We start from the raw sequence: 66575 nt of genomic DNA on the forward strand, positions 1-66575 counted from the left end.
GCTTCTTTCTGCTTAGTAAAAGACTTACCTTAAGGTATATTACTAAAATTAGTAGTAGCTAAACTTTCCTTTAAATTGTTTTTTAATACTTTACTAATTATATAAAGAGGCTTACTAGCCTAGTTATAAGTAGTAAAAAAACCTGTAATTTCCTTATTAAATAAAAAATCTAAAGTAAGGTATAGTATAATATAGGTATTAAAAATTGCTTATAATAAAAGTTAGTTAGCTATAAAGGTAGCTAAACTATATAGTATAAGACTTATAGTTTCTTTATTTTTAAGAAGATTTTTCTTTAAGATATAAGTTAAAGGCTTAATTATATTAGGACTATTTTTAAATTAGCTAGCTACTAGAGTTAATTATTATAAGGTATATATATAGGATTATAAGTATAACTACTGCTTTTATAAAGGGCATAGTATTTTATATGATAATTTAAATTAACCTTATAATACTTAAGTTTACCTTTACTAGTAATATAAAAGTAAATATAACTAAAGCAAGGAAGCTTATAATAGTTATTAGTAAAGACTATAATAAGAAGTAAATTAGTATTATTAATCTTTAAATAATTATTATAGTTATAAGGAGGCAGATATTTTTTCTTTTAATTTTTATTATTAGCCTTATAAAGATTATTCTATATAAGTTAGAGCTTATTAAAGGGTAAAAGGAAAAGGTATACTTACCTAAACCTATTATTTAGTATAATAATAAATAAGCTTTTTTTTTTACTTAGAAGCAGGGAGAAGGGCCTTATAAGTATACTTAGCCTTAAAGGAAGTAAACCTTTGCCCCTTACTAGCTAATAATATAGCTATAGTAAAGGACTTACTTTTATAAAAAAGGCTAAATAAAGTTTAAGTTTTAGCTTAATATTAATTAAATTAGATATAAGTATAGGAAAAGGTAATATATAATAAAAGGGATTATATAAAAAGGAGTTAGGTATTAATATAAGTATTAGGAAATAGGGATAAAGGTACTTAAAAACTATATTAAGAAATAACTTACTATTTTAATAAAAAGATAAAAAAAAAAGGTTTTACTTTATAAAATAAAAAGAAGGTATTTATACTTTTTTAAAAGTAATTTAAAGGCTATAAAGGTTTCTATACTTATTTTTTACTACTAAGTACTATAATAATACTTTTAATATTTATTTTACATTTTACTATATATAATATAATTACTTAAAGCCCTTTTTAAATATTATAGCTTTAACTAGGGGATATATTAGAAGATAAGGTAACCTTAATTAGTCTAGCTTACCTAATAAGGATCAGAGCTCCTTATAGGTATAAGTAGTATAGCTCCTCCTTTTTCTATACAAGAGAATTTAAGGCTCTTTTAACCCTTATATATGCCCCTCTGCTGTGCGTGCCACATGATTAAACAGAATATGCGAGTAGAAATCATCTTATAATTATCATTAAATCAAAAACTCATTACACATCATCGTCATCAGCCCGCTACCATCGCTATCACCGATAGATCATTAATACCAGTGCAGCGCTTATTTGAGACCACAGTTGCTGATAGCAACCTGAGTAGCAGTAGCGTCAACCCGTCCAAGCTTGACCGCCTGATTATTCGTAAGCGCATTCATCGCAGCAGGCGAAATGTTGAATCCAGCATCGGTATGATCAATCGCGAGAACATTAATGCTCTTTCCCTTGTAGGTGAGCTTCCAGCAGGTACCGCAGTTGGGAGAGTTCCAGCCCGCGACGGCTTGCGCACCGCCGATGTAAGGAAACTTGGGGATTTGGCCTTGGGTCTTCCACTTGTACTTTGTGATGAGGCCGTTTTTGCCGTCGGAACAGGCGACGGCTGTGAGAGCGCGGCCAGATTCGCCGTAACCGGCGTCGTAGGATACTGTGAAACGTTAGATGGAGGCATTGAGAGGAGGATGGAGGATGTGGACGGACCTGTGGTGGCTGAGACCGAAGTTAGAGCTGCGGCGAGGTAGAAGAGGTTGGTCAGCTGCATGGTGAATCGTATTACTGTATTAGAATATTATTGACAGATGAATAGGATGTTGTAGATGATGGATCAAGATAAAAGCTAAGGCCACTTCATCCTCTTTAAATATTTCCTGCCTCTCACTCCCCACCGAAGAGCCGAGCCATCCGATCATAAACTTCGTGTTCAAAAGCCATAAGCCTTCCCCGCAGCATCTTCCCATCCATGTTCTGATCCCTCAAGCGGTATGTGGATGTAACGGATCGGTCCGCAACGCTCGAGAATAGAAAGTCTAGAGTTTACGCCATGATAATCAGCTGAGTATGACTAACCGAATGCAGCATAATCCTCTCCAAAATGATCGTGTTCGAAGGAAATGGAGGGGCAGAAAGTGTTTCAATTGGCTGGTGGGGCATTGAGTTCTGAGCGTTCGTGTTAAGCGTTCTCGTATTCATGGGACCAGAAGCTATCAGATGATGATGGCCGGATCAAAGGGTCCAACAAGGTTTGGAGATTTCTGACGTCAGAAGTCACTTCAAATCTTCCAATTACGGCAGATTGCACCAAGTATTGTGGTGTTGGACTGGGCGAGGATCGATACTGGTTAAGCGGATGATCCGGGTTCAGTTGGCTCATCAACATAGAACGGCTAGACATACTGCAGCGAAATCCACGATGTTACATTGAACAGATCTCGGCACTCAGGATAAATCAATGCCCGTGCCATGAACTTGCAGCACCGGTCTCCGCTCCAATACGGACCATCCATCCAGGGCTCGTATTTGCCTTTGATTCAAAGCACGTGTAGCCTCAATGATTCCACTCACACTCGTATAGAAGTTTACGATATAACTTCATCGTCTCGATCGATCCCGAACACACGACCCTTGGAAGATAAGACGCCGATGAGCCGTTCAAGTATCAGATCGTAAATAGCGGAACAAAATGGATCGGGTATTTACGGTTTTGAAATGTCGCAAACCATCAGACAAAGGAGCATAGATTGCGAAAAGGTCAAAATAAGTACATTGGTCTATGAGCTCTTTCCACGTGGCCCAACGACTTGACCATCATATTCTGGAAACATTCTATGGCTATCAGTAAGGACATCATCCGGTAGGCCTACCTATGATAGGCCCCAGTCAGAGTGACCTCATAGGGCCGAGCGATAATCCATGGCGCCACTGAACACACCATGATACGACGACATCTGCTGTGCGGGGGACTACCTTGCTTTCATGCTTATGTCGAATAACCGATGCAAGCCCGATATCACGTGTATGGAGCCGAAAAGCCAGGCATCAACGAAAGAATGGTATTGTACTAATAAGAAAGGTAAAGAAATGTCCGACGCCGATTCATGAAAGTTCCCCAGTCGTTACGTGATACATATTAATAGCTCAAGCCTCAATCTTCTCTTCGTGCATGGTATGGCCCTTATCATCACTCAACACAGAGCCTCTTCTTCTCGGTGCTGACACTGCAGCCTGCGCGTCCCAGTAGAGGTAGATAGCATCGGTATCACCATCATATTCGTCATCAGAGCCAACCTCAATGATGCGCCACTTCGCACGACTGACGCGCTCGCGGCAAACAGCGTTCATGTTAGCGAATCTGACCTCAGTATCTTCTCCGCCGTAGCTCTTGATGTTCTTGACTAAGTTCTTGAGATATGTAACAGCGGTCGTGTCTAACATGTTGACGCGGGAGAAGTCTAAGACGACGAGACCGATGCCTGGAAGCGATGAAGGATCACTGATGTTGGCTTGCTTCCGAAGACGGGCTACTCTCTTCTCTCCGACGACGGACCAGTTACGCTCGGTCTCAGGTCCATGACTGCCATTGTAGAAGGCTGCATGAAATGTTTGGATCTCATCAAGCACCTTTGAGGTATTGGCGAAGGCATTAGGGAAAATGAGGGACTCGTTGAAGGTGAAGATCCTGGTGTCTTCTGGGATATGGGTTGATGAGAGTTGGTTGCTTCCGGGCCAATTTGATCTGGGACTTGACTCAACATCGGCTCCAGTCGATGAAAGTTTGGTAAAGACCTGGCGAAGGAGGATGTAGACGATGTTGAAACCAACAGCGCATCCGATGCCGACCTCACTGGAGTGAAACAGAGTAACCCAGAGTGCAAGCATGGAAGCGACAAAGTCTGCCAAGGAGGTCTTCCAGTAGCGATAGAAGGTCGAAGGAGGTGAGATGAGACCCCAGACAGCAGTGATGATGATTGCCGCTAGTGTCGCTTTGGGAATCCAGTAGAGTGTACCAACAAGCTCGTAGACACAGACCAAGACAACAGCCATAGTCACTACACCAGAGAGGGGAGACTTAACGTTACATGAGGAGTTGACAGCTGTTCGGGACATGGCGCCACCAACACCCATAGCATGGAAGAAGCTGTTAAAGAAGTTTGTGATGCCGAGGTAGCAGAGCTCTTGACTCTGGTCTGAGGTGTAATGGTTCTTGACGGCGAATGCTCGTGCGATAGCCAAGTGTTCAACGGCAGAACCAATGAAGACGGCGATACTGCGGGCAGCCACTTCAGGGATGAGATCAGCCTTGGGCATTGTTGGTGCTTGTTGACCCTTGGACTGAACCTTGACGACTTCAAAGAGAAACTTATCAGGGTCCCTGTTCTTATTAACAGCATAGCTGACACCAGTGAAAAGCACCAAGGTCAAGAAAGCTCTTGTTGTCGAGAGGAGCCAGATGATTTTATTGTCTTTGCTCCACCTCTTTCCAGATTTCTCAAGAATAGTCAGGAACAAAATCCCAGTGAAGCCGATGAGACATGCCCAGCCATTGGCATTAGGAAGTTCATTGAAGATATCGTGGATCTGCTTTGCTGCACCATCACGGACATTGTCTTCACCAAGGAGTGAGTCCATCTGATTGAGGATGATGGTGATGGCAATTGCAGTGATGAAACCACTGAGAACAGGGAGAGATATAAATTCGAGGAGGAAGCCGAGTTTGAGAAACCCAAGGATGAGGCCATAAACTCCCATCATGAAAGCTGTTGCAGAGGCGATCTCAGATGGAGTCCATCGATCTTGAAGGGCGTGCACGTTCTCGGATGTGAGGAGGCCGATAAGTGAAGTTGGACCGGTTGAGACATCTAATTATCGTTAAACACAGATCTGATATTTAAGGTGATGGTGGATAGCTTACCCTTAGTAGACCCCATGAAAGCGTAGATGACAGCTGGAAGCCAACTCGACATCAATCCATACTCAACGGGAATATCTGCAATCTTCGCATAGGACAGACCCTGAGGAATCAACATGAGACCAAGGGTAAGTCCAGCAATGAGATCATTAACGATCCATCGTGGATTGTACTTGGGCAACCAGCCCACGATCGGCACCTTGTCACTAAGGTACTGCACTGTTCCGGATGGCAAAGCTTTAGCTCCCTTGACTCCTAGTCGAGCTGCCCGATTCCAAGTGACATCGTTGCGAACGTCTGACTTGGCTTTGTCGAGCAGTTTCATACTGGCGTGATCAAGATGGCAGAATATTCAGTGAAGATGTGGTTTTCGAGTCTGGAAAATCGAGTCCAGAGCTGACGTTTTACGGATTAATATAGCCATACGCTAAAAATAAGTCTATCTATCTGAAGCTACCGAATCGAGGCAGCTGTATCCTCAGGATCAACTAGCCGTCATGTGTAAGTTACACTGACAGACGTGAACCTTCAGAGGGTATCACATCAACCCCCTCTACCGGTGACCATTCGCCGTACACCCTCCCCTCATCACCACTGCATCGCGGATTGGGTAGGTATATAAATGCGACACTCTGTCTGACGGGCGTATATCCCCATGCAGGAATCATCGACAGAAGGATGTGCCTCGATACCGAACACCGACAGATATCCATTCAATCCGAGAGCAAATCAATTCAATTGAGTTCGACCAAAGGTATCACATAGGATGCTTACACGGCGGTGTTAGCAGCCAGTAAGCTGACCTTGGGCTTCTGCCGGAGTCGCTTAGCCGGGCCAGGGAGGGTTGCGTGCCAGGGGGGACAAACATGTCCGCTGACCACATGATGATGGGGGTACCAAGATCGACGCCTAATAAAGCCCGAGGGTAAAGATCAGTGGTGGAAGTTACATCAATACAACTTTGCTTGAAACGGGACCCAGGGGCTGGACTTGGACATGGGATGAAAGCCTGCATGACTAGGATACCAAGAAAGAGGCGTATATACCACGAGTCATAACGTGGCGTATACCGTGCATCAGCTTTGTAATTTCAGAGCTTCCTAAAGTGCTCTGGTGTACTACTAAAAGGTCTAGACTCTAAAGATAGAACCCTGTCAAACAGCGAATTGTCGAATCACACCAGTAGGACCGATAACCCGTTCAAGACCCCTCTTCTGTAGGCCACGCCGCCCAACCAAACATGACTGTGATCTTGAGTGCAGCGGCTACCCACAGCGCACCAGAAGTCCCCAGCTCGCTCTTCGCAATGAGTCCTCCAACTATAGCGCCGATGAGGAGCAGAACCGGTGCTGCAACACGCCTGTTTCTCTCCGCATTCACGAAAACGCTCTCGAATAGTTCCGCGTCGGAGAACAAGTCGCAGTAGATGCTCGTGAGAACAACACTAGTCAAAGCGTTGAATTTGAGTGCGCGACTCGCAACAGCTTGTCCGCAGCTTTGAAACGCCACGAGAGCTATTGGCACAATGACATACCAGGGTGTATCATCTGGACCTGCATCTTTAGGGCCCCAGGTGACGATACAAGCAGCTGCAACGATGAAAACTGTCTGAATGCCAAAGGACAAACAAAACACCCATTTTCGTCTAGGCGTGGGTGTAAATACCCTGTGCAGACGGCTAAAAAAGAATGAACCGATACAGAAAGCCAGAATCGAAGATCCAGACTTTTTCCAACGATTAGTCCCAGCCGTAGGTCCAAGACCAAGATAAACAGTATTTCCTACCAATATCAGGTCAGACCAGATCAGATTGAAACAATGGGAAGGATTTACCGGTCTGCATAGATACGAAGGCACCCCATGTTGATATGGAAGCACTGTCGAGAATGCCTGTTATGATGTAGCACGCCAGAAGCATAACATCAGCCCAATCTCGGCGGACATCAGAACCTAATCTCTTGCGCAACCAAGATCTAGATCCTGGTTTTGGAGCGAACAGAGCCTGCGTCTCATCGCTCTGTGCGGAGATGCCGTTTTCAGCTCTGCTCTCACCGTTGGTGATTGCGCCGTAGGGTTGAGACATTGGGGTGAGATTGCTGCTGCTGTGTGTTTGTGTCTGTTGGATGATGTGAAAGTGGTTCGAGATATGCGTTTCTTTGTAACGTCGGTTAGAAGAGGGGCATAAATAAACGAAAATTGCCAAGGTGTAAACTACGATTAAAGGCGAAGCACCAGCCAAGCAAAAAAGATCAACGAAATGGGGCCTGGTTTCTCCCCCAGACTCCGCGTCTTCACCGAGCTAAGACAAGGTTTCAAACAAAGCCAAGCTTAGCTCCGTGCTTAAAAGATAGGCTTGGCTTACGCTCTCCCGATCGTTTACTTGCAGGGCAGGGGCACTATTCTTGGCATAAGCGGGGAAATCTCGTCAAATCCCGGGTCTAGTTTTATCTCCGGCTTACAACGTACCCCACATCCCGGATTCTTCTTTTGATCCAATGCACCCACGCTATCACGGCGTCATCTTTACACACCATCTTCCCTTCCCCTCCTTCTTACCACGTTGAGTATACGGCTCGAGCTGATCACACCCTAACAGGTTACGCGGAAGCCTGTAAGCGCTCGCAACGCCCTGAGAAGCTCGTTGCATTTTGCTTAGTGTTACGCCGCACACAGACATATTCAGAGAGTTGTACATAGTGCAATAACACGTAGGCAGGGTTGCGTACTTGTTTGACCTGGAGGGGGCTATGTGCCGGATAACCGAGCCCCGCATTGGCAAACGGCAGTCATCACCATCATGCGCTGTTACCCCAGACGGGATTGCATACCAAACTAGACGTAACTCGGTGATTCGCCGGCGATCGCTTTCTCGGCGTCATGAACTTCGTTTGGCGCTCTATCTTGGCGTTGTTTACGCTCAACTTTGAGAAGCCTACTTAACGTGAGAGACATTGAGCAATTGGTGCCCCCAGTCCATCGTTCATCAATGTCAACCAAATACTCATCCTGCCCAAATTAGCACTCCTTTTTGTTTAATCAACAAGTCAATTGTAACCTGTCTGTGGCAGCCCCGCAAATATGCATCTCCCTCACCTTGCCTATCTCGCAGCCCTTTTGGACATCTGCGCGGGCGTCCCCGTAGAGGACAGTCCTCGCCAGAGGCTCCTCAAAGGTCTGGGACTACCACCCAACTATCGCGGTGTGACGGGCGGCAAGAAAGTGCCGTTCACGCCGGGTCACAGAGACCCAATTGATAAGCCCGTCGACTCTGTCGGCGACGAGCTTGATCCTCTGCCCTGGCGCAACGGTCTCGGAGCTTCTGTTTTGGGACCGTGGAATGAGGCGCGCTCGCGTCAGAATCCTGATCTCGTTAGACCACCTAGCACTGATCATGGAAATCTGGCCAACATGCGCTGGAGTTTTGCGGACTCGCATATTCGCATCGAGGTTCGTGCAGATTCATGTGATGTGCAGAACCTTTTGCTGATTTGAGAATAGGAGGGCGGCTGGACCCGTCAGACCACCATTCGCGAGCTGCCAACGAGTGTTGAGCTTGCGGGCGTGAATATGCGTCTCGGTGAAGGCGTTTATCGCGAACTTCACTGGCATCAGGAGGCCGAGTGGGCCTACGTGCTGGATGGAGAAGTCAGAGTTACGGCTCTTGATTATGAAGGCGGAAACTTCATTGATGATTTGCAAAAGGGCGATTTATGGGTAAGTAAGCGGGTTCTGTGCTGATCGTTATCTAACAACCTGCAGTACTTCCCCAGCGGAGTTCCTCACTCCCTGCAGGGTCTGAGCCCAAACGGCACGGAATTCCTCCTCATCTTTGACAATGGTCACTTTTCTGAGGAATCGACCTTTGTTCTCACAGATTGGCTCGGTACGTTTTTACCTGATTCTGGGACACTCGAAACTAACACGAGTAGCTCATACGCCCAAGTCTGTGATTGCCAAGAACTTTGACTTGGATCCTGAGGTCTTTGCTCGTCTTCCCGAGAGCGAGAAGTACATCTTCAAAGGCCGCACTCCTGGCCCCATCAGAGATGAAGCCCCCAAGGGAAAGAAGGCCAAGAAGTCCAAGTTCAACTTCACCCACCGCATGCTTGACCAAGAGCCTCTCAAGACAAGCGGAGGTCAAGTCCGCATCACCGACTCCAAGAACTTCCCCATCTCCAAGACCGTGGCTGCAGCCCACGCTATCATTGAGCCCGGTGCCATTCGTGAGATGCACTGGCATCCTTCCGCTGATGAATGGTCATTCTTTATCAAGGGACGCGCCCGCGTGACTATCTTTGCTTCTGAAGGCAACGCCCGAACCTTTGACTACGTTCCCGGTGATGTTGGCATCGTCCCCAAGAACATGGGACACTTTGTTGAGAATATTGGAGATGAGCCTATTGAGATGTTGGAAATCTTTAGGTCGGATGAGTTTAGAGATATTTCGCTGTTCAAGTGGATGGGTGAGACACCAAAGAAGCAGGTCATTGATACACTGTTTGCGGATGATCCAAAGAACGCTGCCAAGTTCTGGGACAGAATCAAGGATGCGGATAATGATGTTATCACCAAGCCTGACTTTGTTAGGTCAAAGCCTGAGGCTGACGAGGAGTTGTAAGCTCCTACACACTGTATAGGTAAATGGTTATGGAAGGATGTACACAAGACAAATAAGTATTATGTTTCTCATGATTCCTCAAAGAAGTGACATATCCGGAGTGAGGTCAGAAGCAATAAATTTGAAGCTGCCACGACGACACGGAAAATCGTGACGTCAGCACAGATGGCATGTTGCGATAAAGCATGCTGTTTTTTCGACGGGTCGTGAGTCGGCCATGATAAAGGCAGATTGTCAACGTTAATACACAGTCAAGGCTTAATGTAACAGAAAGATATGTTGTTTATGCAAAGTTGCTCATTAAATTGTCGCTCTCTTTAGATTCATGTCTTACCCTGGAAATCGCATGTTCATTTTGAGAACTCGATTAGCCCCACCTGTAATTGGCCACTCATCGATAAGCCAATCGCCGTTGCAACGCACACTGGGTTTACGATGGGTAATTTTCATGTTTCGCGCGGTTCGTTTATTTCACTCTTCTCACGTCTGGTTCTCACATAATGCCTATAGCCTGTCCATGGCTATTATAAAAGTAAAACGCTCAAGAGTCACGCACGATCATGTCAGGCAGTAGCCGCTCCCTTCTCCCAATGACTAATCAAATGAAGGTTGCGTGGTCTAGTTGGTTATGGCATCTCGCTCACACCGAGAAGGTCCCCGGTTCGATCCCGGGCGGAACCATTCTTTTGCCAATTCTCATTATTGTCAAACATCTTTTTTCTCCCGTGCGAAACATAGAGTTCGGAGCGAAATCCGAGATTTATATGGCGTTCAAGTAAATGTAAGTCTTGATTGAATGAAACTGGCTTTATCAAGAGGAGTCAATCGAATTATGGCATTCCTCGAATCCTCGTCCTGACTCTGGCTATGAGTTGTATGTACTGGATCCTCCAGGCATTGAGTTTTACAATCTTTAGATCGTCTAGCAGAATATCACTGTAAGTCAAGCTCTCGATCGTCATTTTCATGTCCTTCCCTTGGCGTTACCAGCTTTGTCATGAGGCGACCCATCCATGCAAAAATCTCCCAAAGATCTCCCTCAAGCATCAACAACTGGAGCTGAACTTCCATCTCCACATCTTCTATAATCTTTCCAATTGAACCCCAAGATGTCTGCCCAGTGGCCTGGGCAGGCTGGGAGTCGGTAGGCAATGGGGTGCCTGGCGACGTAGTTCCTCCAGGTGCAGGCTTCTCGGGCTCACTCGCGTCATATACGCTGAAAAGCGCAGAGCGAAGAGAATACGAATATCCACCGCAAGGCTTCTTAGCCCATCGGATGGAACACAGTTCCTCTGGGACGCGATCGAGAGCATGTTCCGAAACAGTAGCGTTCGTGCAAACGCACTGCTTGTCATACATCATCAACGTCTTCGACTTCAGATCTCTGCAAGCGCCCCGACAGCTTTCAACGCCGCTGGCCTCACCAATGAACACGGCATCACTGGGTAACTTGAACGTGCAGCCCAGACAATCTGGAATCGGGTCGCCAGGCAACGGATCTTGATCAGGTATAAGCTCGCTCTTGAGACCCGTGTTGATAGCACTGTAACTTCCAAACCTTTCGCTGCCGCAAGCGACAAGATCAGTTGGTTTGCCTGGGCAAGGGTCCATGCAGTAATGGCCGAAGCCTCCGACACTTTTGCGACGGTTTGGTATGGTTTCTGAACAGTAGCAGTCTGCGCCTTGTACCAAAGCCATCGGCTTGCCTTTTCTGAGGCAGTATTGGCCGCAGGCAGTCCATGTGTTCTTGGTTTTGTCGCCTTTGACCTTGACGACTGGGTCGGTTGTGTCTGACAGGCCGCGATAACATCCACGGTAGGTACGTTTTCCTGCACGCGGTGGCAAGTTGGGTGGATTATTCGTGAAGCCTTCAGTAAGACCGAGAACTGAAATCAATAAGATAGCTGTCTTGGCAAATAGAACCATCATGGGTGAATTGGGGCGGAACACAAGGCGATATTTTGCTCCTTCACCGTAACGGATGGAAAAAAGAAATTGAAGAGAAGCAGGTTGACAGGTCAGCAAACAGGAGGCGCACCGCGTTCTTATCTACCTAAAAAGTCATGGCTGGTTCGACAACGTGCAGATGTTGGTTGTCTTGAAACACTGTTGGTTGTGTTGTTGGTGCTGAGCCCCAGTATATACCGGGATTGATCCATGTTGTTTGGACGTGCTGGTGCTGATCAGCGCCAATCAGAATCCACAGGATTTATGGTTCAATTAAAGTCTAACACAGGATGCAAATCCCGCACTCCGCGTTCTATTCATGTTTAATTGCTTGTCTGATTGTTAGCAGCGACATCTACCAAGGAAGCCGATGACGTACGAGATCAAGTCCGTGAATTACTATAAAGAGTCAGCCGTTAATCAAGAAAACATGAACAGGGGAGACCAAATGAGATTTTTAGGAGTGAAGACTGTTCAAATGTACATTTGAACACCGGCGCTGTTGATATGGGCGTTCACCGACACAGCTCGTCTCAGGGGTAGCGCGTAAGGTATTCAGCTATCAGAACCGCCCTCGTTGTTAATACCTGACACAAAAGGAAATTTTAGATGTACTGGTTAACCTGGATATTGTGCTGCTTGATGTGTAACTCAAGATAGGTGGTCATTCAGCCAGTGAGTAGAGCCTATGAATTGGGGAGATGCGAGGAAACAGATCTTGATGACCATGACTCATATAGTGAGCTGGGCATGTCCACAACATCAGGATTGTTTCAGAGAGTGTGGCAAAGGTTTTCTGATACTCGCTGCGGCATCGTTTGGTTATTCTATATCAAGTCGATTCCCTTTTCGTGATCTATAGGCTTCTTTAGCGGTGTGACAGAACTCTACTTGATATTAAGAGGCCAAGGGACTAGAATGAGGTCAGAGGTCTAGCTGAACACAAGAACAGGAGCAACATTCGAGATCATCTACCAGCAGCATTCACAAACATCGAGCACCCTTAGCACTTTGATCAAGAGACCTTTACTTTTATTTTAATCTTTTTTTTGTATTTTATTATTTTCTGGTCTAAAAGATGTTCCCTCCACTTCCAGTACCTTTTTTTTTGTTAGTTGCTTTTTTTTTGGTCAGGTTTTATATTTTTTGCCTTTTTTTGTGTTTTCGTCTTTAGTATCAGAAATCCTCGCCTCTGTTGTGTGCCTGTCAGTTATGTCTTTGCTGATTTCGCATCAGTTTTGGGTTGTCCTTTTTTTTTCCGGGTTTTAAATTTTCGTCTTTTTTTGGTGTGTTTTTCTTTTCATGCTGTCAAGCCGCTGTTGGTATCTTCATCCGAGTCGGGCTATATTCGTTCTTGATACACCGTCACCTTTCTGTACCACAACATACCAGCTCCACGTTTTCCATCTCCATTAGACGGTAAGTCCATTAGTTGAAGGGGGGATTAGGAGTCATGTACGGCATACCCCGGCTGACACAATACTGATACATTTCGTATTCCTCCATGCATGCGGTGCAGTTGGTCCAGTTAGTGTTGTAAGTGCGGTTTTCCTCAGCAGTGCGCCGATGAGGCCCCATGCCCCCGACACGACGCTGCATGCACTTCACCAGCTCGTCATGACCTCCAGTTCGCGCACCGCATCGTCGGCAGTAGAGTGTGACATGGACGACGGTACACATGATTGCGGTTTGTACAGTAAGCAGGACCGGTTGAAGGTAGATCAAGTGTTGGTTGGAGAGTGTGATGTATTGAGAGGTGGCAAGTTGTTCATAGAAGGGAAAGTAAAGTGTTCGTTGAGAAGAAAGAAAGTAGGAATGAAAGTCCTGGGAATTCGAAATCAATAAATAGCCGTAACTCTAATCTTCCACTGTCATTCTGAGATGAGGATAGTGGTTGACACTGTTAGAGGAGACAGTGACTGCTATCCCGATATGGCTAACAGATGCTGCCAGTGCCGGTACAAAAGAGGGCGAGAAGCGACTGTTGATATGAACATCGGCACTTGCGATGCACAAATGGAACTTAAACATAAGTAACTTCACTGGCCTGTCAGAGTAGCCCCTTACTCCCTTCAGGTTCCCAAGAGCGTTCTCCGATGTGATAAGCAAACTGCAGAGAACTGGAGGTAGGTGATCGCTCCAACTCGCTTGTCCATTCACAGACCGACTCATCATCGTAGGCAAATATATACGCCTAACCCATCGTCAACTTAAGCTTTGCATTATACTGCATGTACTAGATCCTGGCACGACAAATACCTGCCCAGCGCTACCCAATAGGTAGACGGTCTCAGTATAGCCTTAAAGGGACAGCTCTATCAACCACACCAACTTCCACCACACGCTTCTCACCCGATCTCAGTGTCCAGACTAAGAAGTACAGAGGTAATTGGAATCAGATGGCAGATAGCAGATAGCAGTACAGTATGCTGTGCGGTAGCGCCAGTTGAACTCGCTTGCGGCCGACGATATATCAGACTTTCCCTTCATCCAAGAGATGACGATGTTACGTGGCGTGTGAAATCTTAAAAGGCCGTTAGAGGGTACAACCTTTCATGTCCGACAAGCTTCCGTACTTATGAGAAAGACTGACTACGGGTATATATATATCTAAAAATACATTCTAGTATTTATTACTTAGTATAAGTTATAATAATAATAATAAAGGTAGTTTAAGTATAATATCTTATATAATATATAAAATATATGTTAATATATATTAATATATATTTTAATTTTAAAATAACTAAAATTTAAAGCTTTAAGATAATTATAAAGATAAATTATCTTTTAAGGTAATTAGATAATATCAGGGAGACTATGATTTGCTTGCCATTGTCGTTGAGGGATGAATTAGTTACCCGGGTCGTTTCCAGTAGCGAGTTAAAGCCCTGGCCAAAGCTCAGGTTCCCGATACATCAGGCGCAACGAGACCAAAGCAATCCTTCTTCTTCTCAAGCTCAGAGTTTGTATCATTAGTGGTCAGTTGAGTATTCGTGTCCCGCAGAGGAACGGTGGGGCAATAAACACCATTTCCCTAATTAGGAAATTCTCAACTCAACAACCTAGACTAGCCTTGCCAGCGGATAACTCGGGAACTCAGTGACGAACTTTTTCAGAGTCAATGATAGGCTGCCGTGATGTCTTGTCTTAGACGACACCCCGTCGGAGTCCGACTTCACCATTCGGATGAAAGTTGCTGATATGGCTTTGAGAGGTATAAATACCCAGCGAGCTCCCAGTCTTTCCATATCTACATCGACAGCATCTTCTTTACAAGCTTCAAAAGAATTTCAGACTCTTTCTTCTTAAATAATTCCATCATGCCTGATACCCTCACTCTCCAAGGCAAAGTCGCCATCGTCACCGGCTCAGGCCGTGAAAACGGCATTGGCGCTGGTATTGCCCTCGCCCTCGCTCGAAACGGAGCTTCAGTCGCAGTAAACTACGTCTCCGACTCCTCCAAGGACCGCGCCGAGAACGTTTGCACCATGCTTCGCGAGGCAGGAGGAAAGGCTATAGCTATCCAAGCTTCAGTCGATACTACTGAAGGAGCAAAGTATCTCGTTGACAAGGCCCTTGAGGGGTTTGGGACGGATCAGATTGACATTCTCGGTGGGTTGCTCGTGCAAACTCTGCTTCGGAGCTGACTGGTGTAGTTAACAATGCTGCGACTGCATTTTTCTGTCCTATTACTGAGGAACCAAACGTGGAGCAATTGACCAAAGTCTTCCAGCTCAATGTTCTTGGAGCGTTTTACATGGTCCACTACGTCATTGCTCACATGCCTCCCGGTGGCCGCATAATCAACATCAGTTCCACCAACGCCAAGCGAGGAAACGTCGCCGTCTCTGCGTATGCAGCTTCCAAAGCCGCTCTTGATAGCTTGACATGGACGTGGGCCGGAGAGGCGAGTACCGCCCATACACTATTTACGATGGACACTAACGAACATGAATAGCTTGGTCGCAGTAAGGGTATCACTGTCAATTCTGTGGCTCCGGGTCCTGTGAGGACGGAGTTCTATCCCAAGGGACAGGAGGATGAGTTGATGAAGGAGGAGGTTGATATTACTAGGGCTGCTGATCGACCTGGAACACCTGAGGATATCGGTGATGCTGTTCTTTTGTTGGTTCAAGAGAAATCTAGATGGATTACGGGGCAGTACATTGGTGTTAATGGCGGCGTCACTTACTAGGCTCTTGGGACCGCCACCTAAAGTGATGATACTAGGAGAGCCATTCTCCAATATCAGACCGAAGATGCGTCATTTCTAGTGGAGAAACCTTTTCAACCCATACCACTTTTCGCAAACAGTCCATCAAGCCCTCCCATGATCGTAGGTGAATGCACGTCATGGTCTGAGTGATCTGATCCAAATACCAGGGCTTTGAAGAACCAACACCCATACAGACCTGAATAGCCAACACCCAAAGTTTCAGCTCCTCCTTTCCTTTCCAGAACTTTTCATCTAACTGCGCCATAAGTTGTCTTACTGAATTATTCCTTCTTGATGCAACGTATAGTGCATCACCAGATGACTGTGTCATTACCAATGCAAATAAAGAAACAGCCGAGACGCGCACTATCTCTGCGAGAATTTCAGTAGATGTCGCATATGATGATCCATTCCGTTTCAAGACAGAATTCATTCTTGGTAGTGATAAGACTTGATGGGCCAAGGCGCATACTGGAATGAGGAGATCAAGCGCGAATGGACTAACAAGCCATACTTCATTTAGTAAGACGGCGACTTGGTTCGTGGATGTGAGAGCGCCATCGATGACGGCAATTTGTTCTTGTATCCGTTGCTCGTCACTTCTCAATGACGCTAGAAGCTTTTGGACATATCGGGACCTGGTAGCTTCGGGTAATGTAGGTAAATCTAGTGGTAGACAAAATCTCGGTTCCGCGTCTTCTACCATTGAGCCCAGGAGGTCGCAACTATAGGGGTTAGTAAGCATAGTACATAGAAAGTTGGAGAGACTTACATGAACAGAGATTGTCGGATAGCGGGGCGTGAGTCCAGTTCTTTAACTCCCCCAGCCATTTCAACTATTCTTTCCAGCCCTGCCATGTGAACCATCCACGATTGCGAATTCCCAGCGCGCATCTACCTCATTAGCTAACATCAAACTTCAACACAATTTCAGTGACTTACATCAAAAGTCGCCAGACAAATAACTGTCCCGATAACAGCATTCTCACTAGCCTTACTCTCCACCTCGATCCCCTCCCTCACCAAGCTCAACGACTCAGTATACTGCTGTATCTCCTCCAACGTCGGCGGACTCTCAAAGGTCGCCGTTAATTTCTGCCTCAATCTCAAGACAGGATCGACAATAGCTATTGATAGCAGTCCTTCCGACACCATGTCCATCGCCCGAAATAATCGTCGGAAGTTGTAGCAGACTTGCGCGTCGCCCCAGTATGTCGGGATAAATATTGACTCGCTTGTTGGATGAGGTGTGCGGACTGTACTCATTCTGCGGGAGAGACCTATGTCTTTCATTACATGTTGGCGGATTTTTCGTTGGGCTGCTTTGTCTTTTTTGGCGGGGTTGACTTGGACGAATGCGAGAGTTGAGGGCTGTGTGTTGTTTTTCGGGGGATGTTTCGGAATTGAAGCGGTCTTTGGAACTTTGAATCTTATCTCCATTTTTTAATATTGGTAGGTTATCAATTCTGGGGATGAGAATGTTGAGATGATTTGAGGAGGCTTACTTGGATGCGTCTCATCTTGGCTTAGTGAACGGTGAAATAATTACCCGACTGTTGAGGTGAGATGTCCAGTGAGGTTAGTGGGATAAAATGCAGGGACTGAGATAAGCTTATCCTTGTCCTTATCTTATCCGCCTTTGTTTTCATCGGCCAACATTTCATGCTGACGGTCGGCAACATACCCTGCACGTCAGTGTCTGGCAGCGACATCCTTCCTCTTCTTGTTTATGCATCTAAATAATTTCGATGCTGAATGAGTCAATATTTTTTTCTTATCTGATACTGACTATAATTTATTCCGCTGTCTTTGCTTTTATTCTGAGATACATTTCCTTTCGATAGGCACCAATATTTGTTCTCAACATGATGAGCAAATTAAGACATGCCAATTTGCAATTCCCGATACAAGACATGTTCACAATTAACAGAACTCTTTCCCGCTGAAATGCTATCTCTCGCGAAAAATCTCCTATCTGTTAACAGAATCATTGCCTTCCTCGGATAGCAAACCAAACCCCTTTGTTCCAGAGCTGCGATGCCGATCAACAACCCCAGTCCGCTGCCGGAAGCCAATCTGACTGGTCCGATCGATCCCTCAACCGAGATCACTCCAGACCTCCCTCCCAACCACGTGGTCCACCAAACACGCATCAAAATAAACACTCAGATTAACAGTATGCATCACCAGTAAAATAGACCAGTCTAGGCACAACATCATCCCTCGGAAGGCAGAGCAATCCAGCCCATCTTCCTCGGAACACCAACCTATCAGCATCTCCCCCCCACGGCCCCAAGTCTCACCTTAGCATAGTCGCAATCTCCGCGGGGAACCCTAATCCGCCCTCCACCCAATCACGTCCCTCGCAAAGCCGACATCATATGCCGGCAGCTGTGAGAGTTTCCGTCTCCCCCAGATTTTCTGTACCCTAGGGAAAAGCAAAACGGCCAACTCTAGTCCAGTACCCCGGATCCGATAAGACACACAAACCCCGCTCGACGCTAGTGAGGTGAGCGCGCGCTGGGGGAAAGGCTGATCGAGAGATTGGGTATAAAGGGGGTGAGACCAATGTCGATCTTGGTCACTTTCTTTTCTGCATCATCCATCACCATCACCGCTTCTCAAGATGGATACCAGCGCGCAGAACGAGAAATTGCAGAATGGCGCTGATACCGCGTCCAACATGACCGAGGCTCCCGGCGCGACTGTCGAGAGGTACGCGTTTCCCGTGCACTCTCTGTTTCAATTAGACCACCACGTGCTGACTCACCAATTGCAGCATTGAGAATGCGCAGTTCTACATTGACCCCAAAGCAGAGGCTCGGCTTCGTCGAAAGATCGACTGGATGATCGTTCCCACCGTCTGTCTTCTCTATCTCTTCTGCTTTATCGACCGCGCCAACATCGGTACGCGCCCCCCTTCGCTACTCACAGAATGCTCCGAAATTAACACGAGCCAGGAAACGCCCGCCTCGCAGGCCTAGAAAAAGATCTGGGTCTCACAGGCACCGACTACAATCTCGTCCTATCAGTCTTCTACGTCAGCTATATTGTCTTTGAGATCCCCGCAAATCTTCTCTGCAAATACATGGGTCCCGGATGGTTCATCCCCTTGACATCGTTGGGTTTTGGGCTCTGCTCTATTTTTACTGGGTTTGTATCAAATGTCCATCAGATTTGTGGTGTGAGATTTGTATTGGGGATTTTTGAGGCCGGTATGTTGCCTGGTATTGCGTATTATATGTCGCGATGGTATAGGCGATCGGAACTTACCTTTCGGCTGTCGTTGTATATCGTTATGGCGCCGTTGGCCGGTGCCTTTGGAGGTCTTTTGGCGTCGGCGATCTTGAAGCTTCCTAACTTTGGACGCTTCACTAGCTGGGAAATGATCTTTGGTAAGCCTTCTCACGTCTCGGCGCATGATCAAATACTGACTTTCCTCTAGCCATTGAAGGTATCATCACCGTCGGCCTGTCCATCATCTCATTCGGTAAGCTTTCCGTTTCTCATGATCTGCTATCGCTAACATGTCTCAGCCACTCTCACCGACCGTCCCCAATCAGCCGCCTGGCTCACCGAAGAAGAAAAAGCCCTCGCCCTCAACCGCATCAAGGCCGAACGTCTTGGCACAACCGAAGTCCTCGACAAGATCGACACTGCTAAGATCATCGCCGGCATCCGCAGTCCCCTCACACTCTCGACGTCCATCATCTTCCTCCTCGACAATATCACCGTCCAAGGCCTCGCCTTCTTCTTGCCCACCATTGTACGAACGATTTATCCCGAACGAACCACTATCTCCCAACAGCTATTCACTGTGCCGCCATACATCGTCGGTGCCTTTTTCACGGTGCTTATTCCTGGTATCAGCTACAAGTTTGATCGCAGGCAGATCTTTATTATTCTTTGTGCGCCGATGGTTATGGTGGGCTATGCGATCTTTTTGGGGACGACTAATGGGCATGCGAGATATGGTGCGACGTTCCTCGTGGCCAGTTCGGCGTTTGCACTGGGGCCCTTGACGAATTCTCATATCAGCGCCAATGTTCTCAGCGACACAGCGCGCAGTGCAGCCATCGGTACAAACGGTACGTCCATCAAAACATCACTGTCACACTTGATAAGATACTAACTATCCACAGTCATGTTCGGTAACATCGGCGGACTCATCTCCACCTGGTCCTTCGTCAAGAGTGACGCGCCCAACTACCCCATCGGAAACGGGTTAAACTTGGCTACTTCGAGCACGATCCTTGTTCTTGGTGCCGCGACTCTTTGGTGGATCAAGCGCGATAACCGGAAGCGGGCTAGTCGATCCGCTGAAGCTGAATTGGCTGGTTTGTCGCAGCAAGAGATTCAGGACCTTGATTGGAAGAACCCCAACTTCCGATGGATTGCTTGAGTAATAGTCTTTGGTTGATAGTATTGAGAGCGATTTAATAGATATTTTCATTTTCTAATTTGATGTTCGTAATACTATGGTCGTTTAATTGGAGGCTGTGATGCTTTGCGGACAGAGCGCTGGGTGTCTGGAGCGTTGGCACTGAGTCATCAATAGTGCCAGCGTAATATTGATTGAATGTGGATCTTGAGTCAATAGTCGACTTGGCTAGAATGATTAGGCATGGCACTAATAAACAAACCCGGTTCCCGTTTTGTCGGCATCAGGGCTCCCCTATTCAATTCCAATAGCCTTTCTAGCCTTTCAATTGTCGGTCTACGTTCGCCAAAGTCTGCAAATAAATATATGTCACCAGATCAATGCAATTCCGTGACTGGCAATTAAGCGACAGCAATTTCTTGATCTACAATATTCCATTCACCGCGATACGGGCCTCTGTCATATAAAACCCCCAACCGCAAAATCCTACCTTTTGCATTAATTCAGCCGTATGGGATAGCGGGGCAATTGTTCATGTGGCCGTGAATTATGAATGTTCTGACACCTGATTTTGTTACACAGCCATGTCTAAGATGGATCACTCAATCTAACGGATATACGCCGCAGAAGATTTCAATGAACTCATTTTAATCCACAACCTTAAACAGACGCCATTCAGCACTGATAGCCCTAGCACCAGTGGAAGTGATTCAGAAACAAGCTTATGATCGGAATATGCTGTACTGCCACAAACAAGACCTTAAGTTCTTGATGACATGATTCTGTTTATTTGAAGTCCGTTTCAGACCGGCTGTCCAAGTATCAAAGTTTCTGTCACTGTAAATGTATGATAATAATGAGTGATTCACTTCAAATCTCAAGTATATAATACTATCCATCTTCGCAGTCTCTCTCTTTCCATTTCCTCAAGGTTGCCCCCGAATTCTCCTCCCTCGTTGCTATTATAAACTAACAACAGTTTCCTATTAGACGACCTGACTTAAAAGCGGAATCATGTGCCAGATCAGAATCATTAGGAAGAAATGCCAGAAATGTAACCAGGACTTCCATGACGAGACATCCGTTAGTCGCTGCCAGAAAGCCGTAGATAACGGAGTTGCAAAGTGCGACCCGTCGCAGTGCTATGAGGTCGGAGCCCTGGCTTTTGGAAATTGGAGAGATTGTAAGAAGTGCTGGGCCAAGTATGAGGCGGAGCTTGAGGCAGAGCGTGAAAGACAGAGGCTTTTGTTGTTGCAGCAAGCGAAGTGATCGTGGAGTTGAGAGTCTGAAGAATGAGGGGTATGGTTTATCTTGATCTTGAAGCTTTCCTCGAATGTGTTGAGGATATTCACTCTAGAGTTAGAAAACCATTAAGGACAAGTGAAAATTGCATAGGTGAATTGCTTCTTGTGTCTAGGTGTTGGAAGCTCGATGATCCATATGCCTAATATTTATTCATAGCTCGGCCGTTCGGCTTTTGAAAACCTTTATCTAAATCAGCCTGCTAGAATTTACTGTCAATTATAACTTGTCTTGTAAGTCGCGCCACCTTTCACCTTTCGCTAGAAGGTAGGTTTACTAATGCCCTACTTGACAATGACATTGATCTTCACCCCGCGTGTTGGATATTTTCGCTTGAGTCATGCTTTATCACTCGGGAACCTGGTCAAGGCTTCATTGCTTCTATGAGACGATACTATAAGGCGGTTTCACGGACAAGACTTCCCTCGGCGGAAGTTGATATCGGGATCGGAACATTGTTTAGGGTAAGTGATTCTTTCCGAGCTATGAAGGAGAATGTATATCGAGGGTTCGGTGTCTCTTGGCCCCTACGGCAGCCCTTAAGTAGTTGATGCCTGCTAGATTACTGTTAAATTAACACTGTTCAGAACAAAATATATATCGGCCCCGCGTATAAGAGAACGAGCCTCCGTTCATTGGCCCCTTTATTCACAGATACGTATCGCCATTTCCCGGACACCTTTGTTACAAAAGACATTATGGCGATTTTGTCCGTTACCTCATACCACTCATTATGGCCAAGGACCCGTGTCGAACCAAGAAGTGTCGCACCTAATGCGAAATCAAGTACGACGGCATGCGCTACCGCCTGCTTGGGAGAAAGGGTACAGGTGTCACTGACGCTGAATACAAGTGATGAATGACAAGCTGCCTCGTCGACAAAGGGATCATCAGCCATTTAACAAATTGCAACAACATCTGTCATGTCATATTGCGTCCCACTGCGCTAATTTGATCCAATTTTTCATCCAAGCCTGGAGCGTCAGGAGATCACCATTCGAATTACGCCCAGCGGTGGTGCCCTAGGGTAGGCAACTCGATTAGTGAATGGACGACCCTTGAAAATCTCAAACAGGGCTTCAGAGCATGCCCATATCCACGCTACGGCAAGGAGCCGTCGGCGGTTCACTTCAAAAAATGGCCACTAAGTAATGCTATAGATGTTATTGACATAGATGAAGTCTAAATAAAGTTTAATACACTCGATGGGGGCTCCGGAGATTAATATCATTCACGCAAGGGGTTTTAAATTAAGGTAAAAAGGGGGCGGCTCAGGGAGCGGTCTAGAATCGGCAAAACTGCGGGTCGCGCGAGAAAATGGACCACAATTTCGATTTCAAGGGCAGAAGCAAAAGTCAAATACACAACATGCACTCGCGTAATGAAACATGAAAGCATTATCAACTTTCACTCTAACCTTCCTTGATGTGATGCCAACGACTGTCCAGAACAATTGTCAAGTTCATTGAGGGGTGCCTGGCTATGGATTTTAGCACTGCATTTATAACTGAGCTCACTTCAGCATCACCAATAATCTCACTTTATTTACTTCGTATTCAAGACTTTGTTAGTGAAAAAATTAATATTATCTCGGGAAATAATAGCAATTATATTAGCTGTCTAAATTTAGCCATTTTCTAAGGTAAAGAAACAGAAAATACAAGCCTAGCTTATGCGATAATACTGAATACCCAAATTTAGATTGCCTTGGGCACATCTCTTGCCAAGGAAAATTAAATCGCAATCCATAGATTGACCTGCAGTAGTCTCTCCTCAAACTCACGCAGTGTCTTAGTAGATATATTAAATCGATTACCGTCCTGGGCCGATAAAGGCATTCGATGTTGGAAGAAAGCTCTGAGTTTCAAGTTCTGTCCGCTGATTTCAGACTTTAGCCACAAGTCCTAACTGCAAAAAATATATCTAGTTATAACTTAGATATTATACTAAATGACTAACTGATTGCTAAAGCTAAACGCTAATAAGAAGAAACCCTAGATTATGACTCATTGGCCGGGCTTGGGGCCATGTAACTTGTGAAGGTCAAGGCGCATGGCCGGGCCTTTCCCATCCACCCACTTCGCGTTGGGGAATCCCGCCTTCCACGGAATATAGAGGTTATTCCAGAAGTCGCGGCCATCCAAGTCGTCGTCCATGTCGGTTAGCATGACGTCCTTCTTGGTACCCGCCCAGATACCATACCAGCTTCCAGACATCGTCACCGAGGCGTCTCCGGCCAATTCGAGCATCTTGAACCATGACTTGAGCCTAGGGTTGTCCGAGTTCCTAGGCAGCTCGAGATACGCGCTCACCGACTTACCAGCAGGGACCTCGGTGAGGTCGCTGTAAGATTCTGGTCGATACCCGTGATCAGGACCAACAAGACGCTTGCCAAACTGAACAGCGTCGGCCCCTGTATCAAAGTGGAAGTGGCCGAGCTCAAGGGCAAAGCTGCTGATGGGAGACAAGTCCGTCCAGAAGGTGATGAGCCCTGTACCGTTGTTGAAGATGGTGACTTGGATGGTGAGGGGGAAAGACTTGACTTGCTCCATCTCCACGGTGACTTTCTGCACGGCATCGTTGACTTTGGGGTCGAGGTAGTTCATGCCTATTTTCTTGCACGCCCTGCGATCGGGGCAGTGGAGGCTGATGGGTACGAGTTTCTTGGCTAGCTCGCCCTGCTTGGCGAGCTCTACCTTGTTCTTTGAGTGACCGACGTAGCCCTTACCCCGGCGAGGAGTCCTGAGAGCATCGATACCATGACGACTGACCAACTGGTTTGCGTTGAGGGCAGCCTGGCCAGTGGCAACAGGGGCAATAGATGTGCCAGAGACGACAGAGGTGGTGAGAGATGGTGTAGGGAGGATGGAAGAGGCGGAAGCAAGAGAGCCAACGAGGGCAAGCGCCAAGATAGCGTTGCTGAGGAAATGCATCTTGAATATGATGGTCTTGCGTGTCAAGTTATGCTTGAGTTGTTGAAAACGTTCTTGTAAAAGAGAAGAAGGTGGAAGCAATCGTGAAGGTTGATGCGCAGGTGTGAGATGAGCTGGATGTTTTGTTGAATGAAGAGTCAAGTTCTTTTTTACTCAGACCTGGGCGGTATTTGTAGGATTTTTCCCCTTATTGCCTTTCTTAGGAGCCTTCTTGAGTTTCTGCAGTTGACAATTACTTTCGCATTTCTGTTGCGTGGGCAACATACTCCAGTTATAGGCACGAGGGATAACATTACCGTGATTGTCTATGCGTGGATATGTACAAAAACTTTCTATTGGCTTTGGTCCGTAGGTTTGTAAATCTGTAGCGGCCAATCGTTTGCACTTGACATAAATTTATCGTTTATGCCTTGTTGTCCTGATTGTGCAATCTTGCTAAAGTCGCGTTAGCGAAAGAAGGTACATGAGGGGGATAGACAAGCTTTTGTTCGATTGGTGTCAATAAATAATCTGAGTGGGCCATTCTTGCTAGACTTTCATCTACGGTACTTTAAATCTGTGGCACTTTTACATCAACATCTTCACTTCGTAGAGCCTCTAGTTTTTATTATGGAAGCTAACCTTATTGCCGCATAGGCTTATGTAGGAATGGGAAATCACACGAGGAAAAGGAAAATCTTATTATCTGCCACCTGTAGTCGCATTCTAAACTACGCATTTTTGCATTCAGAGGCTAACTCTTCTGTTGGTGGCCTTGTCTAGCCATTTAAGTTTCTGGCTCCTAACCTTGCCATCTTCCATCCCTGTGCCGTCAACGAGATCCCGATTGCAGTTCTTCGTCGCTTCGTGCGGTATTTGCGAATAGCCGAATACGATCCACCACTAGCCCTGTACAAGAGACGGTCAGAGGGCTTCTAATGATCCTTGCATTTGCAATCCTTGTCACATGCAACCAATGAACGGGCACCCAGCTTATATACTGGCTGAGTGGTTGTAGAGGGCATGGTTGTCCAGCTTCGCGTAGCAGCTGTAGCTTTGGGTTCCTCCTCAGCGCGTCCAGATTTAGCGAAAAATGGTGCAGGTGTAGCCGCGACTTTGTTCGCACCAGACTGCGACGCACTGGCTGAGCTAGGATCCTCACTAGCTGCATCCTCTGATGACTAAGTTGGAACTGACCCATAGGCTGGGGATTCAGCAGCTGGTGACTCAGTAGAAGAATAATCAGCCTCGTTTTCTGGACTGGTATACTCTGGCGACTCTTTGGTTGGCTGCTCACTAGCATAGCTCTCTCCAGATTCGGCCTCATCCTTTGGAGTAGAATCAGACTGATCTGCGCTCGAGGTTTCTTCCGTCTCATGTCCAACATCGGAACTGACGCCTGACGAATCATCGCCATAAGTAGGCTCATTAGCGGCACTAGCTCTAGGCTTAGCTCCATATCTCGGTTCAGAATGTTGTGGCACCGCAGAGACGTGATGCTCCTTAGGAAAGCGCAGCAGGAGCTTATTCAATGACGACCAAGTGATGTTTAGGGTGTTCCAGATGTTGTTGCAGCAATGAACCAAATCACTCCTCATAACCTCAGGCGCAGTTGTAGCCCAAAGTCCATTCCACTGTCCAGACATGCTGATTTCGATATCACCACCACTCTTCACCATTTGATGGAAGACATGGTTCGGGTCGGTCAGGACAATGTCTGCCTCCAACGCCTCACCAGGGAGGATCACAGAAAGTTCAGATGCAGCTTCTGGCCTGTACCCCTCTGGCGGGGGTGCGAGGGTAACGGAATGATCACCTTGGGCGGTGATCTTGAAGTACCCATAATCAAAAGCATACTGGCTGAGAGGAGAGTACTTCGTCCAAAATGTGATTGGGTACGAATCATGGTTGTTGACCTTGACCTTGACGGTGAGAGGCTTTGAGGAGACAAGGCTTAGAGAGACATGAGCGTTCTGAGAGGCTCTGCAGAGTTTGCCATCAGCCTGCCAGCCGCAAGGCTGTTGCTTGGTAACAGGGCCGATGAGAGCCTTGGCGAGGTTTTCTTCCTCCGGCGTAGGCCATTTACCGCTGTGGTAATGAGGCCTGGGGATTCCGACGGGGCAGAACCAGGGTTCTTGATGGTTTGGGTGAAGCTGGATACAGGGGTGTGCGCAGCCAGGGTTTGTCGCAGCGACGTACCCTATGAACCCGAGGCCGAGCATAGCCTGAGAGACTAGGTTGGAGTACATATTCAAGTAATGTGAACTTTAATTGGGATGTTTAGGCAGGTAAGAATTTGGAGATGGGAAGTGAGGAAGACGAGAGTGTGAGGTTCTTTCGCGTTTACAGGGGAGGGAGAAGGGTCTTAAGTAGTTGTGATTATCCCATTGCTATTAGATACGTATCGATTGCAGAGGGGAATGTGTCGTGGCAAATTCAATGTGTTACGCGTCCTTGAATACAAGGGGAGCAGGATGGTGCTATCAAGTCAGTAGGGCTATGAGTCCAATAGAATTCAAAAAGCTTGAGTCGCCAAAGTCAGATGAATGGGACCCCAAGATGTGTGATCTGGTTGTTGTACAAGCGCAGAGACGACGGGAGCCTTCATGTCTACCAATCGTGTAGGTAGTTGGTATACTACCTGAATTGTGTTTATGAGTGATATTATGAGTTGATGGACCTAGCAGCTGAATTACGCGTTTCACTCGTGTCTACATTGTTGATCAAGACATCACGTACAATTGGCGAGTAGAAATGTATTGTCTCTAAGCATCGTGCAATCACCAGATCTGCTGGCCTGTGGGAAGAGCGTTGTATACATGACTTCATGATACACTCTTGAGACTTTATATCGTGGGCCGTGGAACCTACGAGATGAAATACTTTACTACAGGAAAAATCACAAGCGCCTCAGTAGGCTACCTCGTTGGCCGAATCGCCATTATGAGGATCTCGGTTAGGCAATATTAAGTTTGGGGCTGATGCCCTATCCGCCGGCCTGAACTTTTGCCGTCACTGTCTACTTATATTCTCAATCCTTTGTGACCACAATAAGCGCAGGCCTTCGACCTATCCAGCCAGTAGCGAGATCAGGTCGTAGAGAGTTGGAAACGTGGCTTGATGGCCTTGCTCAAGAGCAGGATACGAAGAAAAGATGTGGCGTTTCTTCATTGGCGTTCAACCTAGATCTTCCAATGAAACAGGCGTCAAGATCTGATAACTTTATTTAACCTCGTGAAATAGAGGTATGACCTGTAGTCGCGGCATAAAGTCCACATGCTACCCTAGCGTCTCCCGCACACGAAGACTTCATTGGCCAAGTACCGCACGCGTGATGCCATCGGGTTGCAAAGGCCCAGTCCAAGCTGATATGACAGATCTTCAAACCATCCCTCAAAGTTCCATACACGCAGGTCAGTGTTGAATCTTTGAAGGAAAGTGGTAGCCAATCAACTGCATCCGCTTATTACCTCCCACTTTCGTTGGCGGAATGCAATAGAAGAATAGGTACACGCGATTTTTCACTTCTAGCCCTCCTCACCCTGCTCCTTTGAGGTTTATTGTAGTCACGTGCAACTCGATAGCTTTTTCGACAGGAAGCCCCTCCCATTTTAACAGCTTCACGCTTGTAAATGCTGAGTGAAAGACTGGCACCCCGCTAGTCGTCTGATGGAGCTGGGCGCACTTCTGTTCTGCATTGATACTTTGAAACGGAAGGAATTACGACTGGGTAGATGACTTCGGTGTTGGCTTGCACCAGTGAATGATGGCTACTCGTCAGTGGCGACTAAAGCAAGAAGTACCGCCATTTCATATCTGCTACTAATCATATTCATCCCGTCAGGCAATATAGTCGCTTGCTTTCTTTTCACTATTGTCATGTTTCACATCATTCTCAAATGTTAACAGTCCTGAAGGATTGATGCCATGATAGTTGCAGAAACTGAAGAAAGACGTGTTATATATGTTTATCGGCCCAGAAGAGCATTTGGTCAATAATATTTTACCCATCTCTATTACATGATTGAGTAGTAGTCAATACAGCTTGAACTCGTAGGGTCACGGAATCATATTCTTACCATAATCCCATGCCCCATAATGGAATAAGTCCGCCAAGACGATCTCTCACCAGATAAGGCTATCTCAAGGCAATATCGATTAGATAAAACAACCACTTCTTGGCAAGTTTATCGGTCAAAGTGTCCCAGCGGAATAACAGCGGAATGGCCATTCCTCTTATCAGTTGCTTATCTTTCCCTCTCGCGAATTTAGTCACGTTTATCATCCCGTGTCTCGCGGATACGTTAACACAATGATCATCTCACGCTGGGCGGAGCGGAAGTGCCGATCAGCGACATCCCGCCTCTCAGTCCGCCACGACTCAAACCAGTGCTGTCATATTTGGTGATCACATCGGCGGTTTCACGGTCAGGACTGATGATTGCCTCCGAGTCTGCTACAGTCGTCTTGGTGGACATTTTAAAAAAACCTGTCTTGCCTCTCGAATTATGTCAACATGATCTTCTCGTGGTCAGCGAGTTTAGGAATGGCAGAGGTGGATTAATCCATTCTTTGATGGAGCTTTGATGTCATGTACCCTAAATCTTTGTCTTGAAAATTCTGAGTCACTGATCATCAGGAAGACAAAAAGAGATTACCTAATTCCATCAACAAAGGAATTCCGTTATCTTGCCAGTCTCTAGGACGTATCTGGAATTCTATCAATAGCATTCCAAGTTAGTCTACAGCATAGTCGGCAATCTATATCACCGTCTTCAATCCTCGTAAGCTTCAACTTGGCTGGTATCACCATACCTTGGTCCAACAACTCGTGCAACAAAGCCGACCGCTCCCCAACATCCGATAAAACACGACACATAATCACCAACCGGTCTCCCCGTCTCCCATCACCTGGTCGCTTGGCTGACTCTGCTTGGCGGCACCACAAGCCCACTTTAAATAAGCATAACGCGAGCATGCTTAACAAATAACCTTAAACGCCAAGTAGCCGCCAAGCGCCAAGCGCCAATCTCAATACTCCGCCAACCTCAAGCCAAGAAAGCCGCCCCCTTTTGTAATATCTTGGCCAGGTGACTTGTCCATTCCCTCACATGGTGATGGCCTTCATTCATCCAGCCAAGGTCTTGGTGTACTTGGCCACCGTTTGGGGCTTACGACTTTGAAGCGGCCTGTGTCTCCCCATCCCTCGCTCTGCTGTTATTTTTCTTTTGCCCTGCCGATCTTATTTATCTGAGCGGTAGTTGTTTCTTTTTTTAATATGAAATGCTGAGGCTGATTAAAAACATTACGCGTTAGAAGGGATGATCGAATCGTCGTAAGCGTTCAGCCTCAAGATTAGCGCCAATCGTCGTAAACGCGGACGACTCAGCCGGACATCGTCATCGGGATCACGAATCCCGCAGCTTCCACTCTCGGAGCGGAAAAAGCGCCTGACATAATGGCAGGTGGCGTGTATTCCTTCCCTCGCAGTCTTTCCCTTACCTTCTTCCGCGGCGGTAGTGGAGCACTACAGCACCTGTTCTCTGTCTTGGCTTACAACCTCCTTCGATATCCTGTTTTTAGCTTCCGCCCTGGGTAGCTTTGACCTACTTGAATCACCCACGCAGATCTCATGTTTTAGTACTGTCTCTCATCATCTCCCCTTGTCTTCTGCCGTCAATAATTCTTGGCTTCTGTTTAGAAAAGAGTCTGAGGCATTTTCCCTTCCCCAGCTTTACGCTTTAAACTTGATATCTCGCTTTTCTCTCTCACACATTCTGCTTTGTACAAAAGGCTTTCTGCGCCCTGCATACTGTGTCCCAAACGCCACTATTGTAGAAACTCTTCCTTCTGATCTTGACCTAACTCTGCGCTACCTTTTCTTTTTGTTTGCTTCTTATGCTCTGTTGGTGAAGAAACATACTCGCTGTTGCAGTTCTCGTACTCGAAGGGCTTGTTGACTTTTCTCTGGATAGTGTCTGGCACACATCCTCCCCAAATCCTGTCTGTCATCAAGCCTACAGCACCATCACCAACATCTCATCAATTCATGTTCCCTCAGAGAATTGAATCAACAAACCGGAAGACCTGAAGACTATATACTTCTGAATCCCAAACATTTAGTTACGTGATTCTGCATACATCCTTGACGCCAAAATGCCAGTCCTCAACCTCAGTGAGCTCAACATCGTGTTGGGAGTCTTGGGTCAGTACGATTCCCTGCTGGGCATTTCTTGGTGGTGATTTGCCCAGATCTTGGCAAATCTTGGCTCTGACAGAGTTTTCACAGGTGGCTTCATGGCATTGTACGGTATCATTTCTGTCAAGATCAAGCAGTCATGGTACCTCGGAGAAGCTTGTAAGTTATACTGATAATTCTGTGTTGATTGTCACTGATGGCGTTGGTGCACAGTGCCTGCGATGGTGTTTGGCATCATTCTTGGACCCGTATCCTCCAAGTTTCTCGATAGTGAGAGATGGGGTTCGGCAGAGCCTGGTCAAACCGAGGACATTGCTCTGGTAAGTGATACCGACACTGCTATAATGCCCTGTGACTGACCTCTATAGGGCCTGATGCGAGTTGTCATTGGCGTTCAGCTCGTCATTGCTGGTTACTCGCTGCCAGCAAAGTACAATGTGACTCGATGGAAAGAGTTACTCATGTGCCTCCTGCCAATTATGACTCTCATGTGGCTTTTGACAACTGGCTGCATTCTCGCTACTGTCCCCAAACTTAGTCTTCTTGCTGCACTGGCCCTCGCATCATGCGTTACATGCACAGACCCGGTGCTTTCGCAAGCTGTTGCGAAGGGGCCTTTTGCGGACAAGTATGTTCCTCGACACCTTCGAGAAATTATCTCGTCTGAGGCTGGTGCCAACGATGGATTCGGTATGTGTATTTCGTCGTGGTGGCTAATTGGGTTACTAACAACTGTAGGATTCCCGTTCCTCATGCTTGCTGTTTACTTGATGCGACATGCATACGAGCATCCCGAGCAAAGTGGTGCTGAAGCCGCGCACCTTGCTGTACGTGCCAGTGAGGAAGTTGGTCGTCTTGGTGGTGGTATTGGCGAAGCCATGAAGAACTGGGTCGTCGAGACTTGGCTCTACTACGTGGCCATGGGTATTGCCTACGGTGCTGTTGTCGGGTTTACCTCATGCAAGGCGATCAAGTACGCGATGCGTCGGTAAGTCTCAATAACTCCATCGAATAATTAATGAACCATGCTAACACCTCACAGAGGATGGGTCGATGAAGAATCTTACCTACTCTTCCCTGCTGCCCTCGGTCTCTTCATCATCGGCACAACCGGCGCCATCGGCACAAACGATCTCGTCGCCTGCACTGTCGCAGGCAACATGCTTAATTGGGACGGCGAATTCCTGGCCGAGACGCACCGTCGCCACGATGAAGTCAACCACTGCATCGACGTGCTCCTCAACTTTGGCGGTTTCATGTTTATCGGCATTGTTCTTCCCTGGCAGTCATTCCACGACCCCGACGGCACTGGCGTCACGTTGCCCAGACTTATCGCTCTTGGCTTTATGGTCCTTGCGTTTCGACGCATCCCGGCAATTCTGCTTTTGTACAAGGTCATGCCTGCTGTCGTCAAGGATTATAAGGAGGCGCTTTTCATGGGTTATTTCGGACCTATCGGTGTCGGTGCCGTTTTCTACCTTGAGCACATGAAGCACTTGTTTCCTCATCCCGAAGACGCAGACCAAGAGGAGCGCGATCTTCTCGCTGCTCTTGGTCCAGTCATCTACTTCCTCGTCTTCTTCTCCATCGTCGTGCACGGGCTTTCAATCCCTCTTCTGGACTTTGTCTACCGCAAGAGAGGCGTTGAGCCCATCCAAGACGACGCCATCTCCATCCGCCGCAAGTCATTCACCTCAGCGACGCCCGTCAACGCGATCGCCGCTGATGAAGACAACTTTATCGCGTTCAACCGCTTCAGCAGGCCTGTCGATGAGAACGGAATACTTCCTGGTGAGATCCCACCTGCCGTTCTGGCGAGTAATGAGTTTGCTGTGTTTTCGGGGGATCATTCGTCCGAGGATGATGAGAGGGAGAGGGAGGAGCAGGAGAAGAGACGACAGAGGAGGACGATTCAATACATGGTATAGATTTAGCATAGCATCATAGATTTGTGTATAGCGTTGCATTTTAGAATTGAGCATGGAGTTGGTGTTTTACCTGTCGTTACCGCGATGCATCCTCATCTGGTGTTTCACTTGAGTCATGCTCTGGGTAATCGGTTCTTCGTGCGAGTCGTGCCAAGCCTGACGTCAATGAGATGATGAGATAAGATAAGCATTGATCCTTGACGGTGGGGATGTAGGGTATTCAACTTCAAGTCGATTCCTGCACTTGATAGTCTCGTCTCCCTCAAATTCCTTGCGCATAAAAATATGAGAGTATCGCTTGCCTGCTGGGAGTCTCTAGCCCGGAATCCCTTCTCAATGCAGAACCGTCAGTTGTTGAACTTTGCGAAATAGCTTGCTGAGAACTTGAACCATACATAGTGAGTATGACCTCTTCCAGACTTAGACACACTGAAACAATAAAACAAAACGACCGGATCAACCAACATATCTAAAGAGCCTAAGTAGTACTTTCATCAAGACTGACTACATACTTAGTGATATATACCGAGATAGATTTTATCCACGGCTTTATTGCCTCAATTTTAAGTGGACGGATAAATCCCGACATCGTTTGTGCACGATGCATAAACAGGGTTGCACAAGATGCATAACATACACAACGCCAACTCTTCAATAAACATAAAAGTTCGTAACCTCGGGATGATCCCTCCTTGTCTTTTTGTTCAAATGCTTCAGATGGAACCTCAACCCCCACGCAATAACAACAACCCCAAGCGAAAATGCAATACTTGAAACCCAAGCAGTAGTGTACCGCGGCTCATCCGAGGAAGGCCACAAATAAGCCGTGTACACATGAGCCAAATTGCCAAACGTATTGCAAATCGCAAGAGACACGGCTTTCTTCTCGCTCGTCTGGCCGACTGTTGCACTGATCCACGCAAGGATGATGTTATTAATGCCGAAGCTGAAACCGACAAAGAGGTAGATGCTGAACATCCGCGCTGCTATGTTCAAGGTTGAAACAGCGATGATGAAACCAACCATGACGATGCATTTGCAGATGGTAATATGTAGCGTGCGCTCATTCCAGCGTCCTGACGTCCACGCCATGGCGATTCCAATTCCAGCGGCGAGGAGATACGGTGGGCATGTCAGGACTAAAGCGATGGTGTTACTGTCGGTGAGAGTCCTCATGACGGTTGGGAGGAAATTCTGGAAGCCGACTGATGAGAGGTGAAGATTGTACATAAGACATAATGCCCATGTCCGCCAATCAGAAGCAGATTCTTTGAGACCGATCCATACGCTCGTCTTTTCACGGACGTCTGTTGTGTCGGTGTAGATGCGGTTGTATGCAAGCTGTCGCTGCTCTTCTGAGAGCCAGCGGGTGGTGAGGGGATGGTCTGGGAGGAAGATGAATGCTAGAATGGCGGTAAGGATTGATAAGGCGCCTTGGATGATGAAGAGCCTGTTGTATTATGGTGAGCGTGGTTGAGTGATGTTGAATGTGCTACGTACCATTGCCAGCCAGCCAAGCCATGCTTTTGGTCAAGACCAGCAAAGACTCCAGCGGCGATGAGTCCTGCAAAGGAACTGGCTATCATGTTGCCTGTATAGAAGATAGCCAGTCTGACAGCGAGTTCTTTACGAGTATAGAACATGCTGAGAATGAACAAGGCTCCAGGATAAAACTGGTCAAGGTCAGGTGTAATTCTTAAATCTGCATGGCAATACTCACCGGTGCTTCAGTTACGCCGAGGATAAAACGAAGCGCAACCATGCTTCCGTAGCTATTCGCCAAGAACGTCACTAGACTGACGATAGACCAAGCGAGACAGAAGCCAGCCATGTACCAAGATGGCTTGACTCTGTTGATGAGCATGTTGCTCGGGACTTGGCCGGCACTGGATAGGTTAGCTGCTGGTATCTCTGGAGTTAATGGTAATTGAACTTACATGTACCCGACGAACAGAATTGAAACACAAGTATTGTACTGCGTCCCAACAAGACCAAGATCTTCTTCCAGGCTATTAAGTCGCGCATTGACGAGGGCATTGCGATCGAGGTAATTGAAAAGATACATGAACCATAGCATAGGCTACATCACGTCAGAAACAAGAAATATTCCAACAACACATTGGACTTGTTACCAGAATGTACTTGTCCAATTTCTTAACAAGCGCAATTTCTCTCGGATCCGTTTTCGCATGGGCGCCAAACTCATCTACCTTATCCATCTTGGGGAACTTGGAGAATATGGCGTCATCGTTTGGTCTCGACTCAACGTTGTCAAGCGCACGTTCAATATGCTCGTTGCGCGCTGCGTCGTCGGGTTTGTGGTCATGACCACCTGGACTCTGGGGCATTGATGTCGCCATTATTCTTTCAAACTATAATCGATGATGATGATAATAATAATAATAATGAGTTTCCGCTGGAGCAGATGCCAGTTTTTATGCAAACGGGCTGCCACGCCAAGACCCCCCCACGGGGTAACAAGATGCGGGGGATCAGCGTAGTTTAAAAACAAGGTTGGCAAATGACGATGGTAACACTTGATGGAACGCTTGTGATTGGTGCTCTTGGGACTAGAGTGGTATGAGCTTGTGCGGAAAAGCAGATAGAGTAGGAGATCTGCCGGTGGAATTACCAAAAAACGGTATGGCGCCGTGGCGGAAAAGCACCAGCGTCTTGGGACGTATTTGGCGAGCGAATCAAGGAATACGAGGGCGCATTAGAGGAGAAGTCTATCTGCCGTGGATGACGTGGATTGAGAACGGTGTTCTGCCCGTGTTTCTGGGCATGCTATTTGTTGTCTGTTTGGGGTTTGTGACCCGTTCACGAATGTAGTTGAATGAACTCTTGTAAAGTAGTCAAATTGTTAGATGTACAGAACTTCTAAGTGTACTGATATGTATCAACCACTAAATACCAGAGTCACCCTCAAAGAAATCCTTCTCCCCATCCATCCACGTCTCCCAAACCCTGCAAACCCTCTCCGCCGCAATCATATTTGGCGAGCCAGCAGGGAATAACTTATTCGCATCTCCCTGTCTCTCCAGTACCTGCATAGCCAAACCTTCGGAAGCATGGCGTGCAATGTGACAGTGCACCAGCCAGATACCTGGGTTATCTGCCTTGAAGGCAATCACTACGAAGCCATTGCGGGGCAGTAGCACGACATCACGCCTTGGTGGATTGTCAAGCTTCAAGTTGAGTCTGCTGGGGTCGTAGGTTTGGTTCTCTTCTTGTTGTAGAAGGGCGAAGTCATGGCCGTGAAGGTGGATCTGATATGGTTAGGTGGGGATCATGTGGTAGGGGTTGGGTGCTTACGGGATGAGCGCCGGTACGAGCACTGATACCTTCTATCGTGAGAACAAAGTAGACCTACGATGGTTAGTCATATTACCTCACAGGATCCAAAGGCGGGTGACACATACCCATTCTTTCTCAGTATAATCCTCAGGAATCACCACCCACTTCGGAGGATAAGTATCCCTCGGCTCATCCAAGTGAAACATGACAGGGTCAGAGTAGTTAATCTGCAGTGGTCTAAAGTTCTGACCAGGCCTTTGAAGGCCAAACGTAGCGACTGGGTACTCTTCCTGGAACTCGGGTGTGTTCTTGGCGTTTGGATCAAAAGTAACATTGAACCTCTCGCCATTCCCATCCGCTGCTTGAGCATTGGCCGCCGGACCGATATACCACGGAATCTTGGGTCGAAGCGAAGTATACGTCTCATCTGAACACGCCTTACTGATGTTGACCCAAGGCTGAGATGAAGGGAGAGCTTTATCAGAGTGGTTGTAGCGTAGGATACCAGTCTTTTCATAGCCGTCGCCTCCTGGGGCTATGCCGCATGCATCGGCGACCCAAGTCCTGATCCAGAAGTTTCCATCTTCCGGGATCTCATTGACATCACCGGCCAGAGGATTAGCTTCGACGATGACGTTGTACCTTTGACCAATACCTATCAATACCGAGGTGTTGAAGTACGGCTCAATGGGGACGAAATCTGACGTGACGATTTGGAGCCAGTGGTTATCAATGGAGAAGACGAGAGTCGAGTCAAATGAAGTATTGATCAGGCGGAGCAAGTATCTCTTGGGACGACTTGGCTTATCTGTTGGAGTTTTGTTGAAGTATAACTCGTAGTTATCGGGAATAGGTAGAGTTGGGGTGTAGCCGTAGTGGGAGACGTTGCCTGCGCCGTTGAGAAGGATGGTCTTGTTGGAGAATTGGGAGCCAGGGAAGAGCAGTCTGAATGCACTCTCGTGAGCTGTTTGCTTGGTTAGTATAGGTCATCGGACAAGGGTTGAGAGGGACGTACACCAATCTGTCATAATTAGCGGTCTCTTGGTGGCATCATAAGGGGCAGATTGAGGGCCATGAATTGTCTGGGTCATTAGCGCAATCTCCAATTGTCAGGACGTGGGACCCTTACAATCGGACCCTGAAGACCATCTGCATATTGTACAGAGTAGTGGCTATGATACCAAGACGTTCCGTACTGCGTCGTGTTGAAGATGTAGTTGAAGCTATCCCCTGGTGCAATAGGACACTGAGTAATGCCGTTGACACCGTCCATGTCCATGGTCTGGTTCTGACGAATACCATGCCAGTGAATGCTCGTACCATTCCTCTTCATACTGTTGATGACAGTAATATTGAACGTCTGCATCATCATTAGTCAACGTGGGCACCGCCACAGACAAGGTGTATACTCACATCACCCCAACAAGCCTCAAGCCAAGGGCCAGGATACTCCCCATTGAACAACTTGGCCTCCGTAAAGTTCTGCCCATCAGCATTATACCAACTCTCCGTGATATTAAGCGTATAATGCCTCATAATCCCCTTGGGCGCAAAGTTCTCATAGTTAGTATGAATGTTGAACTCTCGCCCATCAGGATGTCTCAGCCAGCATTCTCGATTCTCTGGAATTGAGCATTGCACGAAGCCTGGCATTTCTGGGTACTCGCAGAGGAATTCATGATCACCTGGTGGGGGATGGAAGATGGGGAAGTCAGGGCTGGGCTCTTCGATGTGAGTGTGAGGACGATTAGGGCGGAGAGGATGTTGGTAGGAGGTGGAGGGGGAGGTGGGCCACATTGTTAGCCATGCGACTATACTGACGCAGGCGTGCCATACTCGCTCGATGAGAGCCATTTTGGTTTTTAGTGGTTTGGGGTCGATGGTTTTGTGCTTTGTGAGACGGGATTTAAATAAGAACGCTGGCTGGCGTTCATCACGGGGTCATCTCAATCTTGTTATCGCGGAATATGCAAGCTTATGACGGCAATCACATACATAAGTTCCCGCTGTAGTCATTAAATCCAATCATGTTCCCATTTTCAAGCAACTCTGCGATACGAGTCCAGCCGGTCAAGGATCACGGTCTTGGCACTCAAAATGTTTCAGCCCTAGGACTTATAATCTCACCCAACGACCCAATCCAAGTCCCTCTACAGATGACTAACACGAATAGACTTCGTCATGTCTCACCGCAGCTCACAATCACAACGCCATCCTTGCAGAACTTCACCCCGTGACTACGCCAACGGTCGTACAGGTTGGTAATGAATTAGGTGAGCCCAATCAACCTCTCGGAGGCGTTTCTTGGGCACAGTCAGGCTTGCGGTAGACCAATTGGATCAGAGCGGATGTTGGTCCAATCACTCCCTTGCTTACGGCTGAGAAACTGAGGCTGAGCATGACCAATACGGGGTGTCACGGGTTGAGATAGGCTATTGAGGGAAGCCGTCCCCGTTGCGTTCCCGTCAATACCGGCGCGCGGTATAGGCTTGATAACACAATCTCTGAGCGGTGAGCGTGGGGAATTTATGGTTCTGGGTCGGTATCGGAGTTGGCTTACTCAGGTTGGTGAGACGCTGCGACCCGGCGTCCGAGGCTCTTACGTGAGAATGGCGGTCTCGCGTCTGTATCGCGGTTTCGGCCCAGTCATCAGTGGCTAAGATCAGTGCGTGCAGAGGCTATTTTTCAAATAGTCGCATGAGCTGGTAGTGGGAGGGACATGCCACGCGGCATTCAACGGACGTCGCAATCTTGATCAAGATGGATATCATTTCAATTAATATACACAAGCAAGATCTGTCTGAAGTGTCTGCATCGCCATATCGCTGACTGGCGCTAGCACCTTCAAAACGGATATTCAATACCACTTGAGTGCATTCGCCCATACCAGGTCCCACATCCTCGGCACATCCCCTCCAGCCTCCACAGCCTCAGCCCACTTGACGATATGCTTGAAAACGGCGACATCGTCACAAAACTGCACTGCAAAGTCAAAGTCCCTCAGCAGTTGCGTCTTTTTATGAATGTCCATCCATCGCTGGTCAAGTCGCTCCATTTCTTCCAAGAAGACCTCTCTCAAACGCGTGGTTTCGTACTGGTGTAAATGCTTGTAGTATAGCTCGGACATCTCGCCGTTCACGTCATAGCGGTATCGCCTGCGGTCAGGTTCGGTCCATCTGGGTTGTTCAAAGAGGAATTGGGGGATGCCGCAGGCTTTCCAAAGGGGCACGATGGAAACACACTCCCAGTCTACAATGCCTGTGATTTTGCCTGCATCGTCGACAAGAATGTTGTTCCCATGTAGATCGTCGTGGTAGAGAACTGTGGCCTCTGTTTCCGTGTGACATGGAAAGATGCGCCGTATCAGATGCAGCAATCTCTCAGCGATGCCAAATGTTCGTGCAGCATCGTCAATCTCCTTGACCGCAGCGCAATCGAGGTCTTCATTGCCGCACCACTTTGCCATGGTCGCTGTCGCATCCCTTTTAGTCGCCTCAAGCCGTGCTGAAAACCACTCGCTGCTGTTCCGAAACGGCCCTCGGCTAATGTCGGATTTGTTGATGAGGCCGTAGAAAAAGCAAGTCGACACAATCGGGCCGGGCCTGGGTGTTTCGCTTGCATATACAGGAGGGTACAAGTTTCCAATCGTGGTGAACCTTTCGCGAAAGAGGGAGGCTATGAAAGACGCGACCTGACGGACTGTTTCTGTTTTCTGAGGGAGGGTAAGATGTCGCCATGTATCTTGCATTCGCGCACCTGCAATCTTGCTCATCAAGATCCATTCGTACCCAACGGGAGAATCGCGCGACGCGTCGTAATGAATGACTTTCGGGATCGGAAGGTCTGTAATCGTGGAGACCCATTGAATCGTAGCAACTTCGCTCATGGTCTTGTTTTGCGGATCAACGGGCAGCGCCACTCGTAGCAGCCGCGGGTCCTGATCGTTGACCTGAACTTCGTAGAGTTTATTGAAGCAACCTTCGGCAAAATGTTTGATGCGGACGTTTTGAGTATGGAAAAGCGCTTGGATCGTCATTCTCATCTTGTCAAGATCAGGCTGGAACTCCCATCGCGGGGTGAAGCCAAGATTGCAGTTTTGCAAATAAACGTCGGCAAGGAGTGAGGATCCGGATCCTGAGGCCGGCATCGTCGCGCGCAAGAGGCAGAATAAAGAAGAAAGAGTGCAAGATCAAGTTTCGCTGGCGCGTTCAAAAACGAGACGGTGATGGAGGAGAGAAAAATGAGGAATGGAAGGAATCATTGACGAGATAAGGCATTTGCGATGGGCAGTGGCTTTCGGCGGGTGACTCAGACAAACTCGACTGCATGTTTGCGACAGTGATCGCGTCTGAGGTGTGTGCCTCTGTTTCAGCAAACAGTTTCAATCACTGTCAGTTTGTCACGGCCGAAGCGAAACGTCTCATGTACTGAGGTTGTTTGCTCTCGTTTGTTGTCGCGTGAGGTCACTTGATGGAGGAGATTAGGCCTCGTTGAATTTAATTGGGTGCAACTTTATTTGTCTCGACGGCTAGTGACTAAATGCCGCTTTTATCGACCGCCCCAAACTTCAGGTCACGATGCATCTAATTCTCATCCTGCGGATACTTCAACCCATTCGCAGCTCTAATCTCATCCATCAGCTCCATCAAACGAAGCGTCTCATCCAACGGAACAACATCACTCTCCGTCTTTCCCGCCGCAATATCCTGCGCCACAGCATCAGCTTCCCAGTAGAAGCCCAACGTTCCCTCGTGGCGCTCCACGTTGAACACGCGCGTGGTTCTAGTATCGGCTGCAGGAGGTCCTGGGCGCTCTCCTTCAGTGACGCGGAATCCACCGGGGACACTGACTGCGGGACCAAATAGCGTGATACTTCCGTTGGTACCTTGAATGTAGCCAAATTCGTCGGGGCCTCGATAGCGGAAGCTTGAGGTGCAAACTCCTGTTTTGGAACCTCCATTGGTGGAGGGGTACTCGAGAATAACCGTATTTGCCGCGTCGATGCCGTCCACAATGTCAAGAGACGACAGAACCTTTGTCTGTTTCGGATGATCTTTCCCAACCTTCCAGTCACCAAGAATGATCGAAGCAAAAGTCAGCGTATAAAAGCCGATATCGAGCAGAGCACCGCCGCCAAGTGCGGGGTCTTTGAGACGATGATTGTCAGGCAAGCTGCTCAGATCAAACTTGTTTCCAAAGTCAATGGAAAGTCGCTGCACTTCACCGATTGACTTCTTGACGATGATCTCTTCATGCAACGCCTCAAACAAGGAACAGAATCTCACCCAAGCAGCTAACAAACATCAGCATGCAGTCAGACAAATGCGGGACTGAACAAACCTTCCATGACAAAAACACCCTTCGTCCTCGCCGCATCAACAATATCCTTTGCTTCCTTCGCATTAATCGTGAAAGGTTTCTCGCATAGAATATGTTTACCCGCTGCGATAGCATCAAGACAGTTCTTTCTATGCAGTGAGTGCGGCGTTCCGATGTATACAATATCCACGTTTGGATCATCGTAAACACCCTGATAATCCGCGTAGACTTGGGGCTTGGGTTTATCAGGTGCTTTCTCCCAGAGCTTCTCCACGAATGAAGCACCTTTCTCGGTGGAAGAGGAGCCGATGGCTGTGATGGTATGGGTTGCTTTGGCGTCGGGACGCGTGGTGAGGAGGTCGCGGAGAAACATTGAGGAGACCCATCCCGTGCCTTAGCGGTACAGTTAGCTCTGGGTGTGCAACAGTGGGAGATATTTGCAGTACCTAGGATGCCCCATCGCAGGTTAGGTAGAGAGTCTGCTGAGCTAGCCATTGTGGAAGCCTGATTTTCAATAGCTTGAGCTTTTCAGAGTCTGAGAATTGCGTGATGTGAAGTGAGTGGTCGATATAAGGTAGATTTGCGGGACCCGCAAATACTCTTTTATTCGGGATAGTGGTCGCCGAAGTGCGGCAGTTGAGAGTTCAAAGCCTTGGGACGCCCAACATTTCAGACGATCTTATCCATCTAGTCACCCGATCTCGGAGTTTGATAGCTTGCTGACCATTTAAGACCGAATATTTCAAGGCGCAGGCATTTCTATACTACTCTCTAGTCAGTCGCGGAGTAGCGGACCTATCACCGATACTCCCCGAAGAGCGGGGTTGTGTCATGATACCATCTCCGATCCACCAAGGATAAAAGCAATGCGGGGACAATCGATCAATGACGCTATAACCGGGTGAATAAGAAGATGCGGTAAAAGGTGAAATTGATTTGTAAGTCAACGTTAGATAAAAGCTCTCAGCGATCGATCAGATAAAGAAGTCTCCTGGCTCTCAAAGTGAAGTTAGTGTAAACAGCTCCCAGATCATGGCACCCATCAAAGTTGGTGTCGTAGGCTACGGCAACTCAGCCAAGAGCTTTCACCTACCATTCATCACTTCTATTCCAGACTACGAAGTCATCGCTATTCTCCAGAGAAAAGAAGCTCCAGCCAATCCATCTTCCGCTGAGAAGGGCTCGCACTGCACCGTTGACTTCCCTCACGTCAGACACTATCGCACAGCCGAGGGGTTCTTTGCCGACAAAGATATCCAGTTCGTGGTTGTCGCTACGCACCATGATACTCACGCATCTTTTGCAGAGCAAGCGCTAAATGCGGGCAAGCATGGTGAGTAGCCTTTATCCAGGGTCGGCGTGAAACTAATGAGAGTAGTGATTGTGGACAAGCCTTTTGCTGTTTCGGCTGAAGAGGCGGATAGGGTGATCAAACTGGGTGAAGAAAAGGGTCTCATTCTTACTTGCTTTCAGAACCGACGATGGGTAAGTTTTTTGCCTCTTGTTTCTTCTAAATTAATTCTAATCCTGTGATAGGATGCAGACTTTCAGACCCTCCGCCACCTCATTAAGAAGGGTGCACTAGGTGACATCAAAGAAGCTGAGCTACACTATGACTTTGAGTCACCACCGTGGCTGTCCAAAATGGGAGCCAAGTACACCCCAGGCTCTGGCATGGCCTTTGGTCTCGGTAAGCCTCCTGTGACTATTTACCCCCGGTCTTTTAGCTTACAGTCTCTAGGTACGCATAGCATCGACCAGGCGCTTGTGCTCTTCGGTCGCCCTAAATCTGTGACGGGGTTCTTCCGCGTCCAACGTGATGCCGAAAGTGAAGTCGAAGACTCTTTCACAATTATTCTACAGTATGATGGTGCGCAGAAAGATCTGCTCGTCACAGTCAAAACAGCTGTGACGACGCCGATGGCGCAGCAATTAAAGCAGCTCGTTCGCGGAACAAAGGGTTCTTTCATGAAGGTGAGAAATCAATTCGCTTCGTTCAGGTGTTTTATTAATAGTTCTTCCAGTTCCAGAAGCATAGCTTTTGCGCAACAGAGGACGGTATCGCTGCTGATCTCAAACCTCTTGATGAAGGCTTTGGTGTTGAGGCTGATGAACTGCGGGGTATTCTCACGACTTACGAAGAGTTCGACGGCAAGGTTCAGAAGTATGACCCTGCGATTAAGAAGTATACTGGTCGATATCCAAGTTTTGCAGGTCGATGGATGGGGTTATATGAAAATGTGGCGGATGCGATCAATGGTAAGGCGGAGCTGGAAGTGAAACCAACGCAATCACGAGATGGTTTGAGGGTTATTGAGCTTGCAAGGGAATCGCACCAAAAAGGTTTTACAGTTCCTTGGTCTTGAAATAAATAAAATGTCTTGATTCTGATTGATAAGAAGAACGGGTTCTACCTGATAAGCAGTTAGATGGTGAAACTGCAAAAAGAGAGGATAATAGCGGGATTTAACCGCCTAAGTTGGACGAACAGGGAATCGAACCCTGGACCACTCCCAGATTTCTTCAGAAGACTGAATCATGCTAAGGGAGTATTATACCACTAAACCATTCGCCCGGAATGGGATTTGTTAAAGCAAGGAGCTGGGATTACGGCACAGGTGCGCCTCAGTAGACCTGCATGATTGTTAACCAGACTGTCTATTTTCTGCTCAAAGCTGGGGCACACTTTAAAATGTTTCTTTCATCGGACAATTATGCAAAGCCAATCAGATTGTCGCGGAACGGTCGCAGCCGCTCAGGTGAATGAATGACGATTAAGCAGCTTGTAGTGGGTTTGCACTGTGAACTTGGTGGTATAAGGCGCTATCAGAACGAACTTCAAGCGTGGCGGAAACTAAACTCTGAGCTCGTGTCAATTACTGTCCGCCGTTACACAGCATGCCTGTCATATGCCAAAGGAGAAATATCAGGTGTCCAGGCAATCTTATTTACTGTAGTCAATCGCAGAGTACGTGAGACACAGACCAGCTCTTCTAGCCTCAGGCGCGAGCTTTCAGTGGGTCCAGCGCTGTCGCTCACAGCACTGAATCACGCTGCTAAAACAAAATGTCAGCAAGTTTCGCGACAACAACAAATCGTTATTCTGGCAAAAGAAAACATATTAATTGAATGCGGAAATGATAAAAAGAACAAAAAGAACATCGACAACGGCAGGATTCGAACCTACGCGTGCGAACAACAATGCCTATGATGTCTCGGAAGAGATAGGGCATCGCCTTAACCACTCGGCCACGTTGTCTGAGTTTTCTGATTATGTCAGACAGCTTCGATCTTTGCATTATGTTCCCCGGTTCTGCTCAGGCCAATTTCGATTGAATCTGGCAGTCTTCTCTTTTTCACATAATTACCTTGTCAAACACACCATGACTCAGGTCCCGAGATGACCAACCTATATTATCTTCAGCAGACAGCTGTTTGTCTATTCATTCGCCAATTATGGCAGATCCATGGATCTTGTTACCTCGAGCATGTTCTTCTGTATTTCGTTCATTATAACGAGCTTCATTTGACAGGCCTTTGACGTAGAAGTGGAGGACATCCAGCAATTAGATACTCACATTGTAATTTCACACAGTCAATAATCCGTTCCAGTCTGAGCGTTATCTCCGCAGGCTTCCTTACAACGGGTCAATTGCTTACACAGTCTGGACAGTATAGTTATTCCCTCCCAGCTCAGCTCGGATCAGTCCCACGGGTGGATCTTCATCCTTCATTTGACTTATTTACTTTACCAGGAAATTCCTATTGAAGATCAACAATCACCTGGAAAGCTTTACACTTTGGCCCCCAACGGAAGCTGCCTGTTCAAGACAAATATATGTGATCAGCGCGATACATTGGTTCTCAGCTTCGACGGTCCAATCCTTCAGCTCTCTGCAAACACGATATGCCCAAATTTGAAAGCAATCATGACAAAACAAATCTTGCAACCTAATTTACAATTGGACCAAGATGACGTAAAACTTGTAGATGCAGTGTGTGAGTGTTTTTGTATTGGTGGATCAGATATGTAGGTTTCTCCTCTTCATTCCCATTCTACGATTTTCTTATCTCACCTATAATATCCATTCTCATTTAAACGCACCTTGGTTTGCCGACAATAAAGCCCTTGATTGCATCCATCTTCAGGTCGAGAGAAAATGAAAATCTCTGGCCAACAAGTATCGGAAGTCTATTATCCGAATTCACATCTCTTGGTAATTAATCAGCTGCTGGAGTTACCCTACAACCTCCGCATCTTTCTCTTATCCATATCTTATCTTATCACTCCCAGCAAACAAAATCAAGGCGCCGAGGCCGAAACATAAACCTGCTTTCCACAGACCGGTAAACAATTCTTCATCCACCAAGCCTTGGCAGACCCGTTCCCCGCTGTTGATTGCAACATAGTCGGAGCTAAATGAGCCAATTCTCATAGCTACCTACTATAAACGGTTTAAGCTTATCCACGGCTAACTTTACTACTGATAAGCTATGCGGATCGGCGGGGAAGTTCGGTCATTATGTTTCCCGATGTATGATGATCATCACGGACTAGGAAGGTTGTTTAAAAGGTGAAATGCCCGCATGGTCGGGTTCCAATGCCTCTTCTTTGCTGTTGGTATGTTCACTGGAAAAATGACGCTTCGCACTGTTTTCGTTGGCGCTTTGTGCGCTGGCTTGGCCACTGCAGTTCGGTATAACGATAATCAAGTTGCTCTTACGAAAGACGGTGAAGAAGCTGCCAAGAACTTCCCCGAAGTCAAGCAGATCGACCTTCAGTCGCCTGCTTTCCTTGACCCCAAGAGTATCCCCGCTGGCTTTGGAAATGGCACGAGCGGACCAACAAGCGACGCTACATTGAGTATGTTGTCAACGCATCTTCAAGATCGATGCCCTAACATTCCTAGACTACTTCCTCGAGAGTCTTGCATCTCGCAATGACTGGTTGACATACAACAACCCACCCTTCAAATCCGACGAAGGACGCTCAATTCCCTATGTTTACTTGTCTACGTCATCGCAGCCTGAGATCAAGGCCAATTCCTCTTCATCCGAGAAGCTTCGCGTCTACCTTCAAGGTGGCGTCCATGGAAACGAACCTGGGGGCGACCAAGCTCTACTCGCGCTGCTCGGCAAATTTGACGCGAACTCAACCTGGGCAGCGTCAATCCTTGAGAAAATGGACATCATGATCCTGCCCCGCTACAATCCCGATGGTGTCGCGTACTTCCAGCGCTTTCTGGCGACGGGGTACGACCCCAACAGAGATCACATCCGTTTCGCAAGCCAACAAACTCGTGAGGTCAAGGCGCTAATTGTTGATTTTGCTCCTCATATCATGGTGGACGCTCATGAATACAGCGCCAATCGCGCTTATGGCCTCAAAGATCAGTGGGCGCAAGCCGTGGATGGTCAATTTGATCCTATGAAGAACCTGAACATTCACAAGGACATTCGGGAATACTCCGAGGAGGTTTTCGTGCCCAGAATTGCCGGGGCGATGGATAAGCTGAATCTGCGCTGGAGTCCTTATATCACCGGAAATGCCAGAGAAGAACCTTTGGTGTTTACTCAGCTTGATACTCAAGCACGAGCTGGCGATGTCTCATTGGCGCTGACGCAAGTCATGGTGTTCCTCACTGAGACTCGGGGTATTGGCCTTGGAAGCCAGCACTTCCAGCGACGCGTTGCTTCAGGATTAACCATGATTGAAGCCATCGTGCAAACAGCCGCCGACAAAGCTAAAGAGGTGTACGAAGTTGTCGAAGGCGCCCGTCAGAAATTCATCGATGGTGTAGATGAAGTTGTCGTTACAGATTCCTTCCAGCCCACCAACCGCACCTGGGATTTCATTGACCTCCCAACCGGCAAACTCGTCGAAATTCCCGTGCAATTTCTCAGCTCAACACCCGTGAAATCCAACCTTACCCGCTCCCGCCCCGAAGCGTATATCTTCCCGCAAGCATGGAAAGAAGCCGCCGATCGTCTTCGCCTCAACGGCGTCACTGTCGAGAATATTCGCTCTGAGTTCCGAGGTGAGGTTGAGGCTTATAATGTCACGAGCATTGAGTTGGCTAGTACCGTCTATCAGGGAACTGTGTTGAACAAGGTTACTACTGAGATTAAGAAGAAGGAGATTACTATGCCGGCGGGAAGCTTCTGGGTTCCGACGAAGCAGGCTGCTGCGGGGTACGCGTTTACTGTTCTTGAGCCTGAGAATATCGATTCGTATGCCACGTTTAATATTCTTCCAGTTAATGTCGGTGATGAATATCCTGTTTATAGAGTATTAGGCTAGCTTGTGTCCAAACCATTGATCTACATCATCACAACTGATAATTATTCGCCCGAACCTTCATCTCACCTATTGTTACCTGTGGCGGTTGAAATTGGTCTTGAAATTCTTTTCCTACACAAAGTGTACCAGCCTATTCCTCAGTAATAATAACAACATTAGACTCAAGTGGCCTTTTTGTCCCCAATCACCCTCATCCCTGAAGTTCATTGACACGAGTCTGACTTATACTCATGAGGCGACTCAGTAATAGTCTCAAACAGCGGCTGGATGGGATTCTCATAGTAGCCCTTGGTCGTCTGACTCGCTTGGATAGCGCTTAGCATGGAAGCGACATTTAGAGTCCCAAGCTTCTCAGCAATTCGGGACAAACAACCCTCAGCCAGCCTTCTCTGCTGCTTCAAGTAAAAGAACTGATCCTGTCTGGTAATCTGGAGACGCTCCCAACACTCACTAACTCGGCAACGCAGGGCCTGGAATTCTTTATCCGAGATGCCAGCTTTAGTCTCGCTATCAAATTCAGTGGCGAGTTCAGCATACTCTTCTTCTTGCTCCATAAGTTCAATCTTCAGATTGTCGATGAGATCCTGAAGATCTTGCCATATTTTGCCGACCTCTGAAGGCTCGGGGAGGGAACTGAAGTGAACACCTGAAGACATTGTTTTATGAGAGTAATTGCTTCTGTTGAATCCGAGAGCTTTAGAAAGAAGACGTGTCGGAGTTAGTATGAGAAGTGATAGGGACTTACCTTTGAACCCTGGGTACTAAATGATAATGAGAGAAATTTACATCATTCCAGGATTTCGTATGATTTTATAGCTAATATGTTCTGCTTGAGTAGAAATACTAATTGGTTGGTCACCCAAACCATATTGCGTGTCATCAGTTCTACTAGAACATGACTATTGAACAAGTAAATGCCCTGAGACTTCTGCAGTGCTAATCTTTGTCTACCGGAATGGCATATTCAGCACAAGTGAACAATAGGCAATAGTGCCGCTGACACGTGGATGAGAGAAATGGATACTGCGATGTTCATTTCTAGCAGCTTCCGCTCTTTCAATGGAAGCTACGGTTTTAAATGAGACCCGGTCACAGATAAAGAATCCAGATGAGTCGATAGATGATCCCTCATAAACCTACCGCATGGCTCAATTGTGATATGAATTCCACCTTCAATTGTAATCGATTGGTCAATGCAAATGCTATTTTTGGGCAACTTGTTTGTTAGCTGCCTTAGGATGGCCGCTATGCCCAGATTGGAAATCGCCGGATCGGCGGTTACTCGATCCGTCTTGGGGCATGAAATCTGACAAAAACCGCGCCGTGAACGCGTGAGATCAAGATAATTCCTCTTTCAACACAAAAGGGCTGCTGCCTAAGCCAAACGTGAATCTAAAATACTCAAATCGGCCGGCATTCTTACAAAATTCTGGTCTGGTTATCTGCCTCACCCCCGCGACAATGGGCATTCCTCCTTCGCCCAAGCCTTATCGGGATGACCCTGATGCCGTGTCTCTACACACGACTGCGGGGGAACCCTCATACGCTCACGTAGAGGACGACGTTCTCAACGGCGATGAAGCGCCACCGCCTGCATACCATGATACGCCGATTCCAGAGTCAAGCACTCCAACGATGGCTGGTATCGACAGAGCTGATGGTGAAGAAGAACTCCTTCAAACAGGCGTCACACAGCCCGAGTCTCACATTGCCTTCGCCTCTAACCGCATCGGTCAAAAGCGCACTCGTATCGGTAACGAAGTGAATGCCGTGCGCGATCCCCGCTCCGACGCGGATCCAGTATTTCTCGAGAAATGGGTCAGAACCATGGCAGCGTTTCCTCCTTCGCCGTACATCAACATAACGGGAACTCACAAGGAAACCAAGCGCGATAGTGACGGCAAGAGCAAGCGCGAGGAGGTCACCGATTTTCGGATCATGGTGAATCTGCAGAATTATCTGTATCCCAATTTCATCATAAACACGCTTGGCAACTCGACGCTCAAGACTGCTGAGAGTGGCGAGAAGACATATCGCGGCACGGTGTTGAAGAAGCGTCAGAGCGGTGTCAAAGGTGATATCGAAGTTGGTCATGCGAAGCCAACGCTCAAGGAATGGTGTCACCGCTACTGTGCGAAAGCAGCTGGCACCAAAGTGTAAGTTTCACCGCTTGGCTTGAGTTCCTTTCTAACAAGTTCCAGATTCCGTCTGACTAGAACAGTCACCGGCATGGATGAGACCTTCTTCCGCAGTAGTCTGACACATTATGTCCGAAGCTCCAACTACAAAGGAAACCTCACAATTGAGTTCCCGGTCGCCGACCGAGCAGTCGACATCTACTCGTCCAACCGCCTAAACACGTGGCGCCTGACGACCTGGATCTGCTGGATCTTCTACCTCACATTCCTCTGGATCTTCTCATGGCCAATCCTCTTCTTCATCACAAAGCGGTATCAAGTCGTCAGCGCTGAATGGCCATTCTCTCTGACTGATGCAAACGGCCAGAAGCGCTATACCACTGTTAGCGAGCAGCAGTGGGTGGACTTGTATGGACCCGCCATCAAGCAGCTTTGTCTAGACCGATATGAGGGCTTGGCAGGTGATGCGTTCTTGAACCAGGTTCTAGAGAGGGGAGATACGAACATGAGAAATGAGGGTGTTGATACGAGAGCTGCTCTGGGTGTCGCTGCTGCTGCCTTCCAGGGCGGACGGTTCAATTCTGTGAGCGGTGCCAGGAGTCTGATGCGAATTGCTGGGGTGTCGAGTGACCAGATCGGCTGGGGCTTTGATACGTGATTGAAATAGGAGCATGCCAGAAAGGAACGTTAAGTGCTTTTTATGTCGATGATTTAACCTTGATTCATGGTAGTCAGCGTTCTATGGCTGAAGCAGTACTCCGAGCCTGAGCCAAGTCACTAATTATATATGGTATTATAAGTTCAGCCACACGGGGTGCGACCTGGTTAGTCTTAAGAACGGAATGGGAGCATTATAAGCAGATATCTATGGCAATTCCTACAAAAACAAACTTCAACACGTTATCCGTGCTGAATATCATCCGGCTATATCACTTGGATTGAAAGTCACACACAGTCTCACATTCTGGCATCACACACCAACCATGGCGGATGGGATCCTAGACCAATGTAAACAGCATCCAGCAGAAAGACTATAACAACGCAAGGCGAGCATAAAATTTAACCTTGCGGGTAGCATCCTACTACTGGCAACCTAATGCCAAAGCTACCTATCCCTGGATAGCTTCACCTATACCCAGTGCATAGTGACAGTACTGTCATATGCTACGACGTATGTTCCCATTCATTCCCCGCACAAACAACCTATATTGAGGACCACTCTCTCACATCTATAGTTCTGTAGTTTAAGGTCTACCTCGGTCGTTTTTACATGATAATAATGTCAATCTCAGCTATGTGAGTTGTTATGATTAGCTAACTCGCCTACAAGACTTGATACACACAAACCAGGGAAAGAAACCCATACCTCCTAGGCAATAGTGAAGGCAATGAGTATCTTGCCCGTATGTGTTTATCGGTGTACTTTACCTTTGTGCGTGGGGGGGCTAAAGCCTCTTTTAACTACCCACAGCCTGATCACAGTCGAGCTCGACAGTCTGGCCTTCACTGCATTGCCTGTTACCTGATAGCTCTCCTGCCGAGCTACCACAAGTTATTGATACAGGAAAGGAGTACATCGGTTGACCATATGTCACGTTCATGTTGAGACACGGCCTCCTCAAGATTGGTGACCATATGCCTCGTAATGCTATAGATGCAGGTATGCGCTCTTTCGTCGACTGGATCGACAGCCCTGCGAGCAAATGTACATCTCTTTTTGACAGAGGGCAGCTCAAGTTCAACTTTCTATTTGGGGAGTATAAAACTGTGCTTTGGAATGCACATCTGGGTATGTATGACGGAATACTAAAGACAGTGCAGCCACAGCCAGACATCCTCATTCAGGCAATTGCTGGGCGGAATAACCTGAACGGGAGACCGTTTGATGGGTCGGCGGCGCAATTTGCAGTGAAATTGTCGAAGCTTCTGGGAGAACCAAAGAAATTGATCTGGTGTATGCACGACGATCAGCGGGTCTCGCCACGGCGGTTGGAATTAGCACCCGCTACGGAAGCCATTGAGAAGGAGACTAGTTCCAGGGTCACTACGTTACAGCTAGGTATCTCGGACAGGCTGTTTTAACATGGGGTTGGCAAGTCTCAAAGTAAATATGTGTCCACACATATACACATTCGTGCTCTGCATAAACTGGTTCCACGTGCATTGCTATGCTTATGTCCTTATCTTTTTAATTGCCATGACGGACGTCGCCATTTCCTGTTTCTTCCTCCATGCCCACCGTCTCGTTTCTGCACCAGACACAAACACCTGTATCGCATTACAGCCCCTCCTCAACCTGTCCAATGAGAAAGTCTGCACCTGGGCCCGCCGCATCAGCGCCGTATAGAAAGTGAGCAGGAAGAATAAACAAGGTCCCGTCGCAAACTAGATCCGTGGGCAGGCAGAAGATCTTGGTTCTGTCAGTAGGATAATTCGGGATACGGCCACCGAGCTGCTCGTTCTTGGTATATCCAAACAAGGCCGCTCCAACAACCTGATTCTGGACCGCGCCATCGAGCTCGCTTAGTGCATATCCGACAACAACCGTCCCTTGACTATTTAATTCAAGAGATTAGCAAAGGGCCAGTACGTGGGCGACTGTAAGAAGTACCTATATCCAGCTGTCACGACGGCCGTTTCTGGACACTTGTCGTAGGCCATTTGGAACAGTCTCTTAGCCTCATCGATGGAGGCATCTGTGGTCCCCTCAGGAAGGAAGTTTGGTGCAAGATCAGCCGTATACGGCCCACCAACACCTTGTATCCAGATATCAGGGATAGCGAGCTGCATGGCCTCAACGAGGATTGGACCAACGGTGATTCCCTAACGAGATTAGCGTTTGACGATGTGCAGTATGGAGCTGATGCAACGAACAAGGTTGCCAGGTTCCGTACTACCACGCGCATAGATCAGAATTGCTGAGGGACAGTTAGAAGAATCACCATTCTCAAGATCATTGCGATTGAGGAGATCCCGGGCCTCCAGTAGATTGACATCTTGGGCAGCGACGGCTCTCTTTTCGTCTGAAAGCGCTGTTGGCAAGGCCGTACCGCTAGCCAGGAGGAAGGAAAGGACAAATGCAGCACGCATGTTGGAGAGAGATTTGAAGGCTGAATATAGTATGATATTCCTCAGAAGCAGTCTCTTCGCCTAATGAACAGGAAGATTGAGTGTGAGTTGACAGGTTTATGTCCAGATAGCTGTCTTCTTTATATAGACGACTGCTCTCCTTCAGTCATCTTTACAAATTCCATAGTGATGTTCAGTGTATAGTTCTCCTTCCATTTCTTGCCTAGTACATATGGTATAGATTCCTACGCTTGATCGGCTATACGGAATTCACATGGCTGTATAGTCTCACTTGTTAGAAGGACACTATAGTGTGGTTCCTTGCTTATTATCACGTGTTAAGAGTCAGACTTTTGGCAGCTGGACATAATTAATCTACGTAGAACTAAGCCCAACTGCACCAATTCACTAAGAAGCCAAACGAATTGGTTAGTGTATACTATGGCAATGATTGGGGTGGTCTTGATTCTCCCCCTGAGGTAGTTTTCAGTAGTTATTTCAATCACACTTCAAGTAAATGTCTCCGGATCTTTGCAGTTCACAATGTGACGTTCAAACAAGTCACCCGACCCTATTTCATGTACGCATCGGGCCTTCTCCGCAGATTGTACCCCAAACTCATTCACATTGGTTGACGGTATTTAAACAGAGTTCAGTCAACCCCAGAAAGGATGCTTACCCCGGGTTTTGAGATATATCCCTCAAGGCATGACCAACCAAGAAGTGGGGAAGCCGAGGATCAAGAACCGCATTTCGATGCTCAGATGCAGGATCAAAGTGTGGGGTATGCATGCAGCTTGTCAGCCAACCTCGGATTCAGGGTCCTTCTTCACCTTGTGATATGGAAGAAAATTGATTTGTTGCGAGTTTTGCATCTGAGGCCTTGATGAATAGTGGCTGGATCCGTTAATGGGGGCCTCGGCAAATTGTTGGGTTTCAGACTGAGAAGCAGATATCCAATGGTGCTACGGTCCTCAACGCGGGGTTCAAGTAAAGGACGGCACAGATGGCATTTAGCACTTACATGTGTAAGGTTAGGCCGCTGCCAAAGGATGAAGACGGGTAATTGGCATTCATCAATATAGCAACAATAACGAATCAAGAACAGATCTCATCTATCCCATAGTGTACCAGAGTTGTTCTCAAAGCTATAACAACCATGGCGAGCTATACCTTAACTAGTACCTTACTCTCTCTTAGTGCCGTTAGACTAATAGCTAGTAATCATATAAAGGGATCTTTCCATAGTCCATGTTTATGACATTTGTTGTGCATTTCTAAAATTCCCCATTCTCCACCAGTCACATATGATCAGGCATCAGGAGGTTTATACGTATTATACGCTTCCTTGGCTCGATTACGCAATATCCTGTTCGCCCAGACAAAAGTTCCCAAAACAGCGCAGGACTGGTTACTACACGTCCTACTTGGATGCTCATGGCATTGGACTGGGCGGGCTGGAGACACAGTAAATGTTTGGCTTAGACTGTCCTAGGATCGATAATAGTCGCCTGGTAAAGTAGCTGCTCATAGTATTGGCAGCAAAGGCACGCATGGTATCTCCACCGAGATTTGAGGCCGCCCACTGCAGACAGCCAGGAGATGTTTCAAGGGCTCGTGGAAGGCTCAAGCTATAGACTACCCATAGAGCAGAGAAGCGCTCGGTCACACGGGTACAAAAGATAGTCTTAAATTAAAGGTCCCTGATTGTGATAGGTACAGCACTGTGTCTCATGCAATTGACGAAGGGCTATTGTGACCTTACATGTAAAGGACCATGTTGCGAATGAGTCCACAGCGTGACAAGATCAAATTTTCGCAATTTCGTTCAATGCGCTGACTCAGCCAGTCAACAAGATGATGACATGGCCAACGTGAAATAGATATGCCATGTCTTAGTGGTGGGCCTCGATGTTATAGTCGGTTGTTCAGTTGCAAATTGTTGCCGAGCCTATTGCGCTTTTTACGTCGCGATGTGAATTTTATGGCCGAGCTCGGCCCGGCATCGGAGAGCATCCATTTGAACCCAGAGTGAGAGGATCACACCGCATTTAGTCTTCAGTGTCAGAGACCAGAAAAGAACAAAAAACAGGATAAGATAAAGATTTATAAAATTAGTAAAAGAAAAAATCAGGGGAGTTCTTCAGCCAGGCGAGTGATACGGCAAGTTATCATTCCGAATTGAATATAGCATAATAGTGTCGTAAAGTATATCTCATTTTTGACCCGGGAGGGCATTTTAGCTCTTATGATCTATAGATAAAAAATAAACTCTAGTGCCCGTTGATACCGTTTGTGCCATTTGTACCGTTGGTCCCGTTAAGTGTATGGCCCTGAGTTCGGACGTCGTGAATTGCCTTGGCGACATACTGCACATTCCTCTTGTTTACTACAAATCGTTAGAAACTTCACTCTCAGAACGACCTGGGCAAACTTACATCCAGAAATGGAAATACGGCCTGAGTTGAGCAGGTAGATGTGGAATCGCTCACGAAGAACCTTGACCTCGAAGGGAGAAAGACCAGTGTATGAGAACATACCAATCTATAATGTCAGCACTTCCTCGCCATCACTTTTTAGATCTTCTGACTTACCTGATCAACAATATGATTCCATGTACCAGGCGTCTCCAACCTCACCAACTCATCATAAAGAGCCTGTCGCATACTCTTGATCCGACTACTCATAACCTGCAGGTCCGCCATCCACGCCGCAGTCAACTCCTCACTATCCAAAACCGTCTTTACAATAGTAGATCCATACTTGGGCGCCATCGAAATCTCAGATCGGAGCAGGTACGAAAGCGTCGAGTATGCGTTATCGCGAATCTCCTTGGACGGCTCCGCGAGAACAAGATGAACGGCGCCTGTTCGGTGGCCGTACAGACCAAAGTTCTTGGAGAATGATTGAGCGACGATCATGTCGGGGCGGGGCTGCTGGTGGTAGAAATAGCGAATCGCCCATGCGTCCTCGGCGGGAGATCCGGATGCGAAACCTTGGTAGGCTGCGTCGAAGAAGGGGAAGAGTTGCTTTCGCTGGCAGACTTCTGCGATGGCCTTCCACTGCTCCTTTGTGGGATCGAGACCAGTTGGGTTATGCGCACAAGCATGCAGCAACACAGCATCGCGCGGCTGAGCTTGCTCCTCCAGCGTCTTGATCATACCCTCGAAATCCAACGAACAGTCCGACTTCTTGTAGTACGGGTACAATCTCGGCTTCATACCGACAGACTCCCAGATCATATGGTGGTTAGCCCACGTCGGATCCGACACCCAGATATTCTGCGGTCTCAAATAATCCGCGACGAACCTCGCACCGATATGATTCGCTCCGGTGCCGGAGACAGTCTGCACACTCGCGATACTCAGATCATCCTGCTCCGCAAAGATCAAATCCCTCGCAACTTTCAGAAACTGCTGATCACCCTCAATAGGCAGATAATCATGTCTCGTGAGACTAGCCTCATCAAAGAGCTGCTTCTCAACGCGGGTGACTACATCCAAGGGCCATGATTTGCCCTCGTCGGTGCAGTAGACGCCGACGCCGAGATTGACGCGGTCGGGGGAGGCGTCGGCGCGGTAGAGGGCGAGGAGATCGAAGATCTCGTCGGTTGGTTGCGCGGGGAGGGATGAGAAGCACGAGGGGGACATGATGGGCTTTTGTTTGGGGGAAGTGATGAGGCAGGCGGTGGAAGAGGATCGGAGGAGGGAAGTGGGTATTTTTAGTCCTGGGGCGCTTTTCAGGGTAGGGCTAGTTTTTTAGCGGTTGATGGGCGCCACTTGGGAAAAATGGGTGAAGTGTTTGTCGCTAGCTTTCGGGTTTCTTTGTCGGCAGCTGTCAGATGATTGGAATAATATCAGCTGATTGACATTTCATGGTGAGAGCTGAAGATTCATCAGGAACAATAGCGGCTTGCAGAAATGGGGCTCGACTAAAGCATCGACCGATAGCTAATGGAACTGGCATCACTTAATATGTTTTGTATATATATTCTGAATCATTCTATAGCCCATCACATGCTGTCTCACTGCAGACAACGCAACAGAGTTACCAATCCTTTGCAGTTTCGAGATTGGCTGGGAAGTGAAGCATCCATCAAGTGTCAAGTTAGCCGAATGCAGACTAGCCTCAGGTACACTGAGTGTTTATTACCGAAAGACCAATAATATCCCTCAATTGGTCAGTCATGCACTGAGATGACAACGCCCGCTTTAATGAGCGATTGATGAGAGATGATCAATGCGACTTTATTGGTTTTGAGCTTTGAGCAGTGCGACGTTTGTGCGCTGTTAGTAAGGGGGCGAAAATAAAAGGGGGGACCTTAGCTGAGACGGCCGGTTAATTCATGGTCCGTTGGGCGTTTTAGAAGTCAAAACTTCGGAGACGCCGAGTGGCGGTTCACAATTGCTATCATCAAGCAGAAGCATTGAATGACTTTGAAGGGGGGTATCTGATTGAAAACAGCAGAGATGTTTGTATTTCTGACTGTTCAGTAGTAATTGTGTCTAATTTTACATCTGAATGTACTCTGTACGTGGCTTGATTCGACCCAATAGCCTCGAGTCTGCCTCGGCACTTACGCCGGGACCATAGCGTTTCAGTTGCAACACTAACAAAACCAAACCAGACCAGGCAAGTAAATGGTTCGACCCACGTACGCACTGTCATTGCTTGCGCCTCCCTCAACCTCAGGCATCAATAACAATTTTCCCTTTCTTCAATTTCTTCCCAAAACAGCCGAGATCTCATCCTCAGCCGAGACCTCATCTAACCCAATCCGACCCCTCCATGCATTCCTTCACCATCTTAATCATTTTTAATTAATCACAAATGCACTCGTTATCACCACTGTCTTTATTCATTCTTTTCTCTTCCGCGCACGCCTCATACGTTCAGTTCAAGGACTGCAGTGTCCCATCCTCATCAGCATATTCCTACGACCCAAACAGTCTGGACGTGTATCTTGACCAGCACAGCAATGGAACAACGACGCTTAGTCTTGGGATCACAGGGAATTATCCCACGATAGCGTCGTGTCGGAGATCGCTGCTCGACAACGCCTCTGTCGAATTGAGCCTGGAAGCGCTGGGCGGGACGACGCGCTACAATGGCGAGGTTCGGAATGCGACGTGTCGGACTAGGGAGTTTAAGCAGATCAACATGGTTTTCTACATGCAGTATCTCGAGGTTCTTTTCAGGATAAATGATCCGAAACCGCTGGCGGCGTATGAGTTTGACATTAACATCGATGCTCCGGATCATTTCTCTGTGGCGTGTCTCAATGGGTTTTTGACGCCGGATATTGGATACACGGTCCAGGAGATTTCATTCTGGATACCAGCGCTTACGTTTATTCTGGTCGTTTTGGCAGCTGTGGGGAGAGAATGGTTTAATCTCGTGCATCCTTTGCGAGAAGACGATGAGTCTGGGCAGGAGAGGAGTATAAGCCGTTCTCATCTCACGCGCATAGCCGATTGTCTCGCATACATCCAATTCATCTTCTTTTCTAGCGCGCTCAGCCTCCGACAACCTGGCTTTCTTCAACCAGTGGTTAGTTCGACGAGTTGGTCCACGCTCATGACTCGACGGGGTATCGTTTGGCGACATTCGCTTTATTACGGTATTCGCGATGGAATCCATGAGATCAACGGGACGTTTGGTGGGACTTCGGGGCTGGAGCACATGACGCAGGTGATGGGGGCTCCAGTGACAGTGGAAACCTGGACCAACATCGCGACGCTGGCGGTTGTCATTCTCGTGCTTTTATACGCGGTAATTCAGGCAGGGCTTCATTTGAGATGGACGCGCGATTGGTTCCAGCAGTCGGGGAGATGGATGATCGACAGGTCTTCGAAACCGCACAAAGCTACGATCTGGGTCGCTTTACGAGTCTACCTAAGTTATCTCCTTCTACCGCTCACGGCTTGGACGACGTATCAACTTGACAGCGTCAGCGCACGCCCGGTTTACTACACGATTCTCGTCATCCTGGTGGTTGCTTTGTTGATCATCGGGTGCTGGTGGGGAATGTCGCGGAGTCCTCAAGACATGGGTTATTTACTGGTCGACAATCTTCACAAGCAGACGCCGGAGGAGCCTTCCCGGACACAAGACTATTACACCTATGTCACATTCATCCTTCTTTTCGCCCGGGGAGTTATTATCGGTGGATTACAGCGTTTTGGAACCGTTCAGTTGTTTTCGCTCATGGCTTGCGAAGTTGTTCAGCTGGGCTTTCTCGCTTGGGTCGGCGCGACATCTGAGTTGCTTTCAAAACCGGTCTTGATCGCCGGGGCGCGACTCTCAGCGCTTCTTCTCTGCCTGGGAATGATTCCTGATTTGTGGACTCACATTGCTGCGAGTGCGCTTGGCTACGTTTTGCTCGCATTCCATGCGCTGTTCTTACTTGGCATGTTTCTTGTTCCCTCAGCTTACGAGTCCACCCGTCTTGGAGTTACTTGGTACAATGAATGGCAGGCCCCTCAACAACCTGCTGGCGACTCTTCACTCGAGCGACCCCAAGTTTACGGCCTTCGTCAACTCTCAAGACGTCCCACGACAAGAACAGACCTAACGAACCAAAGCTTCATGGATCACGACAGAAGTAGCAGCCTCTCCAGCTCAGCCAATTCATCCTCCGAATCCTCCAACAGATTCTCTCGCGGATCAGAGCCTGTATCCCCCGAACTCCTCCGCACATACTTCCGCTCTCCCCGCCCCGAGAGATCCGTATCAAGCCTCTCCGGTAGAAGTCAATTCGACTCACCGCGCCCCGAGCGCTGTGCATCACGCTCTTCCCCACGCCATCAGCAATTTCCGTCCTTTGATACCACGCGCCCACCAACAGTTTACGAGAATCCTGCGGAGAGGAATTCCGTTGGTTCGAGTTTGAGCACGGATAGTGGAGATATTGGAGAACAACCTTCTGCATGGTCGGCGATATTGCCGTCGAATACAAATGTGGATTATTCGTTCAGGGAAACGGATTTGTATTATGTTAAGCCGAGGGAGGTGTCGTTTGGGAATGCTGAAGGGGGTGACGATGGCCGTGGACAGGCGTCGGGTTGGGCAGGAAAGCTCAAGTTTTGGTCATGATAATTTATGTAATTATTTTTCTTTGTCTCGGTTGGGAAAAAAAGGTAATGGGAGCGACTGAGGTTCAGAAATAATAAGATTAATGAACACTGATTCATATATTTCACTTATCACCTTGAACATCTGCGATTGAACAAGACAAGTTTGCAGCTCACGCCATCACGACCAACTGCATCATGCCGAGCCAAAGTGATGGGAGTGACAGGATAAGAAACACAATGCGTCAACGGACTGTGAAGAGTCGACATATCCTAGTAACTAATCACCACGCATCATGGCTATAAAAACAAGCAAGCCTTCTTTCCAGATTGAAACAACAAATCATTCCGCCAGCCATAAAAATAACGAAATAAAACGAAGACCCCAAAAATAGAGGCGAAGAAGCAGAAATGACGAGAATACTACACGAACTCACGGAAGAAACTGAATTCTGGGAATGCCGCCAGACAAAAGGTGACGGCAAGACGTGTTTCAAGATCAACGAAAAGGAGGATAAGGTATGCATGGCGTGTAAGGCGAGGCGGGATAAGGGAGATAAGGCTCTCGATAAAGATGGCCTTGAGATTGGGGTCCTGAAGAAGGTGGAACAGGGAAAAGAGTTTTGGGAGTTCAAGAACTGAAGAGAACATATCCTGAGTAAAGTGAATGTGCCAAGAGGGATTGCCATTCAGTATCGTTTTTGCCCTGTGATTGGCATATCTCGCCTTGTCGCTCTGACTGTTGAGAGTTCAATGTGTATGTGAGGCATGCTGGAGTAGTTCACTACCAGTTGTATAGGGTAACACTTGGGTGAATCAGCTCAATGAAGCAAAACTCCCCGGCAGTGACTTGATGCTCCGACAATATAGACCACGGCTACAAAAGTAGTGGTATCGCCTCCAAACAGAGGGGGCAAGCAAGCAAGCAATCAGACCGCACGCGCGCTTCAATCGACAACACCAAATCCATACTGAACTTCAAAATTTGCGTCATGACTAAGACATACTACGACGCCCCTCCTGAAACAGCCCCTTACTGGCAGTGCAAGGAGCAAATGGGCAAAATAAAATGCGAACTATCTCAACCTCAAGTCAATCAAGACTTGTCACGGCTGCAAATCAAAACGGGAAGAGGGAGATATCGCCCTCGATAAATGGGATCGCGAAATTGGGGTTTTGAGAATGGTGGAAGGGTCCGTGGAGCATTGGGAGCATGTTCAGATGGATGAGCCGGTTCAAAAGGGAGGGACTGGAGTATGAATGGAGGGAGGAGGCAGCAGGGTGGTTCTGAGGAACTAGGAAGACTGTGTCATGGGGAGGCAAGAAGAGGACTTTTATCAAAAAGACGTAGGCAATGTAGCCTGAACACGAGGACTCTTCGAGAGACATATAATTCTGACATCAAGCAATACCTAACACTTTTGACTCCTTTGGAATGTTCTTTGTGAGAAAGTGTACTGTGATAAGGTTAAGAGGTCAAAAGAGGCTTTGACCATAGCGCACAAACAAAAGAACACTAATGAACGCACATAGGGAATACACTCATCGCCCTCTGCTAACAAATGTCTTTCTTTTAACAGAAAAGCTAGAGATCCTGCCGACTAACTCCAAAGGTATATAAAGCTGGCGTGGCATCTCAGTCATAGGTAAAATTGGAGAGGCTCTACATCAGTCTTAGAACAAAGCCCTCAAATCTTGTCGCTTCCTTAATCATCCTGCCTTATCAACGTAGCTGCTTGTAATTAAAAGGAGCCATTCAGTGACACATGTTGGAGTCTATCACTTGCAGGGAGCACGGCTCTAAAGGTGACAGTTTTTCCCACGAACACCCACCCAACGCATCAACAATTACCCTACAACTTCAAACCAATATCCAAAACAAAACAACCATGGCGGAGACACATAGCGAACCTCCTAAAAGTACTTCTTTCTGGGTTTGTAGCCAGGACAAGGGTAGGGGAGAGAAATGTGATGTTCTCAATTCTATAAAGAATAAGCAATATGAGGGTTGCAAGATGAGACGGGATAAGGGAGACCAAGCCTACAATGAACAGATGCGAGTTATTGGCAAGCTGAAGAAGGTGGGAGGGCTAGTGGAGTATTGGGAGTATATTGACGTGGATGTCTGAGGTTGGTTGGGCGGAATGGGGTAGTGGTTGGCTACAGGGTAGTCGGTGACCACCATCAACAACAGAGAAAACTGATTAGAAGCATCTCTTGTTGATGATGGGTGCACTTTACCTTGTGAATCGCGTAATTTTGCAGTGATTGGTGTTTTCTACAATCACTGGCCTAAGGGAGACAGTACCGTTTCACTGTAGGGCGCCCAACTCCATGTGAATGACACAATCTCAACACGGCAGTGAGCTTCAGCCAAGATGCACAAAAGCCATTGGCGCAGCGACTATTTATACCGTGGACAGGAGCTCTCGAATATCTACTACAGCAAAAATCAATTCCTTCCATCAACGAAAACTTATCGACAATGCCTATGATCACCAAAATTCGAGAGGACACCGAGGTCTGGAAGTGTATGCGAACAAAGGCCGACGGGACAACCTGCCGTGGGGCAACTGAGCCAGCACAAATGCTTTGTGAAAAATGTGGCTTGAAGAGAGATGTTGGGGCGGTCGCCAATAATGAAGACGGCAAAAAGATTGGAGAGTTGAAGAAGGTTGAAGCTACTGGGATCGAGCACTGGGAATTCAACGACAATTAGCTTTGTATTGGAAAGGCCCGATAGGTTCTTTAGGCCGATAAAGAATTGAACCTGAACAGGTATTCGTCACTTGGACTCGAAACCTGCTATGCTTTTCTTCTCGCACCGCTGTACCTATCACACTACCTCGCATGATCCAATGAATCGCTGAAGCAAGTCGCACCAAGCTGCGTCTACTACTTGACCTCCAACCTCAAAGCATCATACTGCACATAGAGCGTATCAGGCAAAAGCGCCGTCTCAACACTAGAAGCATTAAACGGCAAACTCAACACAAACTCGTTCCTCCCCACTCTCAGCCTTTCAGCAGGAAACTCAAACTTGTGCTCAATGTTCTGACATGCCACCGCACTACGAACAGCACACGAGCCGCTGCGCCAGTATGGAATCACCCATGTATCTTCATACCCACCATTAACATTAACGGTCCAGGGTAGGTTACTGTTGAAACGGTCGTTGACGGGTGTCCACTTCGCGTTGCCGTTGCCGGTGCGTACGCCAGCGAGTTGGACTGTGAAAGTAGCTGTTTTGACATTGTTGAGTTGAGGTTTTGTTAGGTCGAATGTTATGGTCCAGTTGTTGACGTTATCGTAGTAATTCTCTGAGCGGAGATGGTTCCCCTTTGCAGCGATGAATGACCAGTGTACGTAGTTTAGATCTTCAGCTTCTTTGTCCTTGCCGACGTGGAAGCTAACGCCCTTTGGGAAATCTTCGACAAAATCGTACTTGGCCCAGTAAATGCGGTACTGATCTGGCTGAAGTGGCTTTGAAGTATCAGGCGCGTATCCATGAAGGTATTCGCCAGATGACTTATCAGGTGTACCGATACGCCAAAGCTCTTTCCCGGCGTTCTCTTCTTTCCACGTGAAAGTGCCCGTGTTGTGAGATTTGGAAATGCTAATGTCGTCTTTGATGAACCATCCAAAGATTTCATCAGCGTAGACGGTAACTCTGTACACTCCGTCCACAACTTGAGGAATGCTGAAGTCACCAGACGCATCAATCTCAGCCCAATACTGAAGCGACTTTGTGTTGAACACGTTGAGCTGGAAGTCCTGCTTGTTCTCGGAGAGAACGATAATCGGCTTCTTTGCACCCTTGGGAAGCTTCACCTTACCACTGTAGGTAGTCCGTTTTGCAGATGGTGTAAAGTTCGGGACGTGCTCTGCGATGCTGTCATAGAACTTTACATTCCACTCTGGATCCGCGTACTTGGCGGCATCAGCTCGAAGATCAGCAATTGTCGCGTCATTATCACCTTTGTTGAAGTAGTAGAACTGCGGGCCCCAGGTTCGGTCAAACCCATGAGTGATGTTTGGCATCGGTGCGCCGTGATGGCCAGATACGATGTAATTATACACGATGCCATCAACGACGAGGTCAGAGTGCAAGGGTCCGCCGTAATACGTCTCTCGCGTATTGTGAACAAGCCAGGCACCGAACGTACTTCCATCAGCACTGGTAGAGCCATCGCTGAACTGGCCATGGACGTCGTGGTTGCGCCAGCTCTCTGAAAGAGTGTATTTGGTCCAGTAGTCAGAGTACTGCTCAACGTACGGGTCATCGGTTTTGTTGCCGACATACCAAGTAGCATCTTGGACTGTCAGAGCACCCGAGGCATCTGGCAAAGGACCATAGTTCCCCTCGCTGGTAGAGAAATGGGTCCAAAGCTTTGTGTTCGGCCTAAAGAGCGTACGCAACTCACCGAGATCTCGCAAGAATGGCTTGGACGCATTGAAGTACGTAAGACGAGTAAACGCGTGCAGACCTGTTTCTTCACCCCTAAGGAAGAAGTACTGCGACAAAGTCTGATTGGTCGGCTTGTAGGTGTCGCTCATGATAATGCCGCCATATTTGGTTCCAGTAGAATCGGTACCTTTGACAAGGCGCAGATCTGCGGTGCTCCCGGGTGTCCAGAAACCAGTTGGGATACAGGAGCAGTCAACATAAGGACCCTTGCCGCTATTCCCGCTCAGCGGTCCGAGAAGATCTTGACCATCGAGAGTAGCATCGATGATGTGTCCACTAGACTTGGCGAGCACGACTGCGAAACGTTTGTTGGAGAGGGAGATGTGGGTAGAGTTCTCAGCAGTAGTCAATTCGGCTAAAGCATGGCTGATCAGCCCAGCGACTAAAGCCAACAACTTCAACGAGAAGAACACCATGATGAGTTTGTTTCTGATCGCTGATACCCACTGTAAAAGAGACTTCTCAGGGTTTAAATGCAAATATCATCACTCGGCTCAATTGTACCGAAGACTTCGGCAGTAAATGCACCGGGGAGAAGATCTCATCGCTTGTATGGATGGGATAATTTAGCCGCCTGAGTCCCACCACTGAGCCGCAGACGACGCGGGGAAGACAGGGGCAGAAATGACGATTCTTTGACCGCGACAGGCTAAGATCTGCGTCGATAATCCTATTCAGGCAGTTCAAAAAGTCTTCCGAACAGCATGTGCAGTTCATTATGAATCGCTATAGCCGACAGCCTAACCGCAAATCCCCTTGCAAGTTGGACCCAAGAATGTTAGGAGCATCTAAGTTGTGGTTTAGTGTTGGTGTAACCGACGTTGAACCGAAACACAGCAACGACCGAGTACGCTAGCTGATAGTCTTAATCTTGCTAGTCGGCATGACTCATCAGACTGACTACTTCTCTTTAGTCTTGAGTTCATTCTTTAATCTCGAATCCACAGAGTACATCTAGGAAAGCCGAAAGTCTCCCAAGTGGAGCCATGGAACCACCTGTTGACGTGAAAGATCGCCTTCGGGCTTCATACAATGCGATTACACCAGCATACAACGCCTGGACAGCGCGTCACAACGAACTTCGCATGAAATACCTCGGTAAACTTCTCAAATCCTGCCCAGAACTGGAATCAGCCGGCAATACGGCGAAGAAACAAGTGCTTGAGCTTGGATGCGGTTCTGGAAGTCCTTTTATCTCAACTCTGCTCGCTCGAGCACCCTCTGTCTACGTGCACGTCAACGACCTTTCAAACGTTCAACTAGGACTTGCTCGACACAATCTAGCTGCATATCAAGATCGTGTCGAATTCCATCCCGGCGACATGATGAAACTAGACTTTGCGCCTGGTTCCCTCACAGCAGTCGTGGCTCTGTACAGCATTATTCACTTGCCACAAGAAGAACAAAGGGAGATGATACGGCGAATTGGTAGATGGCTTGCACCAGGCGGTGTCTTTCTGTCTACGTTTGGTACTGATGAGGCGTCAGTTATTATCGATGAGAAGTGGATAGACGAAAAGGGCTGGATGTTTTGGAGCGCGCTTGGTAAAGAAGGGGTTATCAAGGCGTTGACTCAGGAAGCTGGATTGGAAGTTCAACATGCGGTTTTGGAAGAAGATGCAGATGATAAGTTCTTGTGGATTATTTCAAAGAAGGCTAACATCTAGAGTCTTATTGGTGAGGGCAATTCTATGTTACAACTCTGCAAATGATCTTTAGTCTATGCCCTTGTCCCTAGATCCTGAGTCTCAGCGCTTCCATTCTTCAAGAATTAGTTTCTGTCTTGCCAACGCATCCTCGTGTATTCTCAGCATTTCTTCCCCAAGCTCGACATTTTGTCTCTGCAGAGTTGTGTCGGCATTTCTCTTTTCAAGGCCTGCAATACGGATTTGCGATATCTGAATCAGCTTTTCCGTATTTCTGATTGCGCCATCGTGGAAGTAGGTCAAAAGCTCCGTATTCTTGAAAGCCTTTGCAATATCCTTCATGCTGTGAAATACCTCCATGACGTCCTTCTTAATCACATCCAAAGGCACCGAGATACGAAGTGTTTGGTCGTCATCTAGGAAAGCCACTTCGTACTTGGCAAGGCATTTCTGAAGTGACTTTTCAAGCGAGGCCTTTTTGCATGAAGACATACGAGTCTCTGGATTTCTGGCGTAATAGAAATGTCTGCATAGTTCTTCCAATTGCTCTTGTTCTTGGGGACTCGAGGCTTGCATGATGAGTTTGTTGGTAGAGTGCGTAGCTGAATTCTGAAAGGTGAAA

At 47.5% G+C, this 66575-nt stretch overlaps 25 protein-coding genes across 25 annotated transcripts; 9 read left to right on the top strand and 16 right to left on the bottom strand.

Annotated features, from left to right (window-relative positions):
• Positions 1 to 1519: 1519 nt before the first annotated feature.
• FSUBG_9531 (eliciting plant response) lies at positions 1520 to 1992 on the bottom strand (the record flags this gene model as incomplete). Its single annotated transcript, XM_036688055.1, has 2 exons — positions 1520 to 1878; positions 1932 to 1992. The coding sequence occupies 2 exons, from the start codon at positions 1990 to 1992 to the stop codon at positions 1520 to 1522; spliced, it is 420 nt and encodes a 139-aa protein (XP_036534927.1).
• A 1373-nt stretch (positions 1993 to 3365) lies between these two features.
• Positions 3366 to 5461, bottom strand: FSUBG_9532 (uncharacterized protein; the record flags this gene model as incomplete). Its single annotated transcript, XM_036688056.1, has 2 exons — positions 3366 to 5086; positions 5140 to 5461. 2 exons carry the CDS (start codon positions 5459 to 5461, stop codon positions 3366 to 3368), a joined length of 2043 nt encoding a protein of 680 aa, XP_036534928.1.
• An 875-nt stretch (positions 5462 to 6336) lies between these two features.
• FSUBG_9533 (uncharacterized protein) lies at positions 6337 to 7219 on the bottom strand (the record flags this gene model as incomplete). The annotated part of the gene is made up of 2 exons (XM_036688057.1): positions 6337 to 6917; positions 6970 to 7219. 2 exons carry the CDS (start codon positions 7217 to 7219, stop codon positions 6337 to 6339), a joined length of 831 nt encoding a protein of 276 aa, XP_036534929.1.
• A 995-nt stretch (positions 7220 to 8214) lies between these two features.
• Positions 8215 to 9754, top strand: FSUBG_9534 (oxalate decarboxylase; the record flags this gene model as incomplete). Its single annotated transcript, XM_036688058.1, has 4 exons — positions 8215 to 8583; positions 8635 to 8850; positions 8896 to 9019; positions 9066 to 9754. The coding sequence occupies 4 exons, from the start codon at positions 8215 to 8217 to the stop codon at positions 9752 to 9754; spliced, it is 1398 nt and encodes a 465-aa protein (XP_036534930.1).
• Positions 9755 to 10687: 933 nt separating this feature from the next.
• Positions 10688 to 11680, bottom strand: FSUBG_9535 (uncharacterized protein; the record flags this gene model as incomplete). Its single annotated transcript, XM_036688059.1, has 1 exon — positions 10688 to 11680. One exon carries the CDS (start codon positions 11678 to 11680, stop codon positions 10688 to 10690), a length of 993 nt encoding a protein of 330 aa, XP_036534931.1.
• Positions 11681 to 15024: 3344 nt separating this feature from the next.
• Positions 15025 to 15899, top strand: FSUBG_9536 (NAD(P)-binding domain protein; the record flags this gene model as incomplete). Its single annotated transcript, XM_036688060.1, has 3 exons — positions 15025 to 15316; positions 15361 to 15598; positions 15674 to 15899. 3 exons carry the CDS (start codon positions 15025 to 15027, stop codon positions 15897 to 15899), a joined length of 756 nt encoding a protein of 251 aa, XP_036534932.1.
• Positions 15900 to 15930: 31 nt separating this feature from the next.
• On the bottom strand, positions 15931 to 17360 carry FSUBG_9537 (uncharacterized protein; the record flags this gene model as incomplete). The annotated part of the gene is made up of 4 exons (XM_036688061.1): positions 15931 to 16176; positions 16393 to 16645; positions 16693 to 16814; positions 16863 to 17360. 4 exons carry the CDS (start codon positions 17358 to 17360, stop codon positions 15931 to 15933), a joined length of 1119 nt encoding a protein of 372 aa, XP_036534933.1.
• Positions 17361 to 18546: 1186 nt separating this feature from the next.
• On the top strand, positions 18547 to 20322 carry FSUBG_9538 (major facilitator superfamily transporter; the record flags this gene model as incomplete). The annotated part of the gene is made up of 6 exons (XM_036688062.1): positions 18547 to 18635; positions 18700 to 18827; positions 18881 to 19315; positions 19366 to 19410; positions 19457 to 20008; positions 20063 to 20322. 6 exons carry the CDS (start codon positions 18547 to 18549, stop codon positions 20320 to 20322), a joined length of 1509 nt encoding a protein of 502 aa, XP_036534934.1.
• Positions 20323 to 23609: 3287 nt separating this feature from the next.
• Positions 23610 to 24536, bottom strand: FSUBG_9539 (uncharacterized protein; the record flags this gene model as incomplete). Its single annotated transcript, XM_036688063.1, has 1 exon — positions 23610 to 24536. One exon carries the CDS (start codon positions 24534 to 24536, stop codon positions 23610 to 23612), a length of 927 nt encoding a protein of 308 aa, XP_036534935.1.
• A 914-nt stretch (positions 24537 to 25450) lies between these two features.
• FSUBG_9540 (uncharacterized protein) lies at positions 25451 to 26764 on the bottom strand (the record flags this gene model as incomplete). Its single annotated transcript, XM_036688065.1, has 2 exons — positions 25451 to 25664; positions 25713 to 26764. 2 exons carry the CDS (start codon positions 26762 to 26764, stop codon positions 25451 to 25453), a joined length of 1266 nt encoding a protein of 421 aa, XP_036534936.1.
• Positions 26765 to 30671: 3907 nt separating this feature from the next.
• FSUBG_9541 (Na(+) H(+) antiporter) lies at positions 30672 to 32642 on the top strand (the record flags this gene model as incomplete). The annotated part of the gene is made up of 6 exons (XM_036688066.1): positions 30672 to 30724; positions 30794 to 30873; positions 30928 to 31034; positions 31083 to 31404; positions 31453 to 31702; positions 31757 to 32642. 6 exons carry the CDS (start codon positions 30672 to 30674, stop codon positions 32640 to 32642), a joined length of 1698 nt encoding a protein of 565 aa, XP_036534937.1.
• A 651-nt stretch (positions 32643 to 33293) lies between these two features.
• FSUBG_9542 (major facilitator superfamily transporter) lies at positions 33294 to 35002 on the bottom strand (the record flags this gene model as incomplete). The annotated part of the gene is made up of 5 exons (XM_036688067.1): positions 33294 to 34092; positions 34143 to 34315; positions 34363 to 34528; positions 34580 to 34722; positions 34775 to 35002. The coding sequence occupies 5 exons, from the start codon at positions 35000 to 35002 to the stop codon at positions 33294 to 33296; spliced, it is 1509 nt and encodes a 502-aa protein (XP_036534938.1).
• A 546-nt stretch (positions 35003 to 35548) lies between these two features.
• On the bottom strand, positions 35549 to 37736 carry FSUBG_9543 (laccase-like multicopper oxidase; the record flags this gene model as incomplete). Its single annotated transcript, XM_036688068.1, has 6 exons — positions 35549 to 35911; positions 35958 to 36011; positions 36065 to 36903; positions 36955 to 37021; positions 37069 to 37299; positions 37353 to 37736. The coding sequence occupies 6 exons, from the start codon at positions 37734 to 37736 to the stop codon at positions 35549 to 35551; spliced, it is 1938 nt and encodes a 645-aa protein (XP_036534939.1).
• Positions 37737 to 38796: 1060 nt separating this feature from the next.
• Positions 38797 to 40086, bottom strand: FSUBG_9544 (uncharacterized protein; the record flags this gene model as incomplete). Its single annotated transcript, XM_036688069.1, has 1 exon — positions 38797 to 40086. The coding sequence occupies one exon, from the start codon at positions 40084 to 40086 to the stop codon at positions 38797 to 38799; it is 1290 nt and encodes a 429-aa protein (XP_036534940.1).
• A 436-nt stretch (positions 40087 to 40522) lies between these two features.
• FSUBG_9545 (dimeric dihydrodiol dehydrogenase) lies at positions 40523 to 41753 on the bottom strand (the record flags this gene model as incomplete). Its single annotated transcript, XM_036688070.1, has 3 exons — positions 40523 to 41232; positions 41280 to 41651; positions 41705 to 41753. 3 exons carry the CDS (start codon positions 41751 to 41753, stop codon positions 40523 to 40525), a joined length of 1131 nt encoding a protein of 376 aa, XP_036534941.1.
• Positions 41754 to 42290: 537 nt separating this feature from the next.
• Positions 42291 to 43624, top strand: FSUBG_9546 (uncharacterized protein; the record flags this gene model as incomplete). Its single annotated transcript, XM_036688071.1, has 5 exons — positions 42291 to 42591; positions 42637 to 42743; positions 42795 to 42948; positions 43000 to 43232; positions 43283 to 43624. The coding sequence occupies 5 exons, from the start codon at positions 42291 to 42293 to the stop codon at positions 43622 to 43624; spliced, it is 1137 nt and encodes a 378-aa protein (XP_036534942.1).
• Positions 43625 to 45896: 2272 nt separating this feature from the next.
• FSUBG_9547 (carboxypeptidase 2) lies at positions 45897 to 47559 on the top strand (the record flags this gene model as incomplete). Its single annotated transcript, XM_036688072.1, has 2 exons — positions 45897 to 46122; positions 46169 to 47559. 2 exons carry the CDS (start codon positions 45897 to 45899, stop codon positions 47557 to 47559), a joined length of 1617 nt encoding a protein of 538 aa, XP_036534943.1.
• Positions 47560 to 47762: 203 nt separating this feature from the next.
• FSUBG_9548 (uncharacterized protein) lies at positions 47763 to 48215 on the bottom strand (the record flags this gene model as incomplete). Its single annotated transcript, XM_036688073.1, has 1 exon — positions 47763 to 48215. The coding sequence occupies one exon, from the start codon at positions 48213 to 48215 to the stop codon at positions 47763 to 47765; it is 453 nt and encodes a 150-aa protein (XP_036534944.1).
• Positions 48216 to 49020: 805 nt separating this feature from the next.
• On the top strand, positions 49021 to 50355 carry FSUBG_9549 (uncharacterized protein; the record flags this gene model as incomplete). Its single annotated transcript, XM_036688074.1, has 2 exons — positions 49021 to 49715; positions 49761 to 50355. The coding sequence occupies 2 exons, from the start codon at positions 49021 to 49023 to the stop codon at positions 50353 to 50355; spliced, it is 1290 nt and encodes a 429-aa protein (XP_036534945.1).
• A 1620-nt stretch (positions 50356 to 51975) lies between these two features.
• On the bottom strand, positions 51976 to 52787 carry FSUBG_9550 (cutinase; the record flags this gene model as incomplete). Its single annotated transcript, XM_036688076.1, has 3 exons — positions 51976 to 52252; positions 52309 to 52520; positions 52572 to 52787. The coding sequence occupies 3 exons, from the start codon at positions 52785 to 52787 to the stop codon at positions 51976 to 51978; spliced, it is 705 nt and encodes a 234-aa protein (XP_036534946.1).
• Positions 52788 to 55039: 2252 nt separating this feature from the next.
• FSUBG_9551 (aspartate aminotransferase) lies at positions 55040 to 56416 on the bottom strand (the record flags this gene model as incomplete). The annotated part of the gene is made up of 3 exons (XM_036688077.1): positions 55040 to 55155; positions 55205 to 55310; positions 55361 to 56416. The coding sequence occupies 3 exons, from the start codon at positions 56414 to 56416 to the stop codon at positions 55040 to 55042; spliced, it is 1278 nt and encodes a 425-aa protein (XP_036534947.1).
• A 1180-nt stretch (positions 56417 to 57596) lies between these two features.
• On the top strand, positions 57597 to 59861 carry FSUBG_9552 (uncharacterized protein; the record flags this gene model as incomplete). The annotated part of the gene is made up of 1 exon (XM_036688078.1): positions 57597 to 59861. One exon carries the CDS (start codon positions 57597 to 57599, stop codon positions 59859 to 59861), a length of 2265 nt encoding a protein of 754 aa, XP_036534948.1.
• A 2873-nt stretch (positions 59862 to 62734) lies between these two features.
• Positions 62735 to 64723, bottom strand: FSUBG_9553 (rhamnogalacturonate lyase C; the record flags this gene model as incomplete). The annotated part of the gene is made up of 1 exon (XM_036688079.1): positions 62735 to 64723. One exon carries the CDS (start codon positions 64721 to 64723, stop codon positions 62735 to 62737), a length of 1989 nt encoding a protein of 662 aa, XP_036534949.1.
• Positions 64724 to 65293: 570 nt separating this feature from the next.
• FSUBG_9554 (methyltransferase) lies at positions 65294 to 65974 on the top strand (the record flags this gene model as incomplete). Its single annotated transcript, XM_036688080.1, has 1 exon — positions 65294 to 65974. One exon carries the CDS (start codon positions 65294 to 65296, stop codon positions 65972 to 65974), a length of 681 nt encoding a protein of 226 aa, XP_036534950.1.
• An 81-nt stretch (positions 65975 to 66055) lies between these two features.
• FSUBG_9555 (uncharacterized protein) lies at positions 66056 to 66529 on the bottom strand (the record flags this gene model as incomplete). The annotated part of the gene is made up of 1 exon (XM_036688081.1): positions 66056 to 66529. The coding sequence occupies one exon, from the start codon at positions 66527 to 66529 to the stop codon at positions 66056 to 66058; it is 474 nt and encodes a 157-aa protein (XP_036534951.1).
• Positions 66530 to 66575: the final 46 nt, after the last annotated feature.

Source organism: Fusarium subglutinans (genome assembly GCF_013396075.1).
Source record: "Fusarium subglutinans strain NRRL 66333 chromosome Unknown NRRL66333_c0000149, whole genome shotgun sequence".
NCBI classification, from domain to species: Eukaryota; Fungi; Ascomycota; class Sordariomycetes; order Hypocreales; family Nectriaceae; genus Fusarium; species Fusarium subglutinans.